This window comes from Cibotium barometz, chromosome 24 (genome assembly GCF_041138505.1).
Source record: "Cibotium barometz isolate CiBa-2024 chromosome 24, ASM4113850v1, whole genome shotgun sequence".
NCBI lineage: Eukaryota > Viridiplantae > Streptophyta > Polypodiopsida > Cyatheales > Cibotiaceae > Cibotium > Cibotium barometz.
The window spans coordinates 32,038,751-32,105,805 of NC_141069.1; the positions used below are offsets into that span (position 1 = coordinate 32,038,751).

The 67,055-nt window shown below is 43.5% G+C and overlaps 1 protein-coding gene across 4 annotated transcripts; it reads left to right on the top strand.

The window, feature by feature from the left end:
• The first annotated feature begins 636 nt into the window (after positions 1 to 636).
• On the top strand, positions 637 to 51,614 carry LOC147625192 (KOW domain-containing protein). 4 transcript variants are annotated; one of them, XM_086818959.1, is made up of 6 exons: positions 637 to 658; positions 865 to 998; positions 30,373 to 30,468; positions 50,901 to 51,004; positions 51,089 to 51,225; positions 51,333 to 51,614. In XM_086818959.1, the coding sequence occupies exons 2-6, from the start codon at positions 939 to 941 to the stop codon at positions 51,431 to 51,433; spliced, it is 498 nt and encodes a 165-aa protein (XP_086675085.1). In that variant the 5' UTR covers positions 637 to 658; positions 865 to 938; the 3' UTR covers positions 51,434 to 51,614. The 4 variants fall into 4 exon arrangements, with proteins under 4 accessions (XP_086675085.1, XP_086675082.1, XP_086675083.1 ...); XM_086818956.1 differs by having other exon boundaries at positions 652 to 725; XM_086818957.1 differs by lacking the exon at positions 637 to 658 and adding an exon at positions 665 to 786.
• The last annotated feature ends 15,441 nt before the right edge of the window (positions 51,615 to 67,055 follow it).

The window sequence follows — 67,055 nt, forward strand, 5'->3', positions numbered from 1 at the left end:
GAGAGAGAGAGAGAGAGAGAGAGAGAGAGAGAGAGAGAGAGAGAGAGAGAGAGAGAGAGAGAGAGAGAGAGAGAGCATTCCCCCTTCTTCAAAGTAGTTATTGGAGCAGTACAACTAATTATACGAGCCATAGAGAGAGAGGGGCATTGAGTTTGATACTTGTCCTCTTTCCAAATCTACAATGTACACAGGGAATGTTGTAGAACCTTTGCTAAACTAAACTCACTAAGGTTTAAGATGTTGCTCATAAAAAAAGCCATTAACTATTGAGAAGCACCAAAAAACGAGATTGGGAGCATGGAGCACATATTTAGGCCTTTTTGCTTTATATAGATTGGCTAATGGATAATGTTCCTAGCCTAGAGTTGATGGTGCACGTGACACTCATGGGACACCTTGCTTTGATCCATGGTTTTGTTAACAGAAACACAGCTTGTGGTCATGTCCACTCCCTGTTGCTTGTGGTCGTGCTGCTTCTCCACTCCCTTGATTGAAGTTAGGCACCCTTTGGGAGTGTGTTTTTTCCCCTTGGTGTTTTAAGGACCGAATGTATAGGGCCGGATACGTTGGCGTAATCTGAAATCCTATCGTGTGTGAACAAATCATATTGAAAAAAGCGAAAAAAAGTAGAGAGAAAAATGTGAAGTAAATAGAAGAGGTGCTTGTCCTATTCTGTGGGTTTATTTTTTGTCTTTTAAAATTGCGGGACAACTTCAGGTCTCTCTGTAGGTTTTTTTAACGATTACCAGCAGAAGCTAAAAGCAATGAAATTTAGGGTTTTAAGAGGTAGCTTTAGGGTTTGTACAAGAAATGCAGGAATGGTTTTAGGGTTTGTAGGCTAACACTGATGTGCTTGCTGTACAGTGAGAGCTTAACAAAAAGGAGCAGGACTTCACACAGAGTTGCCATAGCTGGAAGTTTTTTCCAAGTGCTGAACCATGGGCTGGAAAAAACCTCAGGTTGTCTTCAAGCACTGGAAAGTCCTCAGAGGTGACAAGGTGCCATTCTGACTCCTTTCTTATGTATTTATCATCTTCGAGACATGTTGCTTAACAAGCTCGACTTATCCATTTTCGTGATGCACATACCATCTGTATTTAAGCACGCTGCATAGCAAGCTTGACTTACTGTCGAGTTGAAACACCATGGTTCTATGCATATTTATCATATTAAGCATACCACGCGCAACTTATCATTAAGCTGGAACCATGATGGTTTGATGCATTTTTCATCTTTAAGAAACATATCACATAGCCAGATCTACGTATCATTTAGAGGAAACACCACGGTCATGATGCATGGATTTTGTTATACAAGTAAGGATATCACGCATGCACTTAGCACCGGCCAAACTTGAACCATGCTTATGATACATAGATTGTTGTTTTTAGAGTCCATAAGATTTTCAATATTTATTATGATATTTATTGTACTGTCATCAAACCCTAAGCCTTGTGTTATGCTTCTATGCAAAAACGTGAGAGAGGGAAGAAGATGAACTCCCTAAATTAGGAAAAGAAAACCTAGCATGGCATACTATGTTAATCCATCCAACCGTATATATACCAATGACCTTGGGCGTCTAGTATGTACCTTATCAGCCACACACCATACTCATGTGTCTTTGTGTTCGTGTTGGTACTCCGTGCTACACATCATTCATTGGGTCTTTGGCCTATGATCGTCACCCACGAATGTTATCGGTTTACACTTAATCTCGTATGTTGTGTGTGCATTTGTATGTTGCTGTTAGTTTTTCCATGCATTATCTGCGTGTAATCAAAGGAGTCGTAACAATTTTCCCCTTTTAAAAATCATTATTCTTGGCAAGAAATAGTTAGTTTTAGACCTCCGTTGGAGTTTGAGATAACTTTCTTGATTTTCAGGATCTAAATGCTCTCCTCATTCGTGAGGAGATGAATATTGGGGAGGTTCCTCCTCTGGAAATTCACATGAGCAAGCCTTCTACTTAGATACAGATAGATATAGAGTCAGATTACCATCTAGAGGACGCGGTGGTGGTTGATTTGGAAATAAAAACCAAAAGCAACAACAACAACAAGAAAATTAGTCTCATATAGGTGGAAGAGGTCACTCTAGAGGCAGGGGAGCCAGAGAGGTCGAGGTAGTTTGCAAAGAAATTAAAATGCAAATAGTATGGAGTGCTATTACTATGGTAACCAGAGCACATAGCAAAGGATGACAAACTCAGAGATTGAAACTCTTCTTTCTAAGTTGCAAAGTAAGATTTTGTAGCTGTCTTTCTTTGTGTTTCAAGATTTGATTTTGCCCATGGTCTTTCTAATCAAGTTTCTATAAAGCAATCATTTCATCCACTGCCTTGAAGAAAAGCTTCAATCGACTCCCACAAAATATTGGGTGGACAGGATAGTCCTGTGATAAGCTTTACTTGTGAGCGACGAATGTGACTCGTTTCAAAATCGTCCATGGATCACGATAGTTAGGACAACATTTAGAGCATCATCACCACCATCAGGGGTATTTAGGCAGCCGTCGACAGTCCATAGAGGACTTAGGCAACCAGTCGGCTAGCATCAGTGTGAAGGCCAGCACAAGGGGAAGCATTGAAGAAAAAGCGCATTTATCAGAAGATTTTATGATTATTTATCCAAGCAGTAGGCCGACAGCAGCAGTTGCTAGCCGACCAACACCTGAAGCATATATAAAAGCATAAAGTCATCATTTCAATTAGTCATTCAGTCATTTGCAGAAGTAGCATTCGGCATTAAGCATGTAGAAGGGGCCAGAGGTCGCCCCTTTGGGGGTAGACCAAGGGCCTAAGTCATGTACAAACATACAATCACCTTTTTGTACCATATAATAAAGAAAACCTAACACCAACTATCTCTCTTCTTCTCTCTCCTTTGTTTTAATCATGTTTAAATCAACATCTTGTTCTTAATGAGTTTTAGGGTTGTGGGTTAGTACAACAAGGCTTCCGTGCCCATGCAACATTGGTATGAGAGCATTCAGGGTAAGCTACTAAGCATAGTCTTAAGGAGGTGCACATATCTATTAGAAGAATGCAGTCAGGGTAGCAGGTGGAGTGGTTTGCAATAGGCAAAGCTTGAGGAAAGCATTCCTTGAGGGTATGTACTTAGAACCAGTACATCATTAAGCTCTTAGATCAATTTCAAAGGCCTAGCAACATGCATGATCAGTTCTGGCAGGTGACCACCATTGTGTTAAGGGAAAGGGATAGCAGGCATGGAGACAACAGTGGAGCAGATGCTTAGTTCTTCATCAAGACTTGGAAGTGGAGATCATAAGTGGAAGGTGTTCATACAAAATATCAAAGTCAAAGTCAAAGTTAAAGTAGAAGGTCAAAGTTAGTAGTCCAAGGAGGAAGGATGACAGAGTGTCCTCCCCGTCATTAAGTTTAGCAAGAGGAGATGTCACGTGCACGCTCGTGCCATACCTAATCTCTAGCATGAATAACATAATCCTTGATTAGGATTGCAGTTAGGATAGCATTTAGAGCATCATCAGCAGTAGCATCATCGTCATGAGTAGCATCATCATTATCATCATCAGCATCTAGGATGGCACATGGGAAGGGGTTGGGATGAGGGTTTGTGTCACCAGCCTGGACATTTCCCAGTCTGAAAGGGGTCTGGTGGACTCCAGGGTGTTTAAATATTTGGAAAGTACAAGCTTTGGGAATGGGGGATTATCCTAGAATACAAAGGACCACACTCCTAAAATTTAGGAGAGTTGCTATTTTTGACCCCACTCCGATGGAAATTTTGTTCGCGTCATTACATCTGGAATTGAGCAGATACCAAGAGTTGGCAAAGTGCCTATGACAGAATGTCTACCAGTTGGGATATTTTTAGAGGTAAAGATTATGGAAGGACCCATCTCTTAGATTGGGACATGTGGCAAGAAAGTGGACCAAAGTGAGACAAGTGGCCTGACACTTGTTATAAAGTGGATCAAAGTGAGACAAGTGGCCTCACACTTGTCACTTCAGCTATTGTGTGGCTCTCTACTTGTCATTGTAGCCTTCTCTTGCCATTTTAGCTCATGGGAGGCCCAAATCTATAAATTGGAGCCCTCTCTCTTCATTAAGAGAGACTCTCTTGCTACACACTAGCCTCTACCACCGTTGAAGGTTGCCCTCATGATGGCTACTCTCTTTCTCTCTCTCTTGAAGGCTGCCCATGAAGAATACCGGCTGTTGGGGACTGTTTTGGAGGCTTCCATCGCGAAGAAATACTGAAGGCAAGGGAATTTGATCATTTATTATGATTTCTAGCCATTGTACTTGTTGCACCAGCATTTGTACTTGTTGTACTTGCTATACCAGCCACCGTACCAGCTGTACCAGCCTCTGTACCTGCTGTACCAGCCACCGTACCGGCTGTACCAGCCTCTGTACTTGCTGTACCAGCCATTGTACCTGTTGTACCAGCATTTGTACTGCTGTACCTGTTGTACCAGCCACCGTACCAGTTGTACCAGCCTCTGCACATGCTGTACAAGCCACCGTACCAACTGTACCAGCCACTGTACATGTTGTACTAGTCATTGTACTTGCTGTACCAACATTTGTACTTGCTGTACCTGCTGTACCAGCCACCGTACCTGCTGCACCAGCCACCGTACCTGCTGTACTAGTCATTGTATCTACTGTACCAACATTTGTACTTGCTGTACCTATTGTACCAGCTGAATGGAGAGTTGTACTTGCTGTACCAGCTCTATTGCATGAAGACCCGTGGTTTTTGGGGAAGAATCAGTACCCACACGGAGGTATATGGATTATATTGTTGGCCCGGCATTTCTACAGCCTATGTTCCGGCTTGGTAGCCTTGTGTTGGGCTGTGTTATGGCATTTGTATAGGGATAATCCGGCATCTCCCGTGGGGAGAGTAAGGCCCTCAAAACTTGTACATGATATTATTCTCCTTGGGTGATAAAATACTCCAAGGGGGGGGTCGGCCCAATCCGGCCTCTATGCGGTGTCACACGTGCAAGCTCCATTTTCAGCATTTGTGGATGTTTTGTCCAGCTTTATGTTTTATGCAAAGTGATGATGGATATGTGTTAAGGCTGTGGCCATGTTTAAGTGTTTTAACATGCATTGATGGTATCAACAAGTGTGTAAAAGGCCCTAGTTCCCCGGGCACCCATTGCGAGTTACATTGAAGAATACCGGCTGTTCACTTCTAAAATTTAGGAGAGTTGCTAATTTTGGCTCCACTCCGATGGAAATTTTGTTCGCGTCATTACATCTGGAATTGAGCAGATACCAAGAGTTGGCAAAGTGCCTATGACAGAATGTCTACCAGTTGGGATATTTTTAGAGGTAAAGATTATGGAAGGACCCATCTCTTAGATTGGGACATGTGGCAAGAAAGTGGACCAAAGTGAGACAAGTGGCCTGACACTTGTTATAAAGTGGATCAAAGTGAAACAAGTGGCCTCACACTTGTTATAAAGTGGATCAAAGTGAGACAAGTGGCCTCACACTTGTCACTTTAGCTATTGTGTGGCTCTCTACTTGTCATTGTAGCCTTCTCTTGCCATTTTAGCTCATGGGAGGCCCAAATCTATAAATTGGAGCCCTCTCTCTTCATTAAGAGAGGCTCTCTTGCTACACACTAGCCTCTACCACCGTTGAAGGCTGCCCTAATGATGGCTACTCTCTTTCTCTCTCTCTTGAAGGCTGCCCATGAAGAATACCGGCTGTTGGGGACTGTTTTGGAGGCTTCCATCGCGAAGAAATACTGAAGGCAAGGGAATTTGATCATTTATTATGATTTCTAGCCATTGTACTTGTTGCGCCAGCATTTGTACTTGTTGTACTTGCTATACCAGCCACTGTACCGGTTGTACTAGCCTCTGTACCTATTGTACCAGCCATCGTACCGGTTGTACCAGCCTCTGCACTTGCTATACCAACCATTGTACTTGCTGTACCAGCATTTGTACTTGTTGTACCTGTTGCACCAGCCACCGTACCGATTGTACCAGTCTCTGTACTTGCTGTACCAGCCACCGTACCAACTGTACCAGCCACTGTACCTGCTATACTAGTCATTGTACCTGTTGTACCAACATTTGTACTTGCTGTACCTGCTGTATCAGCCATCGTACCGGCTGTACTAGTCATTGTATCTACTGTACCAGCATTTGTACTTGCTGTACCTACTGTACCAGCTGAATGGAGAGTTGTACTTGCTCTACCAGCTCTATTGCATGAAGACCCGTGGTTTTCGGGGAAGAATCAGTACCCACACGGAGGTATATGGATTATATTGTTGGCCCGGCATTTCTACAGCCTATGTTCCGGCTTGGTAGCCTTGTGTTGGGCTGTGTTATGGCATTTGTATAGGGATAATCCGGCATCTCCCGTGGGGAGAGTAAGGCCCTCAAAGCTTGTACATGATATTATTCTCCTTGGGTAATAAAATACTCCAAGGGGGGGGGTCGGTCCATTCCGGCCTCTATGGGGTGTCACACGTGCAAGCTCCATTTTCAGCATTTGTGGATGTTTTGTCCAGCTTTATGTTTTATGCAAAGTGATGATGGATATGTGTTAAGGCTGTGGCCATGTTTAAGTGTTTTAACATGCATTGATGGTATCAACAAGTGTGTAAAAGGCCCTAGTTCCCCGGGCACCCGTTGCGAGTTACATTGGTATCAGAGCATAGGCTTTCTTGGAAGCGGAGGCTTTCTTCTATCAATAAGGAAGAGAAAAGATCTCGAGTGGGGACCACACTTACTATCATTGCTATTAAGCATGGCCAGCCACTTCAGAGCCTATGAAGCAAGAGCATGAGCAATAGACAGCTTGGTCTAAGGATTTATGAATTCACAAAATTTATCTTGGAAGTATGGAGTTGGCTTTATGTGCACACGTTTAGCACTCTTTCCATATGGATATTGTGGATTATATTATCAAGCTTACAGGCAAGCTATATGGAGATATATCTCGGGATATCTTAAGGACATGGTGAGGAGATATTTCTTTTGGCTTCATGACCAACCTGGTAAAGAAAAGCTAAGTATACTTTGAGTTTGCAAAGTTAGTGCTTTTGCTATCAAGTGTTTTTGATATTCACTAACCCTTGTATAGCTATGCAAGGAGAAAGGTGTTGTTGTTTGCCTTGAGATGGTTTCAGGGAAACATTGTTTATGGCTCTCTTTAATGGGATGAATTCTTTTCATGGCTCCCTTTTACTGGGATGGATTATTCTTTTTGGCTCCCTTTATTTGGGATGCATTGGACTTATGGAACTCATGATTCACATACCCTGTGTAGTGTTCTCTTGTCCTACGTGCTCTCTTGAAGATTGTTTCTACCATGTGAGGGTGGAACAATAGAGAGCAGATGGAAGGGAACATGGGCACTTCAAAGGGTAGTGACAAGCACTCTTGTCCTACGTGCTCTCTTGAAGATTGTTTCTACCATGTGTGGGTGGAACAATAGAGAGCAGGGAACATGGGCACTTGAGAGGGTAGTGTGAGTTGGTGGCCGAAATGCCTATAAACTTTGTGTAGCAGAAATGCGTATGGAACACCAGGTTATCTATGCCTGCGAGTGATTGTTTTCAGGACTCCTTGTTTAGCCGCCCTGTGTAGTATTTCTCTTGTCCTAAGTGCTCTTCAAGATGTTGCTACCTTGCTTGGTAGAACATAGAGCCAATGGTAGAGAATATGGGCACTGAAGTCGGGCCGGGCGTCAAGGCAGCTCCTTGGTGATCTACATCGACATACCATTGTTTTCTAAATGATGAATTTCATATGCATTGGCATGGAGGATTTGGCAATGGATGCCCGTGAAGCTATATATTGAATTTCTCCAATAGTAATACAATTTACTCAAGGGAGAGGTCGGCCGTTCCGGCTCATTGTGTGTCTCTTGTAAGCCCACCTCTCATCCAAGGTGTGTGGTCAGAGTACCAACACGGAGTGCAAGTGGTAAAGTGGACATGACGGGACTTATGTCTATGCCAAGGGTCATGTGGACCGATGTCTTGTTGGCAGGAGACTTATTTTGTCTCGCCCATTTACTTGGGACATGGATTATGATATCTGGACTTATGGGACTGTTTTGTCTCGCCCATTTACTTGGGACATGGATTATGATATCTGGACTTATGGGACTGTTTTGTCTCGCCCATTTATCTTGGGACATGATTATGATATCTGGACTTATGGGACTGTTTCTGTCTCGCCCATATATCTTGGGACATGATTTTGATATTGGTATTATGGAGACTTATTTAGTCTCGCCCATTTCTTTGGGACATGGATTCTTCAATTATATTGGATTTTTGAGACTGTCTCGTCTCGCCCAATCGATGGGACAAGCTTAAAGTTGCGGACAACTTTTAAGAAGCTAGGGAGGATGTCACCAGCCTGGACATTTCCCAGTCTGAAAGGGGTCTGGTGGACTCCAGGGTGTTTAAATATTTGGAAAGTACAAGCTTTGGGAATGGGGGATTATCCTAGAATACAAAGGACCACACTCCTAAAATTTAGGAGAGTTGCTATTTTTGGCCCCACTCCGATGGAAATTTTGTTCGTGTCATTACATCTGGAATTGAGCAGATACCAAGAGTTGGCAAAGTGCCTATGAACAGAATGTCTACAAGTTGGGATATTTTTAGAGGTAAAGATTATGGAAGGACCCATCTCTTAGATTGGGACATATGGCAAGAAAGTGGACCAAAGTGAGACAAGTGGCCTGACACTTGTTATAAAGTGGATCAAAGTGAGACAAGTGGCCTCACACTTGTCACTTCAGCTATTGTGTGGCTCTCTACTTGTCATTGTAGCCTTCTCTTGCCATTTTAGCTCATGGGAGGCCCAAATCTATAAATTGGAGCCCTCTCTCTTCATTAAGAGAGAGGCTCTCTTGCTACACACTAGCCTCTACCACCGTTGAAGGCTACCCTAATGATGGCTACTCTCTTTCTCTCTCTCTTGAAGGCTGCCCATGAAGAATACCGGCTGTTGGGGACTGTTTTGGAGGCTTCCATCGCGAAGAAATACTGATGGCAAGGGAATTTGATCATTTATTATGATTTCTAGCCATTGTACGTGTTGCACCAGCATTTGTACTTGCTGTACTTGCTATACCAGCCATCGTACCGGTTGTACCAGCCTCTGCACCTGTTGTACCAGCCACCGTACCGGTTGTACCAGCCTTTGTACTTGTTGTACCAGCCATTGTACTTGTACCAGCATTTGTACTTGTTGTACCTGTTGCACCAGCCACCGTACCGGTTGTACCAGCCTCTGCACTTGCTGTACTAGCCATCGTACCAATTGTACCAGCCACTGTACCTGCTGCACTAGTCATTGTACTTGTTGTACCAACATTTGTACTTGTACTTGCTGTACCAGCCACCGTACCGGCTGTACTAGTCATTGTATCTACTGTACCAACATTTGTACTTGCTGTACCTATTGTACCAGCTGAATGGAGAGTTGTACTTGCTGTACCAGCTCTATTGCATGAAGACCCGTGGTTTTTGGGGAAGAATCAGTACCCACACGGAGGTATATGGATTATATTGTTGGCCCGGCATTTCTAGTGGCCGTGGGACTGCTGGCTGCAGCCCGGACTGCTTGCTGGTGGCCTTGGGGCTGCTGGCTGCAGCGTTGGCTGCTGCTGGTGGTCGTGGGGCTGCTGGCTGCAGCCTTAGCTGCTGCTGGTAGTCGTGGGGCTGCTGGCAGCAGCGTTGGCTGCTGCTGATGGCAACCGTACAGCAGGCAGAGAACAAAGCAACAAAAACGCTGCTGATTGCAGCAGCGCAGCACCAGAAACGCAGCACAGGGGCAGCAATGGAGAGGAAAAACGCAGCAAAGGGGGCAGCAAGGGAGAGGAAAAACGCAGCAGAAGGGCAGCAGGGGTGGAGCAGAAAACGCAGGAGAAAGGGAAAGCAAGGAAAAACCACAAAAGAGGCTCCTGCGTTAAAAAGAAAAGAGCAGCACTCTAGAAAAAAAAACGCACCATCTTGATGATAGAAGGGAGGTGTTTGACGATCCCGTAGTCAAGTGGTGGAAGACACCTCTAACTCCATAGCTTCTGCATACAGCTTCCCTCCATAGCTCTGATACCAGTCGTTGGAGGAGAATGACTCAAACACAAGAGCCTTAGCCAAGGAAGTGCAGAGGAGATAGAGAAGAGTGAGAGTGAGAGAGAGAGAGAACTCACACAATGCTCAAGAATATCTTGAATGTCTTATTGAGGCTCAAGGGAGACCTCGTATTTATAGTGATACAAGGGTATGGGCGGGCGCCCAACTTATGGGACGCCCGGCGGACCAAATACAAAGAATGCCGTTACAAGGCCCAAATGGGGGCCAAATGTACAAGTAAATATATGGCCGCGAAGCTCTCGAAAAGAGCTACGCGATGATCAAGGTCCGGAGGCGAAACTGGGACTTTATTCCCAACACTGTACCAGCCACCGTACCTGCTGCACTAGTCATTGTACTTGTTGTACCAACATTTGTACTTGTACTTGCTGTACCAGCCACCGTACCGGCTGTACTAGTCATTGTATCTACTGTACCAACATTTGTACTTGCTGTACCTATTGTACCAGCTGAATGGAGAGTTGTACTTGCTGTACCAGCTCTATTGCATGAAGACCCGTGGTTTTTGGGGAAGAATCAGTACCCACACGGAGGTATATGGATTATATTGTTGGCCCGGCATTTCTACAGCCTATGTTCCGGCTTGGTAGCCTTGTGTTGGGCTGTGTTATGGCATTTGTATAGGGATAATCCGGCATCTCCCGTGGGGAGAGTAAGGCCCTCAAAGCTTGTACATGATATTATTCTCCTTGGGTAATAAAATACTCCAAGGGGGGGGTCGGCCCATTCCGGCCTCTATGCGGTGTCACACGTGCAAGCTCCATTTTCAGCATTTGTGGATGTTTTGTCCAGCTTTATGTTTTATGCAAAGTGATGATGGATATGTGTTAAGGCTGTGGCCATGTTTAAGTGTTTTAACATGCATTGATGGTATCAACAAGTGTGTAAAAGGCCCTAGTTCCCCGGGCACCCGTTGCGAGTTACAGTTTGTGGGAGGGGAGAAACAAGAGAAGTGTTTGTGGTGGGGAATATGGAAGGAAAAGAAGCAGGAATCTGGGAATAAGGTAGAGAAACAAGAAGAGCTGGGAAGAAGATCCCTGTGAATTTGGGGCTTGGGATCGGGGAGAAGAAAAGAGAATCCTCGAGTGAGAAGAATGACTATGACCAGAAGCCATATCTTCGATAACGCAGCTGAATCCTCCTCTTCAACAGAGCTGATCAGAAAATCAGCAATCTCCTCCTCGAAAGCTGAGTGCAGCAAAGAGAAAGGAAGGAGAAGAAGGGATGGGAGGGTGGGAAACCAAAAGGAGAGGTAAGAAATGACTCCCCTGGGTTAAAACCTTGTTGTAGCACCAAAATACGGGGCTGAGATCTGAAAACGCAGATCTCAGGCTGAAAATGCAGCACCTCTGTGGAAAACGTAGCTCCTTTGTAGATGTAGATGCGGTGGATCTTTGCCTACAGCAGTAGATGTAGAAAACGCAGGTCCCTTTGCAACACTGGGCTCAGATACCATGAAAGAATGGCTGTAAATCAGAAAAAACAGCAAATAGATCTTGCAAAGAAACACATGTGCAAAAGAACTGAAGTAGAAAACTTGTTATCTGCTGAAGTAGAGCACGAGGGTTGCCCGTAGGTGCATACAACCAACAGCAATAGCTGAATAATGATGTACTAATGATGCTAACCCAAGCCACCTATTTATAGGTTGGACAAGAGCTGGTCGGCCAGCATAAAAACAGTGGGCTGGCCGACTATGCAAAAAATTCTAGAATAATGTCTAAAAAATAGACAAAAATAGCAAAAAAATATCTAAAATAAGATGAATGCATGGCCTCATAAATTTGGCCAGATAAAGCATGAAATATGCACATATATGCCCAATTTGGAGATGATAATGCCAACAGATCCCGGGGGGGGGGGGGGGGGGGGCGTTTTGCAGTTCCAAGCTCGACCCAGCGTGCAGAATACTTAGCCAAGTCGTCCATTGCATGATCTTTAGTTTTCTCACTTTACTCTCACTCCTCTCTCCACGTGCACCATGAAGTCCTTTCACCCTCCATAGCTTTGCTCGTATGCAGGAAACGTAGCTGCCAACAATTGGTATCAAAGACTAACCCTATTCTTGATAGAATGTGTAGCGGAAGAAGGGAAAGTGAAAACACAGGAGAGAGAGTGAGAGAGAGATAGAGAGGAAACATAGGTGAGAACCTTCTCTCAATATCATCACCAAAAGGAATACATGTCCCGAGCAAGAGGGGAGAACCTCGTATGTGAGGGACTGCAGCAAACAATGCTAAGCAAGCAGTGAGAAATGAGGGAGGCAAGCTAGCTATATATATGCCCATGAGTAGGTAGCCGACTCGTGATAAATACCTCCACGATTGGGGAAAATACCCAAGACTCCATAAAATGGGAAAAAATATGGGAAAATATATGTGAGGGGTGACCAGCCCCTCTGACTAACACGGTCAGCCCTAGAGGCTAAAATGGGACACCAAATAGGAAGCCAGCAAGAAGGGGATGATGTCTAACACCCCCTCTCAGCATCGGATGCGGCGTGAACTCCGAAAAGCCAGAAATGTCGTTCTCGATCAAAGATGAAAGACTGCAAAAATAGGTACCAAGAAAGCTCAACAAGCAATCTCCTCAGCAACTTAGCTACAAAAGCAACAGAACAAGCTGCCAGGTACACCGCTCCTCTGGAAGAAAACAACCATGTAGCCTGTAGGCTGCGACCGTTTTGCTCCAAATAATGGTTCCAAACCCAAGTGTAAGAACGCTCCCTGAAGTCGAATGTCGTGTATCCAGCTTGGAGAAGGTATGAAAAACCTCATAACCAACCAAGATCAGATCCTGTAGATAATCAATCCTAGGAGAAGCAAGTTGCTCCTCACTTGAACCCTCAAAAGAAATAGAGTCAATCTGCTCCAACTCTGCACCAAGAGTAGCCAAATGTTGTACAAAAGCATCCTTTGAAAAGATCGGCATCGCAAGATGTAAAGACTTTGTAGAAAAGATGGGGTCCATTTGTTAGAAGTCATCTCCTGTCTTTATTAGACACAGGGCTTGTGTTGTGGGTGTGCTCGCCCTGTATAGGTGTTTTCTCATTTTTCCGCACTCCTCGTATTTTTTCCCATTTTTCCATGGTGTGGCTAGCTGCCACATGTTGGCAGGAGCAACTGGAGCTGGCCAACTGCACTCTTTTGCACACGGAGCTGGCCGACGTGCTCAGTAGGGGTTGTGGGTGATTTCTATGCTGGCCGACTGAAGTACCCAGTTGTGTGGGCTGGCGGCGCATCTCAGCACTGGCCGACTGCAGTTTGGGGCCATATAAATAGGCCCCATTGCCCCCACATTGTTGTATTCAGTATTCATCTCGGGATCTTGTGTATAGAGAAGAGTTACACGCCTATCTCTCTCCTTCTCTTGTGTTGTCTACTTTCTGCATTCTACTTGCTCTTGTGGTCTCAGATTTGGTTATCATTTCTGTTGCGTATTTTGACATGGTATCAGAGCCCTAGGCTCTTGAAAGATCTTGGGAGTTTCCTGAGCAAGAGGGGGATTGTTACGTTGCTGATTGGTGGACTGTTTGGACTGTTCGGGAAGAGAAGTAGCAAGAGGAAGGCGGGTTAAGTTGCTGGTGGACAGCCACTTGCAGGTTTAGAGTTTTTTTTTCCCACCACCCACCCTTTTCAGTTACATCCCCGCGATGGCAGATTTGTTAGAGCTGGCTGAGAAGCATGTGAAGATCCCAACTCTCCCCACGTTCCCAGTTGATCGTCAGTTGGACGAGAACAATTACGGCATCTGGAAGGTTATGATGGAGTCTGTGCTGGAGTCATATGACCTTGCTGATTTCATCGTTATCGGGGTTCCACGGCTGGAAGCAGAGGAAGGCGAGTTACTGTCAATGAAGAAGGACCGTGAGGCACAGGCACAGACGTGGGATCGTGTCAACGCGAGGGTCCGGTCATTTATTTTCCTCAATTGCACACCACAAGTAATCAATCACGTAAAGCATATGACGTTGGCCAGAGGCATATGGCAGCACTTGGCTTCTCTTTATAACAGGGTATCACCCATGAAGAGGATCTCCTTGGAAGTGCAGATGCGGGTTATGAACCTTGCAAAGTCGTCGACGATGCGGGAGCGCTGTCTTTATTAGACACCAGGGCCTCTGTTGTGGGTGTGCCTGCCTTGTATAGGTGTTTTCTCATTTTTCCTCACCCCCTGTATTTTTCTCCATTTTTTCCCATTTTTCCATGGTGTGGGTGGTTGCCACATGTTGGCAGGAGCAACTGGAGCTGGCCGACTGCACTCTTTTGCACATGGAGCTGGCCGACCTGCTCAGTAGGGGTTGTGGGTGATTTCTATGCTGGCCGACCCCAGTTTGGGGCCATATAAATAGGCCCCATTGCCCCCACATTGTTGTATTCAGTATTCATCTCGGGATCCTGTGTATAGAGAAGAGTTACATGCCTATCTCTCTCCTTCTCTTGTGCTGTCTATTTTCTGCACTCTACTTGCTCTTGTGGTCTCAGATTTGGTTATCATTTCCGCTGCGTATTTTGACACCATCTGCTCGACACCATCTGCTCAAACTCTGTACCATGAGTTGCCCAATGCTGTACATAAGTACACGCCATTGAGGTGGGCATCGCAAGATGAAAGGACTCCATATCCCCCTCTGAGAAAAGATATCGTCGGACTGGTACAAGCCCAACCTAATTTGTTGGGTTTTATGCTGTGTATGCACCCAGAGGAGTGCTAGTGATCATCAGTAGATTACTGGGGCACTTTTTACTTCAGTTAGTGGAGGTTTTTTCCCCCAGTTTAGGTCAGTTTCACTTATATGCAGTTTATAAGTGTTTTGGTCCACCCGGCACATTTATGGCCGCACATGTGAACACTTATCTTTTAGGGTCACTATCATGTGGTTATTGTACTTCACTTTCTTATCATTGAAGCATACTGAAGTCGTGTTCACTCCTCTCTTGGTTTCCACGCTTGCTTGAACCTGTGTAAACCCTAACCCTAACCCTACATTGTCTTCAATTGGTATCAGAGCATTGAAGCTCTGCATTGCTGCTGCCCGTATAGCATACGTACACCTTGTCTGCGTCAACTTCAGTACACCTTGTCTGCGCCGGCTTCAACATCTGCTGCCCGTACACCTTGTCTGCGCTGCCTTCAGCTACAACTATGCGCTGCACAGCATTCCGTACCTGACAGCGCCGTACAGCATACTGTACCTGTCAGCGTACGTGTACCAGCCCGTACAGTCAAGCGCAGCCATACATCTGTGCACCGCCTTCAGTCGGGTACTGCAACAGTCAAGCGCCGCCTACTGTACCTGCTTCGAATGATTGCGCCTGTCATCGCCTGTACCTGAAACAGCAGCACACGCGTATACTGTACCTGATTCGAAGACTGCGCCAGGACAGTACTGTGGAACTGGTAGTACACGACTGCAATAGTATAGTCAAAGTACATGCACAGTACAGCACCTCGACTGAGTTGCTGAGTACCTGCACAATACAGAAGTGGTAAGCATTACATATTTTGAATATTGGGCATTTTTATTTTCTCTGTGAAAATATACAGGCACAACAGGCAGATTTTCTAGCAAAGAACAATACAGGTTTTTTGCACAGTTTGGGTGCAACAAATTTGGGCATTTTTGGGGCATTTTGGCATTGTGTACGCCATTTGCTGCTCTACTGAGTCATTGGTGCATTGAGCTGCACATTCAGAGGATTGAGAGTGCAGGCAGATTTGGGTGAACTGTATTCAGTGGAGTACAGTTATTATCAGGGTTTCTGTTATTGGGTTTTTTGGTAAACAGGTACAACATTGTGCGTAAAGCATAATGGCAAATCAACAGCAAAGTGATGTATTCACATATTTGTCTAAGGAAGACAAATTGGATGGCACGAACTACTCCTTGTGGAGTTTTATGCTGAAAAATGTGCTTGTGGCAAAAGGTCTTTGGGATTTTGTTAGTGGTGATGAACCACGTCCAGGTCCATTGGCTCCAGAGACTCCTCCCCAAGGGGGTGCTCGTGGACGAGGACAACAGGTACAGGCTCCAGGACAGCCATTGCCTGTTCAGAGAACAAATGCTCAAAAGACATGGGATGCCAGGGATGCACAAGCTTTGTCACTCATTGCATTGTCAGTACAGAGGTCCATTATACCTCATATTCGTTCAGCTGGCTCTTCACAGAATGCATGGGTGACTTTGGAGCAGATGTATGCTGCTCGTAATGAGGCTAGGATCTCATTTTTGAAAAGAGAGCTGGAAAATCAGAAAATGAATGAAGGAGATGATATGTCTAGCCACTTAAACAAGCTGCAGGATTTGAGAGAACAACTCATCAATGTGGATGAGATTATTCCTGAGACACAGCTTGTGTCCACCATCTTGCACTCTTTGCCAAGATCTTACTTGGCTTTTCATACCTCTTTGAACCTCAGCATGAGGAATGCTGTTGAACCCCTCAAGTATCAGGAACTTGTTGCTCTCTTACTACAAGAGGAGCAAATGAGGAAGAATATGAATATGAACACAAATGCTGAACAAGCATTTACTACAGGTCAAAAGGGGAAAGGAAAAACTCAGCCAAAGAGTGCAAATCAAAACTCAGGTGATGGTGGTTCTTCACAGGATACCAAGAAAGGTGATGGACAGCCCAAGAAGAAGGGCAAATGTCATTACTGTAAGAAGCCAGGTCACTACATCACGGAATGTAGGAAGAGGATTGCCAAAGAAAAGGCAAAGGAAGCTGGGATGTCTGTTAATGATGCTTCTAAAGCTCCTCCAGAGACTGCTTCTTTTGTTGAGGACATGGATTACTGTTTTTATACATGCAGCTATGATGCCTCTCGGTCTTCACAGGCACTCAGTTTGACAGAGCATGCATGTACTTGGTATTTTGATAGTGGTGCCTCAAAGCATATCACATCTCGCAGGGATTTGTTTAGTCATGTTGGCCCTGCCCCTGTTGGCAAAACTGTTCAGTGTGCCAACAATGCTTCATATCCAGTTCGTGGCATTGGGGAGATTCAGCTCACAGCCATTGATGGCTTCATTCTCCGCCTTACAGATGCCTTATATGTACCAGGGATAAAGAAGAATTTGTTGTCCATTTCTTCTTTAGCACATTGTGGAATGCAGGTCCACTTTGATGATGATAAATGCATGGTCAGAGACAAAGCTAATGCCTTGACCTTGATGCTTACTGGTACATTATGTCATGGACTTTATCAGTTGGATGCATTTCAGCCAGTGGATCAGTCTGCTTATCATGCATTCACTCTTACTCCAGCTATGGTTGATGCGGAGTTATGGCATGCTCGCATGGGGCATGTAAATTTTGGGAGTCTTATGCTTATGCAGCGACATAATATGTTTACAGATCTACCTCTCATGGAGAAGCCTCCAGATCACATTTGTGAAGGATGTATTTTGGGAAGAATGCACAGGTTTTCCTTCCCACGTGATCAGGCTCTAAGAGCAACTGCAAAGTTGCAACTTATACACAGTGATCTTTGTGGTCCCATGCAGACGAAGTCATTAGGTGGTTGCTTTTATTTTGCAACATTTATTGATGACTTCTCTCGTATATGCTGGGTGTATCCTTTGACACAGAAATCACAGGTATATGATGCATTTTTGGCCTTTGTAGCACTTGCTGAGACATAGTCAGGATGCAAGGTGAAGACTCTCCGTTCTGACCGAGGGGGGGAATATATGTCACATGTGCTGAATTCCTTTCTTGGGAGTAGAGGTATAAAACATCAGTATACTACTCCTTACACTCCACAGCAGAATGGGGTTGCAGAAAGGAAGAATCGGTCACTCATGGAGATGGCCAGATGTATGCTAAAGGCAAAAAGACTACCACATATCTTTTGGGTGGAAGCAGTAATGTGTGCTTGTCATATTTTGAATCGATGTCCCACAAAGGCATTGGTTTCTATTACTCCTTTTGAGGCTTGGCATGGCCGCAAGCCTTCTGTATCGCATTTTCGTATCTTTGGGTGTCTTGCATATGCACACATACCCAAAGAGTTGAGGAGGAAGCTTGATGATAAAGCCACAAAATGCATTTTTGTTGGGTATAGCCGTGAGAGCAAGGGCTACAGGTTATATGACCCACTATCCAGGAAGATATTCATCAGTCGGGATGTGATTTTTGATGAAAAATCAGAAATATCCATGGCTGGTTATGAGGCAAATCAGGCTGAAAATGATGTGTTTGAAGGTCTACTACCCATGGAGTTTCATTCCACAGTTGGTGATCCAACTCATGAGGGTACTGGACAGCCAGCAAATGATGTAGGTGGTGCAGAAATTCAGCAGTCAAATGAGCCAGAAGCTGAACCAAATATGGGACAGCAGGCACCACAGGTCAGACATATACCTAGATGGTATTTGAGGACATTACAGGACAGCCATTTAGAGGGTCAAAGCCATGCAAGATGAGATTGATTCTATTAAAAAGAATCAAACATGGGATTTGGTTGATCTGCCCAAAGGCAAGAAAGCCATTGGTACTAAATGGGTCTATAAGTTGAAAAGACATGCAGATGGATCCATTGACAGGTACAAAGCCCGTCTAGTTGCAAAGGGCTATGCACAGAAGAAGGGCATTGATTATGAGGAGACATTTGCTCCTACATCCCGTATGTCGACACTTAGGTGTGTCATTGCATTGGCTGCACATCGTGGTTGGGTTGTTCACCAGTTGGACATAAAGACTGCATTCCTACATGGGGACCTCGAGGAGGAAGTTTATGTATTTCAGCCCATGGGATTTGCAGAACATGGTCATGAGGGGAAAGTATGCAGGCTGAAAAAGGCCTTGTATGGTTTGAAACAAGCTCCACGAGCTTGGTATGCAAAAATAGATGCTTTTCTACTCACTCAGGGATTTGTGAACAGTCCATCAGAGGCCACTCTGTATGTAAAGAAAGAAGAGACAGATCTGCTGGTCATCAGTCTTTATGTGGATGATCTCTTGCTCATGGGATCAAATGATGACAAAATTGCAGCTTTTAAGGAGATACTGCAACAGACATTTGACATGTCTGACTTGGGCCTTGTACATTACTATTTGGGCATACAGATTGTGCAGGATAACAGAGGCATTGGGTTGTTGCAATCACGTTATGTTGCTAAACTTCTAGAGAAGTTTAAATTTCAGGATTGCAAGCCTATTAGTACTCCTATGGAGCCTGGGATGAAACTGTCACTACAAGATGACAGTGTTTCCTTTGATGCCACTACATATGCTCAGGCTGTTGGGTGCCTCATTTACTTGTGTAATACAAGGCCAGATATTCAGTATGCAGTCTCTCAGTTGAGCAGATTCATGCACAGCCCACGGTTGTCACATTGGCAAGCTGTGAAGCGTGTATTCCGTTATTTGCAGGTTACCTTGTCTCTTGGGTTGCTTTATCCTGAGGGGGGTGACATGCAGTTACACGCTTACAGTGATTCAGATTGGGCTGGTGGTTTTGATACCGGACATTCCACTAGTGGAAATTGTTTCTTCCTTGGCGCTTCATGCATTTCTTGGCTAAGCAAGAAACAGACCACAGTGGCCACTTCGTCTTGTGAGGCCGAGTACAGAGCAGCCTACACTACTACTGTTGAGTGTGTTTGGCTGCGTCGTCTCATGATTGATATGGATATTTCGGTGGAGGAGCCTACACCTATCTATACTGATAGTCAGAGTGCCATTGCTGTGGCCAGGAATCCTGTGTTTCATGCTCGCACGAAACACATTGAGATTCACTATCATTTTGTTCGGGAGAGACTCCAGGCAGGAGATATCAGTCTGATCTACTGTCCTATAGATCAGAATGTGGCAGACATCTTCACCAAGGCATTACCACGTCCGAAATTTGAAGCATTCCGCAATGCTTTGAATTTGTTTCCTTTTGGTGGATGATGTACAGTGATCACATATCACTCCAGGGGGGTTTGTTGGGTTTTATGCTGTGTATGCACCCAGAGGAGTGCTAGTGATCATCAGTAGATTACTGGGGCACTTTTTACTTCAGTTAGTGGAGGTTTTTTTCCCCCAGTTTAGGTCAGTTTCACTTATATGCAGTTTATAAGTGTTTTGGTCCACCCGGCACATTTATGGCCGGACATGTGAACACTTATCTTTTAGGGTCACTATCATGTGGCTATTGTACTTCACTTTCTTATCATTGAAGCATACTGAAGTCGTGTTCACTCCTCTCTTGGTTTCCACGCTTGCTTGAACCTGTGTAAACCCTAACCCTAACCCTACATTGTCTTCATAATTCTGATCCAAATCCAAAAAACTTTGGAAGTACCACTGTGCCCCAGGCACAGTTAGCAACCATAGATCCAAAGCATCCCACCGGGTCCAAAAAAGCATCCTCCATAACAACAAGCCTACAGAACTGGTAGGGGGAGGGGCATCCTCAGAAGCATCACAAAGAGATGCAGAGATAGACTCCTCACAAAGAGGAAGGGAAGTAGGAATATAAACTGCAGTGGTAACAAAGTCCTCAAAAGCATCAGTGAGAGCAGAAGATTGTTCCATAAGTAGAATCAGATCCCAAGAATTAGCAACAAATAAATGATCCACGTGAAAGGATCACATCTCAAAGGGCAAAACACCCTCCTTGTTCTGCAAACATTGCAAAGAACTCAGGCTCGGACAAAATAAACTCTGCTCAGGATCTTTGAAAAGATTACTGCTCTCCTCCAAAAATTGTAAACTCCTGTCATAGAAAGTCTCCACAAAAACAAAACAGCTCTTGAAATTGATCAAGTGAAGTAGCTGGAGATAGGCCCCCTTTGAGTGTAGAAAACTCCTGTGGGAAGCAAAACGTAGGACACAAGGTTGTTTTTACTGTGGTAAGCCTGGGCATGTGCAAGCAGATTGCTATAAGAAGAGTGACATGCGAATCAACTTAATGTGCATGTGCCTAAGGTGAATACCATCCGTTCAATACACTTTGTATCCATCTATACTATACCCCATAAAGGTAAGAGTGCACAGCCCATCATGCTTATGAAGTATATCTAATCACACTTCCCTACTTAGGGATGGAAGTATGTCTATGGCCAATCATACTTCCCCACTTAGGGATGGAAGCATGTCCAATCATACTTCCCCGCTTAAGGATGGAAGCATGTCCATTGATGGGTTTCTCCGGAATAAGAACTCATGTCTAATCATGAAGCCAACCGTGCTAGGTCAGACAACATGTCCGAGTTATATTTATCTTCAAGATTCTTGATAGAAGATTCCATGTACATGCAGGGTTAGTTCCGTACGTCGTACGACTGAAAGCGTACGTACCTGTTGTACGGTACGGTACCGTACGGATTCGTACGATACCGTACGATTTTTTTTTGGGTGGTGGTGGTGGTGGTGTTGTTGTTGTTGTTGCGTGGAGCAATTTCAGTCTTCTAGAGAGCCATTCATCGCCCTTTGCAGCCTATAGGAAGTTGTTTGTCAGGAGCGTGTGCACTTGCCATTGCCATATTAGGCAAGCGATCATATTGCCTGATGAGGAGGAGGAGGCAATCTTCATGGAGCTCTATAGTGAGCTTCCATTGCCCCCTCATGATGATACCCCACTGCCTAGAGAGCCCTTGTTTGATGATGATGGCAACCTACTTAGCGAGAATGATCCCCAGAGTGTCTCGTCCACCTTCGACGAAGAGTCCTCTTCAGAGAACTCTCTTGATGGACACTCTAGTAGTGATCATGTTGATGATCATGCAGATGTTGGTGATGATGTAGACTTTTGATATGTTATAGCTCTCTAGGCATTGGGCATCTATCTCCTTCTAGCCCATCGATGATGTATTGTAGTATGTAGTATACTGTATCATGTATGTACGCATGTTGGCGGTCGCCCATGCCATGAGTTTTTGGCCTATCCTTTTGTAGCAATTTTGTACTCTAATGGCATGATGACATTATGTTCATGGTTCTACTATTTTGTAACTTCTTGTCTACAATTTTTAAGTTTAGGAAGTATTTTTTAAAAAAAAAACGTACTAATATCGTACCGTACCTCAAAAAATTTTAAGGTACCAAGTAGTACCGTATTTTATCGTACCGTACCATATCGTACCTTTCGTACTAACTAACCATGTGTACATGGTTAGGGTTTCTCACAAACAGAGGTGGGTGACATACCTCCCCTATATTGCCCTATATTGCAGTTGTCCTCAATTGAAAGGCATCTAGGTAAGGGTTCAATATCTCTGGATAATCTTCAAGGTCTTCTGGATTCATCCACTGAGCATCCAAGGGTGGATAGCTCTTGAACTTTACGAGGAATTTCCTGATAAGCTTTCCTTTGGATCTTGTCCTTTCCCTATGATAGACGATTTGTTTAGGTTGTAATACCTCTATAGTCTGCGCATGTACTTCAGGTGGAGCCTCCATGACTGGAGAAGTAGGCGGCTCTCCATGATATGGCTTTAATAAACTTACATGAAAAGTGTTATGAATTTGCCAATGAGAGGGCAGTTCAAGTTGAACATCTACATCATTAATCATTTGTTTGATTTTGAATGGTCCATAATACCTGCTTGAGAGTCTAGTAAATTGACTCTCTTTCTCTTTCTTCTTCTTCAAGTGTGCTTTCTCAAACTTTAGAATCACCCTTTATAATCAGTGTCTCTTCTATGTTTGTTGGTAGTTTTCTTATGTTTGGCTTGAGATCTCTCTATGGAGTGGTGCACTTGTGTGAGCATTTGGTCCATGTCTTCTACAAACTTGTAAGCTGCAAAGATCTTCTCTTTGGTTTGCATTATGGTGTAGTTTATATTACAGCGGCGGCAGTGCATGGTGTGACTCCAGAGGAGAAGTATAGTGGTAGAAAACCAAGTTCGTCATACTTGAAAGTGTTTGGATGCATTGCATAGGTACACATTCCTAATGAGCTACCCAGTAAGTTAGATCCAAAGACTGAACAATGTGGGTTGCGAATTTAACAAGCGGCAAATACTTTTCCCAAGTTGCCTTCTTTTCAGTACAAAAGCATTTCAAAAGATCCAAAAGTTGTAAGTTGACATTCTCACTTTGCCCATCTATTTGGGGGTGATAAGAAGAAGAAAAATCAAGCTTAGTTCCTCCATTCTCAAAGAGGGTTCTTGAGAACAAGCTAGTAGTCCTTGGATCTCTATCTCCCACTATGGTCTTTGGAAGTCCATGATGTTTGAAAATTTGGGCCAAATATGTAGTAGCCATTTGTTTAACCCCCACTGTCTTCTTTACTGGAATAAAGTGAGTCATTCTACCGAATCTATCCACAATTGTCTAGATGGCATCATTCCTCTTCGGAGTCTTCGGCAGTCCTGTGATGAAGTCCATGGCAATTCTTTCCAATGGTTTTTTTGGAATAGGCAAAAGGTTGTAATAAGCCTTGTGACCTACCTCGATCAAACTTCACCTTTTGGTATGTGATGCATTCACGAATAAATGCCTCAATGTCCTTCCTCATAGAAATATCTTTCTAACATTTGTGTAGTAGGAAGAATAAGGAAGAATACCCCTATGTCCAACAAAAGGAGGTGCATGGCATTTCTCCATGACTCTCTGCCTAAATTCCTTCACTATGCAAAGCTGATCCTTCATCATTAAGAAACCTTCCCTTATTGAGGAAGGTGTCTTAATGTTTCCTTGCTGTAAACAATGACATACCTGGGTAAAATATGCATTTGTAGCATATAAATCGCGCATTACCGTGAAGTCGGTGTGGTATCCGATAGTGATGGCACCAACTTCAGGTCTTCTAGACAAAGCGTCAGCCACCAAGTTGTCTTTGCCCTTCATGCTCTCCATTGTGAAGTGAAACATGGAGAAGAAGTCTGACCATCTCATCTGCGTAGGTGACAGCTTCATCCGGGTAAGAAAGTACTTCAAACTTTGATCAGCCTTGACCACAAAAGTAGTGCACAAGAGATAATGCTTCCAAATGGTCAAGGCATGGACCACTGCAAGCAATTCCTTTTGATAGGTGGAGTAGTTCTTCTCACCTTCATGTAACTTCGTGGTCTTCCTTCTTGCATCAAAACAACACCTATGCCTACATTTGAAGCATCACAATGTACCACAAAATCTTTATTTAGATCTGGTCGATGCAAAACGATATGTTTGCTGGCTTCTTCTCTCAACCTTTTGAAGGCTGCCTCCTCTCTCTTAGTCCAGTTAAAAACAACTTTCTTCTTTCAACCTTTTGAAGGCTGCCTCCTCTCTTTGAGTCCCGTAAAAAACAACTTTCTTCTTGCACAAGTCATGCAAATTGTAGCGATGTGTGCAAAATAGCGCACATATTGTCAATAGTATGAGGAAAGTCCAAGGAAGCTTCATGGACATCGTTCGGAGTTGGCCACTCCACAATGGCCTTGACTTTGGTCGATGTATGGATCCATCATTCGTACACCTGCTCGGATGATATGTCCCAAGTACTTGATTTCTTGCAAAAAGAACTCACTCTTCTTTGGATTTATGTACAATTTATGTTCTCTTAGCTCTTGAAATACGATAGTTAAATGCTTCGTATGTCCCTCTTCATTTTGTGAAAAGACAATAATGTCATCAAAGAAAGTTCCACAAAATCTTCTATGTTGGCGAAAAAATCGATCCATCATTCGGTTGAAGGTAGCCAGTGCATTGATCAATCCAAAGGGCATGACCAAGAATTCATAAGAGGCTAAAAGTGGTACGGAAGGTTGTCTTGGAGATATCCTTTGGTGCAATTCGAACTTGATGATACCCACTCTTCAAATCAATCCAACTGAAAACTGAAGCTCCACTTAGTGTGTCCAAGATATCATCGATTCTTGGAATAGGGTATCTATTTTTTATGGTAACCTTATTCAAGGCTTGATAATCCATACACATGCGGAAAGAACCATTCTTCTTTTGCACTAGCAAAATTGACGAGCAGTAAGGGGACTGGCTAGGTCAGACCATGCCCTTCTCTAGCAACTCATTCACTTGATTCATGATCTCCTCCATTGTCAAGCACTCACATGGTAAGGGGCTTCATTCGGAGTCAAGCTTCTCGGAGAGATCTATCTTATGATCTTCAAGTCTTTCAGGTGAGAGTTCACCTGGAATAGACTCACTAAAACAATCATTGAATTGCTGCAAAAAGTTCATATGCTCAACATTTACATTATCTTTAGATTTACTTTCTTGTGCAAAGAATAAATAACTGCAAATGGAACTTTTCATTGCCTTTTTAACTTGTACATGACCCACAAGAGGAATGGAGTTTCCTCGAACTCCTCCTAATACAATATTCTTTCCTTTATGAGTGATCTTGAGTTTGTCTTCATCTTGGCCGTAGAGAGGTACAGCTTTGACCTTGCACATCCAAGGTATGCCAAGCATCACATCACACCCTTGAGTAGGACCTATGAGAAAGTCCACATTGTCCAAGTAACTTCCTAGAAGGATCCTTCACCGGAACAACTTGCACTTGTTGCCCAAAAAGTGTGTCAGCAATAGTGAACATATCTTTGTTAATAGCTCGGGCTACTTCTTCAGAGATGAAGTTATGAGTAGACCCAGATTCAATCATAACAACCACGGGCTGATTTCTTAGCTTACCACAAATGCTTTCCATGGTTGCCTTTCTTTGGTGTCGTGGCTGGATTCGGGAACTTGCATGTCTGTGATGGTGCCAACCTTCGGCTTCGATGTCTCCTTTTCTTCGGTCCTCTTTTTCGTGTCCTTTTTGCACTCCCATGCCATGTGCCCTCTTTGTCCACATTGGAAGTATCTTCCTTCTTTGATGCGTTGCTCTAGCTCTTCCTTAGACAGCTTCTTAAAGATTGGGTTAGGCTTTTTGGCTTGATCTTTGAGATTGGATGATTTGGAGGCTGGGTAAGGCTTCTTTTCTTGCTTCTCTTGGTTCTTTGCCTTCTTTGAGTGCGGCTCCTTCGAAGAAGACCCCTTCCTCTTGACCATCCACTTCATATCACGAGCTTCCGCATTCAATGCAAACTCCATGCAATTCTTCAAAGTGTCTTTGAGGGAAACATGCATAAGGGGTTGTAGGAGAGGATTCAAACCTCCCTCAAACTTGCGGATGACTTCGCTATCGTTGATGTCAATGTATTGAACAACTTTAAAATAAACATCCCAAAACCGATGAATGTACTTTTGGACATTATCTCCTTGCTGATCCAACTTGTCCCACTTTATGCACACCTTCTCTTGAAGTCCATGGGTAGGAATTGAGCTTTGAGCATCTAGGTTTTTGGGTTGAGGTTCCTAGTAACAAGTGATAGATACCAATTACTAGCAACTTCTTTAAGATTTATAGCTACCTGATGGAGTTTCGATTCTTCAAAATAATTACGATTTTTGAAAGCCAAATCAAACTCCATGATGAAAGCTAAGATCTTTGTGATGTCACTGTCCTTTCCATCATAATATGGTAATTTCACACTTCTATCTCCTAGCTTGCAAGTCTCTTGCTTCTCCTTCTCATTGATGTCCGGTACAGCTGCCTTTTTCACCATCATTGGTGACTCCACTGGTGGTAGAATAGAGGAAGCTAGGTCCAAGAAAACCGCTTGCTCAAATGAATCTAGACTAATGATTCCCTTCTCATGAAGATATTGTGTGAAAATGGTATTTTAGCCAGCCCAAAAAGGGGGTTTTTTTTTGTATATTTTGTCTTGCTGCTGGCCGATGGCCTTCCTTGGAGGCTGGACCAACCAGCAGCTCCACAACATATATTTATAATCGCTTCATAATTCAGCACAAATAACCACATCATAATCGACATCATACTCAGGATCGGCTGCTGTTGCCGGCCTACCTCAGCAGCAGCAGCAGCCTGGATCTTCACCATATCTGCGTTTTTCTGCTGCAGCACATCTTGGGACAGCAGCCCTCTCTGCATCCATCACATCAGCGTTTTTCTCCTACAACTCACCTCAAGACAGCAGCCCACTTTCTGCTCCATCATCCTCCATTGACTTGGGACAGCAGGCCTCTTTGCTCATCATTCTCCATCGACTTGGGACAGCAGCCTGCTCTCAGCTCATCATTCGACATCGGGACAACACCCCTCTCTGCCCATCTTCATTCGACATCGGGACAACAGCCCTCTCTGCTCATCACAATTCGACATCTAGGTACTGCAGCACCCTCCTCACCAGAGTTAGGTATTGCAGCACCCTCCTCACCAGAGTTAGGTACCATAGCACCCTTGTCACCAGAGCCTGCACCACTACACCTTCCGCTGTCCACTACAGACATTTACCACCTCAGAGTGCCTCCGCATCCACCGACGCGAGCCTTTGACACCGACCATCTCTCGAAGGTGTGCCCTTGCCTCACATCGACACGATGTGAGCCTTCGTCACTGACCGTGCTTCAGCTCCGACCTCGTCTTTGCTGTTGCGTCAGTCTACTACTTACAGTCACCTCACGTCAAAGGGCCTCTTGTACAGGATTTCATACACCATCATATATATACTCATTCATCCATTTCATGCTGCGTTGATTTGCTCCGATCTCTGGTACATCTGGTCCTTTCGTAACACCAAAGGATCACCTACTTTGACCTTCTCACATAATCTCAAAATGAGAAATCTTTGAATGGTTGATGGCCTTCCTTGATACCACTGCTTGCACATCCGGGAAACTTCTACGGAGTCATTGAAATGATCTTGATCTTTCACTGTGGTTAGACAACTTCTTAGCAGCAAAAAGCTTGTTTCTAGGGATTGTCTTCAATTACCAACAAGGTAAGGAAGATAATAATAGGATGATCAAATCCAAATATCCAAATCCAATGAATCCAAGTCCAGTGAATCCAAATCCAAGTCCAAGTCCAAAATCCATGTCCATATCCAAGCTTCATGCCCAACCTATCTGTCCAAGTTCCATGTTTATGTCCAAGCTTCATGTTCCATGTCCAAGCTCTATGCCCAAGTTCTCCATGTCCAAGCTATATGTCCAAGTCCAAGAAACACTCACTCATCCCATGAGTAATCTCCACAACTCTTATAGTCTTGTCCATGAAGAAAATTCTTTCTCACAAGAAAACTGATATAAAACCTGCTTTAATGGTTTTTGGGCGATAAAAACATCCAAAAAGCAATTTTTAGGGTTTTTGGAGTAGTTTTAGGGTTTTCGAAATTTCTGTCCATACAGTTCCGTACATTCGTCCGTATCGCCCATGCATATGCCCATACAAGTCTAGGGCTAATCGTACATCTGAAAAGCAAGTTGAAGAAGGTGTTGATGGCGAAGAAAAAGCTCTCCATGATCATAATGATGTCCACACACACTCCACAATCTCCTTCAATCTTCAATGATCTTGTTCATGGTACTACAAGAGAAGTCCAATCCTTTTTATACTTGTAAGAGACCTTGATTTGGGCCAAAAAGCCTTGGCTCGCGGTCAACCTTGTTTGACTTTTTGCTTTTTCCCTGCTTTTTGACCAAGAATAGTGCTTTTTCTTAATCAATCCTTATGGACCTTGATGTGCTCCCGCATCGTTGACGACTTTGCAAGATTTATCACCCGCATCTGTACTTCCAAGGAGATCCTCTTCATGGGCGATACCGTGTTATAGAGAGAAGCCAAATGTTGCCATATACCTCTGGCCAGCGTCATATGCTTGATATGATCGATTACTTGCGGTGTGCACTAACTCCGGCCGAGGAACCCCAACAACAATGAAATCAGCGAGGTCATAAGACTCCAGAACAGATTCCATCATTACCTTACATATGCCGTAGTTGTTCCCGTCCAACTGACGATCCACTAGGAACGTGGAGAGTGTCGGGATCTTCACATGCTTCTCAGCCATCTCAAGTAAATCTGCCATTGCGGGGGTGTAACTGAAAAGGGAGGGTGGGTGGGAAAAAAGGACTTAAACCTGCAAGTGGCTGTCTAGCAAATCAGCCCACCTTCCTCTTGTTTCTCCTCTTCCTGAACGGTCCAAAACAGTCCACCAATCAGCAACAAAACAGCCCCCCTCTTGCTCACACAGTTCCCAAGATCTATCAAGAGCCTAGAGCTCTGATACCATGTCAGAATATGCAGCGGAGATGAAGACAAAATCTGAAAACACAAGAGCAAGTGCAGTGCAGAAAAACACAGCAATAGAGAGGGAGAGAGAGAGGCGTGCTATATACCCAAGAAAATCTCGGAATACCCAATACAAAGTGTGTGGGGGCTAGGGGCCATTTTATATGGCCCCTATGATCCAGTCGGCTAGTAGCAAAGACAGCCGACAGCAACAAGAAGACACCCGACCTGCTACAACCCTAGTCGGCCAATTTCCGGTAGTCGGCCAGCACACACATCAAGTCAGCCAGCTACAGAGAGAGGCAGGGAGCAGCAAGAGCAGTTGGCCATCACTTGGATCAATCCAAGAGCCACAGGACAACCTCCCACACCTGGTAAAAATATGGAGAGTGGGAAAAAATGAGAAAACACCTAAATCGGGCGGGCACACCCACAACAGAGGCCTTGGTGTAAATATACAGACAGGAGATGACTGCTAACAGTTTCCACTGCCTACTCTCCATCTTTGTGTACTCGTCAAGTTTTTCTCTACCTGTGTGTGTGTGGGGTAGCTAGCAGCAAGGTCTTCTCAGCCCTACAAGACGTAACAATGCTTGTAGTGAAATATTCAGGTGACATGCATGGGCAATGGTGTGCCTAGGGGATTAGCTGGGAGTGTTGCGATGGTACACCACCACTAGCAAAGTGGCCAGCAAGGCATACAAAAGGGTGGCCAATGGGTTGTCCAACTGGGCCTATTTTAGACCCTATATATTAAACTATAAAAAAGTAACAAATGGCTAATTGCTAAGCCTTTGTTCCTTGCGTACATCCCAAAGCTCTTCATGGAGGTTCGCAAATGGGATCTGCACCTACAATTGACTTCTTGGTCATTGGTCTTCATGCTGGTACGGATGTACTTCACCTCCTCAATACACTTCCATTATGGTTGTTTCCACCCTTCACTGTTGGAGAATTGATAGAAAGTCATCATATTTGTTTACACGTGAAGAGTTGAACGGTCAGGTGACATGGCTGGACATAAACTTGCACCTGCTTATGGGTGCTACAATCTGAGTAGGGACATGCTATGCATCGATGGATTTGTTTATCTAGATCTTTGTTAGTAGACTTGCAAGCAGCTGGCATTGAATATGTGTTTATTGCAATTTTGTTTGACTAAGGTATTCGTGTCTATATGCCTCTAAATTTCTATGTCTGTTGGGGAGAGGTGTAGGTTATGATCATATCTGGACGTGACAAGGGGCTTACTGGACTTGTGACTCAAGTTGTTCGCTCTCGAAATCGCGTGATTGTTGAAGGAAGGAATTTGGTGAGTATTCTATGGGGACATGTTTCCCGTCTTTACCCACATGTCAAAAGGTACGAAAAGTGTCTATTAATTTAGCAGATATAGATCAGAGAAATACTAGGTGTGACAATGATTGCTAAACCTACCGAACTGATTGCATTCTAAACACATTTCTACCTCAACATGAAAGTTTGTAAAGTATTTATTTTAAGTCTGATGTTGGTTTATTACATTTTTTAAGTATCTGAAAATTGATCTAATGGTCATGCACATTTATGTTGTTATGTTTGATTAAATTTGTAGATTTGGCTAAATTAGTGATTACTAGAGTAGCGGGTGGCTCAGTTTTTCTATGCTTTATAAACAATATAGTTCAAGATCTTTATTTTACACAATTCTTGCCTCCCAATGCCGTGGAGAAGATCATGAGCAAGTGGGATATAAGATTGAGCAGACGAACAATGAGTCCGTGTAGACATATGTAAACAAGTTTTGGAAGATCTACTTGGAGGTCTTGCCATTCTTGCTTGTGGGTGAGCCCAAGAAGAAAAGGAAGTTCAAGTCCGGACTTCAACCGGTCTACAACTCCGCTCTTGATACTCACCACAATGCTACCTTGTAGGACTATATAGTAGCTGCTCTTGCCACCGAGCAATAGGAGCATAAATTGCAGCGTTCTAGTAAAGGAGACCATGCATTCAAGGGCAAAGAGAGGGTTGGTCATAAGCCACAAAAAAACGGATAGCATGGTAAACCTTTTGTGAAAGATGTAAAGAGTGGTGGGAAGGCTGAAAATATGCAGCCCAAGGATGCCTCTTTAGAAAAAGCACAAGTTTAGCCTCACTCCTCAGCAAAAGGAGCAATATGCCAAGGAGGGTAAATGCTTCTCATGTGCTAGCAAAGATCACATGTTTAGGGAATGCCCGCAACGGAAGGAGGAGGAAAATGAGAAGCAACCAAAGGAAAATGTGCATGCTATTCCTGTCAGAGTATGCAGCGGAGATGAAGACAAAATCTGAGAACACAAGAGCTAGTGCACTGTAGAAAAATACAGCAATAGAGAAGGAGAGAGAGAGGCGTGTAACTCTGCTCTATATACACAAGAAAATCCCGAATACCTATTACAATGAGTGGGGGGCCATGGGGCCATTTTATATGGCCCCACATGTGCAGTCGGCTAGCAGTAGTACAGCCGACAACATGGTGATGGACACCCGACTGCTGCATCTCAAGTCGGCTAGCACATGTGAAGTCGGCCAATAGCAGAGAGAAGCAGGGAGCAGTCGGCCAGTGTTAGAGCACACTATCCTGCAGTGGGCCAGCATACAGAGGTAGCCAACATGCACAAGACAGCCTCCCACAACAGAAAAAATAGGGAAAAATATGGAGAGTGGGGAAAATGAGAAAACACCTAATCCGGGCGGGCACACCCACAACAAAGGCCCTGGTGTAAATATACAGACAGGAGATGAGTGCTAACACCCCCTCTCAGCTCCTGGATGTGGAACCAACCCCAGGGAGCTGGAGTGCTGGCGGAGCAAAGCTTGAGATAGAGACTTCATGAAGAGGTCCACCGCACTGTCCTCCGTCGAACAAAACTCTAGCAAGATGTTATCAGCAACAATCTTTTCACAACAAAGTGTCTCTGGATGACCTGGCCTGTTGCCTTGTCTCGGAGAGCAACAAAATGGTCATCAAACTCCACCCGTACGCCAGTCTTGCAAACCTGATGCACTGACAACAGATGAAAACCAAGGGACGGAACATACAACACTTGGGGGGAATGCTTCCCCGCTCTGCCGTCGGGAACTATCTCCAACCTGCCCTCACTGTGAACTGGGATAGTGGATGTATCCCCAGTAAGAATGTGACCAGAATACCTGCAGAGATCCTGTAAAGCCGAACGAGGAGGAGTCATGTGCCTGTAAGCACCACTGTCTAGAATCCACTCCCGAGTATCCGTAGCGGAGAGTCCTCGAACCTCCTCCCTGCTTGAAGAAAATGAAACATTGGTGTCCATCACCTCCAAGTGCACAAAAGCTGGAGTCTTTACGGTTGTTGCTGAGGATTCTGCACCCTTCTCGGTGCTCCGCTTGGGACATTGCCTCCAATAGTGGCCTTTCTTGCCACAATCATTATAGGTCCTCTTTGCCTTTAGTTTCTCACGATCTGAGTCGGACATCTTCTCAGAAGACTTCTCCGATGAAGCCTTCCCTTTGCCCTTGTTGTTACGGCCTTTTGACTGTTGGCCAATTAAGGCCTCCAAACCTCCGCCCTGTGGAGGGTTCGTGAATCTTTCCTCGTGGTCCAAGACCATGGGCACAAGCCTCTCCCATGTACTGCTGAGCCTGCCACTGGTAATCCAAGAAGAGTAGAAAGCTGAGTACTGAGAGGGCAAATGCGACAGCAACGTGATGGCCATATCCTCCGATGATATCTCCTTCCTAGCTTGAAGAACTTCTTGCTGAAGAGCTTGTAGCTTGTTAATGTGCTCTCGCATCGTCGATGACTTTGCAGGATTCATAACCCACATCTGTACTTCCAAGTAAATCCTCTTCATGGGTGATACCCTGTTATAGAGAGAAGCCAAATGTTGCCATATACCTCTCGCCAGCGTCATATGCTTGATATGATTGATTACCTGCGGTGTGCAGTTTAGGGAAATGAAAGAACGGACCTTGGCATTGACACGATCCCACAACTGTGCGTGTGCCTTGCGTCCCTTCCGAATCGAGGGTAACTCCCTTCCTCTACCTCCAGCCGTGGAACCCCAACAACAATGAAATCAGCAAGGTCGTAAGACTCCAGAAGTGATTCCATCATTACTTTCCATATGCCGTAGTTGTTCCCGTCCAAGTGACGGTCCACTGGGAACGTGGGGGAGTGTCGGGATCTTCACATGCCTCTGAGCCATCTCAAGTAAATCTGCCATTGCGGGGGTGTAAGTGAAAAGGGTGGGTGGGTGGGAAAAAAGAACTTCTTAAACTTGCAAGTGGCTGTCTAGCAAATCAGCCCCGCCTTCCTCTTGCTTCTCCTCTTCCCGGACGGTGCACAATAGTCCACCAATCGGCAACACAACAGTCCCCCTCTTGCTCACACAGTTCCCAAGATCTATCAAGAGCCTAGAGCTCTGATACCATGTCAGAATATGCAGGGGAGATGAAGACAAAATCTGAGAACACAAGAGCAAGTACACTACAGAAAAATACAGCCATAGAGAAGGAGAGAGAGAGGCGTCTCTATATACACAAGAAAATCCCGAATACCTAATACAATGAGTGGGGGGCCATTTATATGGCCCCACATGTGCAGCCAACAGTAGTACAGCCGACAGCATGGTGATGGACACCCGACTGCTGCATCTCAAGTCGGCCAGCACATGTGAAGTCGGCCAATAGCAGAGAGAAGCAGGGAGCAATCGGCCAGTGTTAGAGCACACTATCCTGCAGTCGGCCAGCATACAGAGGTAGCCGACATGCACAGGACAACCTCCCACAACAGAAAAAATAGGGAAAAATATGGAGAGTGGAGAAAAATGAGAAAACACCTAATTCGGGCAGGCACACCCACAACAGAGGCCTTGGTGTAAATATACAGACAAGAGATGACTGCTAACAGTTCCCGATATACAAAGCATGGCAAGAAAGAGAGAGAGTGCGTAGAGGATGGGGACAGCTCAAAGATCAGCCTGCTCTCTTATGTTTGATGATTGTGCTACAGATAATTTCATTTCTGTGGAAATGGTGGCCTCTTTGAGTATTGAAATAGGGGACATGAGACCCCAAATAGAAGTAGAGGCCGCATTTGTGGGTAAAGAACTGCAGGCAACCTCGATCATTGGGAAGTTGCGCATGCATGTCCAAGGCTACCTCGATCATGAGAACTTTTTGGTTGCACCACTCAATGGATGTGATGGATTTCTTGGGAAACCATTGTATCACCACATAGAGCCATTTAAGGAATATAGAACCAACAGGATTACTTTTATGCAGAAAGGCCGCATGCATGTTATTGATGGTGGCCAGAGAGACTCCATCCCAGTTGTATCTCATATCCAGATTAATAAAGCAATGAAGAAGTGCGTTTCCATGTATTTGGTCTTTGCTCGTGATAAGGTTGAATGTAGTGATGTATGTGTAGATACTCTCATAATGGAAGGCTAAAATTTTTAAATGCATACAAGGATTGCTTTACAGATGCATTACTAGGAGAGCTACCTCTTGAGAGACCCGAGGATCATTGCATTGATTTGGTACCGGGTAGCTCCCCACAAAATTGACCTGCATATAGGGTAAGCAGAGCACAACAAGAGGAGATTATGAAACAAGTGACAGAGCTTTTGGATCAAGGTTTGGTTGAGCCAAGCTCTTTGCCATATTGCTCTCCGGTCTTGCTAGTGCAGAAGAAGGATGGTTCCTTTCGTATGTGTGTGGATTACCGAGCTTTAAATAAGCTTACTATCAAGAACCGTTTCCCAATTCTGCACATAGATGACATCCTTGATAAACTTGATGAGTCTCCATGTTTCAACCTTCCGTGGTGACTTGTCTGCTGCCATGTGTGAATTGTACTAGATGGATGTTGATTTTGGGCATATATGGACTGATTTAGTGGCTGGACATGCACATGCCTCTTACGTGATCAAAGATAGGTATCTCATGAAGGATAATTGCCTATGTTGTGTCAAATATGAGGCAAAAGGTCATTGATGAGTGCCATGCTCCTCCGTATGCAAGAGAAAGAGGTATAATGCCTACTACGCACATGTTTGAGCGTTACTTCTTTTGGCCATAAATGCACAAAGATATAGAGGCATACGTACATGCACGTTTCACTTGCTAGAAAGTCAAGTTTGACAGGCAAAAGGCTCTTGGTTTGCTTCAGTCTTTGCCTATTCCCTTACAGCCATGGGCATATTTGTTTCTTGTATCGGTACGAACTGATTCGTACGGTACGATTAGTCGTTTATAGCCGTTGCGCTGTTCGTTTTGTGTGCAGTTTTTAGCCGTTTTATGACCGTTTTAATTGCCGTTTTCTTGCCGTTTTTGGCTTGCTTTGTGGCCCATGTGACATGTCACATGTGTTTAGGCCTTTGCTTGGCCCATTGCCATGGGTCATGGGCCATGGCCCATTGAACATTCCTTGTGATACATCCTCCCCCGCCGCCTCCATCGGTGCCGCCTCCCCCGCCTCAAAGAGACAAAGGCTTGAGTCTCCAATGAGGCAAGCCACTCTAGCCCAAGCCACCGGGGGGTTTACTTCTTCTCTATCACATCTCCGAGAACGGCAACGGCTAGCGGATATAGAGATTGCATGCACTATTATTGAGTGCAATCTCTCATTCCATGTACTCAAGGTAGATCAATGGAAGTCAATGGTGAAAGCCATTGCAAATGTGGGCCCATGTGAAGGATGGAACAGCGTCTCCTATCATGACATGCGCACGAAGAGGCTTGTGGATGAGAGTGAGAGAATCGATAGATCTCTCAATCCGGTGTGGGCGGCATGGTCGAAGTATGAGTGTAGCATTCTCTCCGACGGATGGAGTGACCAGCAGAAGAGAGACATCATCAACGTACTTGTCTCTTGTCCTCTCGGCACATACTTTGTGCGGGGCATGGATTCCGGGAAGGCGGGGAGAAAAACATCGGGTGCATTCATATATCGCCGTATCAAGCAAAAGCCATCATGGAGGTAATAAGTTTCAAATTGCACTCAAGTCTTTAAAGTTTAAACTTTAAAGTTTAGGCTTTAGTATATGTGATATGATCATATGTGGCTATATCATGACTCAAGTCTCATACCGCATATGCTCATTGCATCCATTCATGTGCATTGTGACATGTAGGTTGGATCAGAGAACGTGGTGCAAGTCATCACCGACAACGCTTCAAATTGCCGTCGGATGGAGAAGTTGCTCGAGGAGGACTATCCCTCCATAGTATGGACGCCTTGTGCCTCCCATTGCATTTACTTGCTCATGGAGGATATGGGCAAGTTAGTGTGGATGAAGGAAGTAATGACCGAAGCTATCTCTATTGTCACCTTCTTCACCACAAAGGTGAAGGTGCTTGCCATGTTCTATGAACATAGCAAGTTGGAATTGAAGAAGCCTTCATCTACACACTTCACCTGTATGTGGCTCCTCTTGGAGCACCTCCACGATGTGAAATCCTCCCTTCGCCAAACAGTGGTCTCCACTATCCATGGTCTTGCCGCTTTATTGCATCTGGCTTACAAATCAGCCGCCCTCTTCACCAACGTGGAGCTAGTTGAGGCCCGAGATGCTTACTTGCCCAAAGCATTACCAGAGGATCGCCATGGGAAGTTCCTTGAGGAGCTCATAAGCTACAATGACCAAAGGGAAGGAGCCGAGTTTGCATCTACTACCTGTTGGAAGAGGGAATCCCTTGTGAAGCCCCTCTTTTGGTGGGAGACATTTGGGTATGCGCTCTCAAGCCTCCAAAAGGTGGCTTTGAGAATCCTAGCTCAGGATTGCTCTTTGGGTACATGTGAGAGGAACTGGAGTTCCTACTCACTTGTACATACGAAGTTACGCAATCGCTTGAGCACGCAACAGTTAGAGCGGCTAGTGTATTGCTGCGCTAACTTGCGCATGGTGCGCGCAATGCAAAAGATGGAATCGGCGAGACAGGTATAAGTTACAACTTATAAGTTATAAGTTATAAGCATTTAAATTTCAAACTTCAATGTTTATTGAAATTTGAAACTAAATTCTAATACATTGCTTGTCACTTGATCATTGTACAATGTAGGTGAATGTGGCTCACAGGGGGCACTCTTGAGAGTGTAAACAAAGTGCAAGATGAGGAGGAGGAGAGGAGCTATCGAGAGCTCGAGTCGTTTGATCGACGACCTACTTGCACTCGTCATGGGCGTGGAGGTAGTGCTAGAGGAGTGCAAGTAGGAAGCCGTGGATGCACGGTTCGTGGAGGTAGTGCTAGAGGAGTGCAAGTAGGAAGCCGTGGATGCACGGTTCGTGGTGCTTCCAGGGACATAGTGCATACCTATGTGCGGCGTGGTTCGGGTAGCTCCACACTCGCTCTTGCAGATGAGGATGCTCCCTTTGGCTTCTCACATGAGCTTAGAGAGCCTGAGTTTGATGATGAGGGCAACCTTTTTAGCGATGGCGACTTCGGCGAGGCCCACTGATGTGTCCTCTTCTCATGAGGATGATTTCAGCGAGAGCTCTGATAGTGATGCTTTTGTCTAGTCTCTCTTTAGGCCTTGGCTCTAGCCTCTCTTTTTGTACTCGCGCCTAACGCGCATGATCGCATCGCACCTCTATACTTTATGTACTTTTGTTTGTCACTTCAAATTTGTTTTTAATGATATTTTGGTTTGAAACAACTTCTCTAGACTCTACCCTTCCAAATTGAAAATGTCTATGTTTGTAGGTGTTCTTTAATAAAAAAACCGTATTTTATCGTATGGTATCCCAAAATTTCATATCGTACCGAAAATTTCCGTACGGTATCGTATTTTCATACCGTGACAACTATGGCCATGGGAAAGTATTGCAATTATTTTATCATGGATTTCTCTTGTACTCAGCAAGGCAATGATGCTAGTTGGCCCATTGTTGATAGGTTTAGCAAGCCAGCACACTTCTTGCCAGTCAGGAAGACCATTAAGCTTGAGCATATGGTCAAGATATTTGTGGCACAAGTGTTCAAACACCATGGTATGCCTAAATCCATTATGGGGGATAGAGATACTAGGACTACAAGGCTCTTTTGGAGAGCTCTGTTTGACAATATGGGCACTAAGCTGGACTTATTGTGTCAGCTTTTCAGCCCCAAACGGATGGGCAAAGTGAGGCTGCAAATTCAGCTGTGTTGGATGTTCTCAAATGCTATGTTGCAGATCAAAAAAGAGCTTGGGAAAAGTATCTATCGTTGGTAGAGTTTGCATACAACATTACAATGCATGCCGGCACGGGAAAGGCCCCGTTTGAAATGATTAATGGCAAAGTGATATGCTGTCCATCGTACGTACCAAGGATGAGATCTTTGCAGCTGATGAGTATGTCAGAGATCTTGATGTTGCCTTTGCACAAGTGCAGACAGCCATTGCTCGTTCACAAGATAAGCATAAGAGGGTTGCCGACAAGCATAAAAGAGAGGTGGACATCAAAGAGAATGATTGGGTATTGCTGAAATTTGAGAAAGCAAGACTCTATGGGAGGCCAAGAAAGGAGGGAGCATGCCCTAAGCTCTCTACCAGGTATTATGGACTTTTTAACGTGATCAAGGAGATCAATGAGGTTGCTTTCCAACACTACAAGCCTCTTTTGGAGAGCTCTGTTTGACAATATGGGCACTAAGCTGGACTTCTCGTTGGCTTTTCACCCCCAAACGGATGGGCAAAGTGAGGTTGCAAATTTAGCTGTGTTGGATCTTCTCAAATGCTATGTTGAAGATCAGAAAACAGCTTGGGAAAAGTATCTACTGTTGGTAGAGTTTGCATACAATAACACAGTGCATGCCTCCACGGGAAAGAGCCTGTTTGAATTTGTTGATGGCAAAGTGATATTGCCGCCCATCCTACACACTAAGGATGAGTCTAAAAATCTTTGCAATTGATGAGTATGTCAGAGATCTTGATGTTGCCTTTGCACAAGTGCAGACAGCCATTACTCGTTCACAAGATAAGCATAAGAGGGCTGCCGACAAGCATAGAAGAGAGGTGGAATCAAAGAGAATGATTGAGTATTGCTGAAATTTGAGAAAGCAAGACTCCATAAGAGGCCAGGAAAGGAGGGAGCATCCCCTAAGCTCTCTACTAGGTCTACAGTCTTTTTAAGGTGATCAAGTAGATCAATGAGGTTGCTTTCCAAGACTACAAGGAGAGCCGTGTTTGACAATATGGGCAGTTAGCTGGCTTCTTGTCGACTTTTCACCCCCAAACGGATGGGCAAAGTGAGGCTGCAAATTCAGTTGTGTTGGATCTTCTCAAATGCTATGTTGCAGATCAAAAAACAGCTTGGGAAAAGTATCTATCATTTGTAGAGTTTGCATACAATACCATAGTGCATGCCTCCATGGAAAAGGCCTCATTTGAAATTGTTTATGGCAAAGTGATATTGCCGCTCATCCTATGCACTAAGGATGAGATCTTTGCAGTTGACGAGTATGCCAGAGATCTTGATGATGTTGCATTTGCACAAGTGTGGACAACCATTGCACGTTCACAAGATAAGTATAAGAGGGCTGCTGACAAGCATAGAAGAGAGGCGGATATCAAAGAGAATGATTGGGTATTGTTGAAATTTGAAAAAGCAAGACTCTGTAAGAGGCCAAGAAAGGAGGGAGCATGCCCTAAGCTCTCTACCAAGTATTACGGACCTTTTAAGGTGATCAAGAAGATCAATGAGGTTGCTTTCCGGCTTGCATTGCTTGATCGTTGGAGGATTCACAATGCCTTTCATGTGAGTCTATTGCGCAAGTATGTGGGGCCAGAGCTAGAAGAGCCTCTAACAGAAGAGTCGCCAGAGGTTGATGAGGTAGAGGAAGTTATTCAACCTAAACAGATTGTGTTTCACAAGGAGAGAAAGCTACTTGCCAGTAAGCTTTCCAAGAGATACCTTGTGAAGTTCAAGAACTATTTACCTATCGATGCAAAATGGGTTGATGGAGACTACTTCAAAGATTACCCACAGCTTCTTCAAGTGTATTTGGAGGCTTTTCAGTTGAGGCCAACTGTTTAAAAGCTCGGGGGGATGTCACCATTTAGCCACCTAAGTTGTCTTTCCCTATTTCGTGCTAAGGTACGGGAGGCTAGGGAGCTTTGTGCTATTGATGCAAAATGGGTTGATGAAGACTACTTCAAAGATTTCCCACAGCTTCTTCAGGCGTATTTGGAGGCTTTTCAGTTGAGGCCAACTGTTTAAAAGCCGGGGGGGATGTCACCATTTAGCCACCCAAGTTGTCTTTTCCTATTTCATGCTAAGGTATGGGAGGCCATGGAGCTTCTTGTTGCCCGTACTGAGGCTAGGACCTCCATCACCTATGGGTGGCTAGGCCTTGTGTCACTCGTAGTGTGGCCAAGACGTGGAACCCATTGTCAAGGATCTTGGTTTAGATTTCCCACTGAGCCAGTTCCGTGCTCGGGGAGACCTACTATGTACAGGTTCCAGGAATAGGAGATATATCCATTGCATAATGGACGTGCACGCATTTCTGCTTGCTTGAAACTGATTTCCTGTGACTATCTGTTATGACGTGTCCAGTTCATGGGCAGGGGACGCCTACCCATGAACGGTGCGAATGCCCTGTCGTTAGATTGAGTTTGTGGCATGTAAACAAGTGGTAAGTATCATTTCTAACCTTATTTATATTTGCAAAGGTTTTATAACCTTAGGAGTTCACACTCACTTTAAATACCGGGCCGCCCGTTGGCCAGTGCCCGAGGCCTAGTTCCATAACTATTGTCCAGCCAGCTTGGTGGGCACCCTCCCCTCCTTTCTCATCCACGTGAGACCATTTAATGGCTTGGGCAGTGTCCACCCTATACTTAAGGGCACTACCACATGGCAGGAGAGGATTGGACAAACAATTCCCACTGGTGGATTGCCTGGTATCATAATCACCAGCCCAATCTGAATCACTGTATGCATAAAGCTGCAAGCTGCCCCCCTTGGGATAGAACAAACCAAGATCCAAGGTACCCTTAAGATAACGAAAAATGCGTTTGACTGCTTGCCAATGCTTTGTGCCTGGGCTGTGCATGAATTTGCTCAACAAAGACACCCCAAAAGATATGTCTGGCCTCGTGTTACAAAAGTAAATGAGACATCCCACTGCCTGGCTGTAAATGCTGGCCTCAAAAGGCTCTCCAATATCATGCATAGTAAGCCGTACACTTGGTTCTACTGGAGTAGAAATGGGCTTACATTCATCCATGTGAGACCTTTTTAGCAAACTTTTTATGTACTTAGTTTGCTGCATAACAATGCCATCATCTGTATGCATAAACTGTATGCCGAGATAGTAGTGTAAAGACCCCAAATCTGACATATCAAATTCAGCTTTCAAATCAGCTTTGAAATCTGAAATTTGTGCTTTGCTAGTACCTGTAATGAGAATATCATCTACATACAAGATGACTATGAGAATATCGGCATCGGTTTTCCTTACATACAATGTGCTTTCAGCTGGACTATTCACATAACCTTGGCTGGTTAGACGAGCATGTATCCTATCATACTAGGCTCTTGGAGCTTGCTTTAACCCATACAATGCTTTGTGTAACCTACATACTTTATGTTCCTCACCAGGAACTACAAAACCAATGGGCTGATTTACATATACTTCCTCCTGTAAATCCCCATTTAAGAATGCAGTTTTGATGTCCAATTGATGCACTTTCCATCCTTTATGTGCAGCCAATGCAATCACTGACCTTATTGTGATCATTCTCGAAGTAGGAGCAAAAGTCTCCTCATAATTTATTCCCTTTTTCTGGGAGTAGCCTTCAGCCACAAGTCTTGCTTTGTACCTGTCAATAGTGCCATCAGACTTTCTTTTGACTTTGTACATCCACTTTGTTCCAATGACATGCTTGCCTTTAGGCAATTCCACAAGATCCCATGTATTGTTCTTCATGATAGAAGAAATTTTAGCTTGCATAGCTTGCACCCGATGCTCATTCTCATGTGCTTCTTCATAAGAAGAAGGCTCTTGTGAATCAAAGAGACCACCCATTGCTAATGCAGACTCCCCACGATGTATATTCAAAGCATGGCTGGAACTAGCCCTTGTTCTACTTGTGAGTGGAGCTGCAAGTTTGCTTTCTTGCAAAGTTTTCAGCAACCATCTTGGCACTGACTTGGCTGTGTCTATGGCTGTTTGCTCTTCCCTGACAAGATCTTCCACTTCTTCCATAGAAAGGGGCTGAATGGCTGGCTGTTCCACATGTTCTACATGAGGATTTTCTTGTGTAGGGGCTGGCTGATCTGAATCCCCCCTAATTGCAATGGGTAAAAGTCCATCAAACATGTCTTGTATACCTGTATCATTACTTTTATACAAGCTGTACATGGGCTGTTCTGAATTTTCAGCAAATACCACATCTCTACTGGCAAAAATCCTTCGTGTAGTTGGATTATAAAGACGGTATCCTTTGCTCTCATTGTTGTAGCCCACAAAAATGCATTTCATTGCTTTGTCATCTAGCTTTGTTCGGAGTTGTTCTGGCATGTGTGCATATGCCAAACACCCAAATGTACGCATATATCCACTGTTGGCTTTCGGCTATACCAAGCCTCAAATGGTGTTATGGTTTTCAAAGCTTTTGTTGGACACCTGTTCAACACATGAGTTGCACACATTATAGCTTCCATCCAAAATTTGTGAGGCAACTTTTGTGCTTTCACCATGCATCTTGCCATCTCCATGAGAGATCTATTTTTCCTTTCAGCTACACCATTTTGCTGCGGTGTATAAGGCACAGTACATTGGTGTTTGATGCCCTTTTGAAGCATATAATCCTTGAATGCATTTGACATGTATTCTCCACCTCTATCTGAGTGGAGTGTTTGGACTTTACATCCACACATATTTTCACCCATTGCTACAAAGTGTCGAAAGCATGTAAACACATCCGCTAATTTATTCCCTTTTTCTGGAAGTAGCCTTTAGCCACAAGTCTTGCTTTGTACCTGTCAATAGTGCCATCAGACTTTCTTTTGACTTTGTACATCCACTTTGTTCCAATGACATGCTTGCCTTTAGGCAATTCCACAAGATCCCATGTATTGTTCTTCATAATAGAAGAAATTTCAGCTTGCATAGCTTGCACCCGATGCTCATTCTCATGTGCTTCTTCATAAGAAGAAGGCTCTTGTGAATCAAAGAGACCACCCATTGCTAATGCAGACTCCCCACGATGTATATTCAAAGCATGGCTGGAACTAGCCCTTGTTCTACTTGTGAGTGGAGCTGCAAGTTTGCTTTCTTGCAAAGTTTTCAGCAACCATCTTGGCACTGACTTGGCTGTGTCTATGGCTGTTTGCTCTTCCCTGACAAGATCTTCCACTTCTTCCATAGAAGGGGGCTGAATGGCTGGCTGTTCCACATGTTCTACATGAGGATTTTCTTGTGTAGGGACTGGCTGATCTGAATCCCCCCTAATTGCAATGGGTAAAAGTCCATCAAACATGTCTTGTATACCTGTATCATTACTTTTATACAAGCTGTACATGGGCTGTTCTGAATTTTCAGCAAATACCACATCTCTACTGGCAAAAATCCTTCGTGTAGTTGGATTATAAAGACGGTATCCTTTGCTCTCATTGCTGTAGCCCATAAAAATGCATTTCATTGCTTTGTCATCTAGCTTTGTTCGGAGTTGTTCTGGCATGTGTGCATATGCCAAACACCCAAATGTACGCATATATCCACTGTTGGCTTTCGGCTATACCAAGCCTCAAATGGTGTTATGGTTTTCAAAGCTTTTGTTGGTGGACACCTGTTCAACACATGAGTTGCACACATTATAGCTTCCATCCAAAATTTGTGAGGCAACTTTTGTGCTTTCACCATGCATCTTGCCATCTCCATGAGAGATCTATTTTTCCTTTCAGCTACACCATTTTGCTGCGGTGTATAACGCACAGTACATTGGTGTTTGATGCCCTTTTGAAGCATATAATCCTTGAATGCATTTGACATGTATTCTCCACCTCTATCTGAGTGGAGTGTTTGGACTTTACATCCACACATATTTTCACCCATTGCTACAAAGTGTCGAAAGCATGTAAACACATCTGCTTTCGCTTTCAAGGAGTAAGCCCAAGCAAACCTGGAGTAGTCATCAATGAATGTGACGAAGTAAAGATGCCCCCCTATGGATGGTGTCCGCATTGGACCACATACATCACTATGTATGAGCTGTAATTTACTTTCAGCTCTAACAGCTCCATCTTTAGGGAATGGTTTTCGTTGCATCTTTCCCAAAATACACCCCTCACATACATGTCTTGGTGGAGACTCAAGAGGCGGCATATTATCAACCATATGATGCTTCTGCAAAAGCATCAAACTCCGAAAATTTACATGCCTAAAACGAGCATGCCATAGCTCTGCATCATGCATAGCAGGAGTGTGGGCAGCCACTGTATTTGCATCATAAGTACGCTTGTCATAGCTGTCCAGCTTATACAAGCCTTTGTGTCGTGTTCCAGAAGTGACTTTCATAATCCTTTGATGGGTCTTTTACCAAACACTTCCCATCTTCAAATTCAACCTTTAAACCTTGGTCGTTTATGGCTGAGATGGAGAGCAGATTTTTCTTTATCCTTGGAACATACAATACATTTTTCATACAAATATTGGCACCATTGGCTGCAAGAAGTATGACATTGCCAATTCCCTTTACTGGATATGTGGTATGATCTGCACATGATACAGTGCGGCCATTTGAAGCATAAACCAAGTGCTGAAATACATCTTTGCATGAAGTGATGTGGCTCGAAGCACCACTATCACAAGACATATCATTGTCTGAAGCACTTGGTGTGCCACTAGCGCATGTGACCAAAAAAGTGTACTCTTCCTGGATTACATTAGCTGATTGCTGTGCTTTGTCATCAGAAGAGTCTGCTACTGCATTACCTGCTTCTTTCCTTTTCTCTTTTGCAATCCGCTTCCTACATTCACTGATGTAGTGTCCAGGCTTATGGCAGTAGTGACATTTGCCCTTCTTTTGGGCTTGTTTGCATCCCCTTTGTCAGACTTTTCACCACCAGAAGAGGGATGTCCATGACTAGCCTTGCTAGATTGTTGTCCCCCATGCTTAAAGCTCTTTGCTTTACCCTTATCCTTGGTTGTAAATGCCGATAAGTTTGCTCTTGTTTGCTCCTCCTGCAAGAGTAAACCCACCAGCTCTTCAAAAGTGACGAGATCACCACCTCCTCTCATTTAGAGGTTGAGAGAGGTGTGAAAGCCCAAGTAGGAAGGTGGTAAAGAATGAAGAGTGTTGGTGACCATCTATCTGTCTGGGATAACCTCATCAATGTTGAGCAATTGTTCCTGCAAATCTTTCATTTTGGTGAGATGATCTGCCATGGAGTCACCCTCATCCATAGAAAGAAGATCCAATTGCCTCTTCAAGTAGGCAACTCTTGTCTCGTTGCGTACCTGATACATTGCTTCCAATGTGTCCCATGCAAGCTTCGATGTCTTGCAAGAACGAATGTGCGGAATAATAGTCCTTTTCACTGAAAGGGCTATCAATGACATGGCCTGTGCATCTCTAGAGTCCCATCTCTTCTGCTCGTGTGGGAGCAGGTTCTACATCAGGAGCTCTTTGAGCACCTCCCCTTTGAGGCGTGGCTGGCTGCATGGTAAGTGGGCGTGTGTCATCACCACACACGATGCCCCAAAGCCCTTTGGCTACCAGCAAATTACGGATCATGAAACTCGAGAGGGAGTAGTTAGATCCATCCAACTTGTCCTCCTGGGTGAACACACCAAATACATCTGTAGCATTCTGTGCCATGTCAACAAAATATACCTGCAAGCAAACCAAGCACCAATGTGCACTGCCAGGCAATCAAATGTCCTGTGCAAATGTATGCCTGCAAACCAAAGCAAGTGTAAACCTGCACCAAATTGTCCAATTACACACAATGTGTATACATACGCGACAAATCACAGATGTAATGCTCAATTACATGCTCCAATATGAAAATCCCCAATTTTTATGCACTCCAATCGCTTCAATGTGCTTTTAATTGGCCAATTTCCACAGAAGCCCCAAATTTTTGCAACTGAAAGAGGCTCAATTTGCTGATTTTGACCTCAATTTGGAAAACCCCCAAATTCCAAACCAAACAAATTGAATGGCACCACCTGCAATTTTTCTGGCGGAGGGTAACCTTTGGCAAACCCCAAAAGATTGCTGAACTTGCACCAGAATACCTGCAACCTTTTTATTTTTTATTTTTATTTATTCTGAAATAAAAGTACTTGCAGGCTAGTGCGTGGATGGCATAGTACGGAATGGGCCTGGCGTCAGTCGGCCAGGTACAGAAACATGGAGAGGGCACACGCGAACGGGCAGTACACGGACGTGGAGCACTGGTGGTACACGGACGTGGAGCAGGTCCAAGCGTGCAGAGGGCACACGCGAGTTGGCTGATGCAGGTACTCAGCACATATAGACGGCGGGACCGAATTGGAGGCCGGATGGTGTCAGACGGGTAGTTCAGAGTCGTCCGGCAATTGAATTGAACTGGAGTTGGCTGGCGGCAGGACTGAACTGCAAGAGCCGGCACACTCAACGGGCGGAGGCCTCCGGGCGTCAGTGGCCACAAACGGGGTGGCGGTTCCCTGTGCAGTAGGCGAGCGCTAGAAATAGGAGGCGTAGTGGGACGGCGAGCGGCGGTTCTCTCTCCACCAGAGATGCTGGCGTGGAGTATGTCGGAACCAGAGCCGCTGACGGAGTCCGCCTGCCGAGGGGCGGCGGTGGCGCTCCCTGCACTAGTGCCGCCTGTTGTAGACGCTTGGGACGGAGGCGCCGTCCGCGGGCTGAGCGGCGGCGGTTTGCTGTCCACTAGTGCCGCCGGTTCTAGGCGGCAGGGGCGGCCAAGTCTGGTGGACGGAAGGTGGTCCATCGACAGACAGAAATGAGGGAAATTCACAGCGACGGACAAAACCGACGGAATGTCGCTGAGTTGGCTGCAGATTTTCCAGGGGCAGAATTCCAGGGCCAGCTCCCAGCTGTGATACCAGTTGTTGGTGTAGGACTCACACACTCTACACACACAAACCTGCACATTAGGGTTAGGTGTAGGATAGAGAAGCTCACACACAGAAATGAGAGAGAGAGAGAGAGAGAGCCAAAAGTGTGGTATCCACAAAATGCAAGTCAACCCTTGCATGTGTGCCACATCCATATAATATAGAAGTGCAAAATATTATATGTAGAGTGTCCTTTCACACTTGATATCCAAGGGGAAAAACCACATGGGAAAAAGTGTCCTTGGTTAAGCCCTGTTCACACATAGCACTACCATAAGTGAGCATATGCCTACATGCAAGTACTAAAAAACTAGAAGGTACACGTAGTACCTTGGTTGTCTAAGGTGTGGTGACGATGTATGTCAATCACCGTGCATGGACCATCAGGAGGGCTGCCTCAACTTTGCCAACACGATAGAGTGTGGTATCGATGGTTTGCTCCTGATCATGCAGCAAGAGAACATAAAGAAGCCGAAAATGGAGATTTCAGAAAGTATGAAGACTATGGAGTCTTCGGTGTCATCAAGGAAGCTGCCAATAAAAGATTTGTGAAGGTATTTTGGATTTTACCTCAATAATTTTTTGGTTTGAGCATGGAAGAATGCTCAATGTAAAGAAGGGGTGATGATTTATGGGATGAGAGAATCCCATGGCTCTCGAAAGTTAGCCAAGAGCATGTGTGGAGTGAAAGGCTTGTCCAAGCAAGGGACAAGTATTGTGGGCAAGGAAAGGAGCCCATGAATGTGCACATCGTCCTTATCGAGGTCTGATTCCCTCAAGGGGACCCCATGCATCTCCACTAGGGTTACTAAGGTGTCGAAGAGCCATGCCCTAGTATTACCTGCTTGGAAGTTGTTTGAAAGCACTCTCTCTTGATGAGGAGGGCTAGAGCTGCGTAGCTTCTCATCAATCTCTGCGGGGCCATTGGGTGCATGGTGAAAATTGGGCTGGAGAAGGTGGCTCCAACATATGTATCTCTAATGTCTTCCATGTAGGTGAACCAAATCTTGGAATCCACAATAAAACATGTTTCGTCATTTTGAAACCTCTGAAACGTTTTGAAGCAAAACGTTTCTAAAAAACCTTGAAACCTCTTGACTAGTGATGTTTCGAATTGTTATTATTATTATTTTCCCTTGAGTGAATCCTTCTGTAGTAGCAACTTGAGTGTCCACTTGGATCCCCATCACCCATAAACTTTTGCACAAGTTGTAGCAATGTTAATTCATCTGTATTGGTCTTTGCGGTTGTGCGAAGGTGGCTTGGTCTCCTTGCTTGAAGGCAGTTACAATTATCGTCGCAAACGGCTTGGATGCGACTGGGGAACTTGTAGGGGTTTGAACTTGAGTAGATCCTTCTGGATTGGCAACTTGAAGGTGGCTTGGTCTCCCGCATGAAGGCAGTTGCAATTATGGCCGCAAATGGCCTGGATGCCACTGGGGTGCTTGCAAGGATTTGGAGCTCTCACCACTGGATTAGAATCCTACATCACTAGGCTACAAATCCATTGGTTGTTTTACCCAAATTTGTAGGTCGTGTTTTTTTAAATCTTTTTTTCTCCGCTTTTGTTCACATTTCTTTGTCCACCTGATTCGCACTCATAGGCACATGAAAACCCATTTTGTCTGTCCCTTACGAAAAAATGAAACAATGAAACGGGCAAAAGTTTTGAAACGAAATGAAACACTCTCAATCGAAACGCATTTCACCCAATTTGGATTAAAAAAAAAAGCTTATTCTTCTCTTCTTTTTGTTTTCCTTTCCTTTACTTTTTTTTTTCTTTTTTCAATTGGCCCTTGGCCCAAGATCCTCCCATAGTTACAAATTACACCGCCCATAGACAGCTGCCCGTAGGCGCTTATTTATACACCCGTAGGCGATGCCGCCAAGGAAGCATTGAGGGGGGTTTTGAACCTAGGTCTTCTTGGTCCTAGGCATTTAAATACCTTCACCACTTGGGCTATCACCTCATTAGCTCTTTCCCTTTACTTTCTTCTCCTCTCCATCTCAATTTTCTTTAAAAAACCCATAAAGACGAAACATTTCTCGTGACTACATGTAGTGGTCCTCATATTTGGTTTCTTTTTCAATTTCCTCTAATTTCACACCCAGTTATTGTTGAAACTTCTTATTACAAGTATTTCACTAGCTCAATTTATAAATCCCAATTTCATACTTTCAACTTCAATGGGCGAAACACCATTTTGCCCAGATTTGACTTGGTCAATTTCACCTAATTTCACACTCAATTGTTAAAATTTTCTACGAGTGTTCCACTAGCTCTTCAAGTTCTCACTTTCTTTCAAATTCTAAATCCAATTTCATACTTCAGTCCGAATTGCACCTAATTTCACACGCAACTGTTGAAGTTTCCTTTAATTTCTTTCATTTCTCACTCTCCCAATTTATAAACCCCAATTTCATACATCGCATCTAATTTCATACCCAAATGTTGAAATTTCTTACAATTTTCTTGATTTCTCACTTTTCCCAATCCCAATTTGATTTGATAAGCGTCACTTCGAAACCTTTCCGTTTCGTCCATAGAGACGAAATAAAACGAAACAAACATGTTGAAATGATGAAACAACGAAACAAACAAAATGTTTCTTGTAACTATGTTCGCGCTGTCGAGCCCCTTGTTTGGGGCCATCAGAGGAGACATGACCCAAGTTGCGACATCTGCAATCTGCACTGTAGGGAGCTACTCCTAGATCCTCTCCTTCCTTCGCCTGCTCTTCCTCTCCTTCTCCTTCGCTTCTCTCTTCTCCTTTCTCCCTTTTTCCACTTCCTCTCTTCTTCCCCTTTCTCTATTCTTAGTCTTCTCCTCTTTTTCTTTTCTTTTCAAGAAAAGATTTAAACATGGATTAATGCTAAGAATGAGAGATTAATGCTAATCAAAACTTCGCAAGACTTAGTAGAGAAGAGAGAGACCTATTTATATTGTATATCGCCAAAACATGCTATAGTGACGACAACAATCTGGATCTTGACTTAGATCCTACTTATGCATACCTATCTCTGATGCATACAAAGGTGACATGCTATACTGACAACAATAATCTGGATCTTGACTTAGATCCTACTTATGCATACCTATCTTTGATGCATACCCAAAAGCCTTTTATTGTGTTCTTATTGTGCCCAACTTGTGCCCCAATCATGTCCTTGGCACTTGTGGACACCTATTGGGCTGCCATAACCGCGCCAAACAGGACATACTCTGCCACGTACTTTACCGGCTGCAAGTAAGAAGCACGCCCATCTGGCACTCACATGGATGATGCACGTGACTATATAGGACATGTAACATCGGATGCCAAGTACCTATCAGAAGTTGTGGTGCATTCGGAGATCTTCTGATGTTCTCTGCATACTTGTGTCTTGAGGGTCTAGCTCCAATATCAAAATGGAGTCTCCAAAAGTCATTAAGTGAACCTGATGGCTCTCCGTCTTTGCATTGAAATCTCCTAGTATCTGCTCATAGTGTGCTGTTATAATTCTAGGTGGCCATGTTTAGTCTTGTGATGGTCTCATAGACCCTGCACCCCTATTTGGGGCAATGATCTGTAATAGTGACTCACCATACCTGTAGAAATTATTGCCCAATACTGATTTGGGGGGGGGGGAGAGAGAGAGAGAGAGAGAGGGAGGGATTTATTTGTGCTGATACTTCATGTGCAACAGGTCAAGAAACATGTCAAAAGAACAGAAACCCATGAGGGTGGTATATTCAGCAAAGAGGCTCCTTTGCATGTTTCCAATGTGCAGCTTCTTGATCCTGTCACAGGGTAAACTACATGATGAGGATTATGCTTTGTTAAGTTACAATCGTATTACAATTTGATCTAATCTTTTTCTTTTTCTTTTTTAAGATCACCATGCAAGGCTGGTTATAGGTTTCTAGAAGATGGAACAAAAGTTCGTGTCTCAAGGGGTATAGGGACATCAGGCAGCATAATTACACGCCCAGAAATTCTCAAGGAGAGGAGGAAACCACGCATTACGGAATGTATGAGCCCTCCCGTTGTGCGATTCAAAGGTGGTTGTGTTGATTTATGTTTTCCAGCAGACATACAGCTTCCCTACATGATGTGTACTACTACCTGGCTTTTGCAGGTGGGCCCCGGGATACACCCAAGGAAGAAGTCATGCGAAGAACCTATGATCCCTTTGAGGATGGAAAGAAAGGCTTGCCTGTGCTTTTGAAATACCAATAGAGCGAGACTCTTGCAAAACTTCGCCTTTCTTGGAAGTTTCCAACTGAGTGTATAGAGTGAGGTCCTTGTTGATGAGAGTTTTAAGGGAAGGTTTTAAAAGATGTTTTTACTAAGAATGGGGTGCTTAGCATCTTGTTACTTTTTCTTGAAGGTTCAGTATGGTAATCATCCATTTAATGACCATGTCTGATTATTTGTAGTCTCCAAGCTCAGTCCTAGATGATGTAGGATGCACATGTCCAATGTTATGAGCGTACATCACGTGAGGGCCTTTGAGCAACTCTATAAACAATGATAACTAGTCCCTACATGAAGGGTTCTGGGCGCATGTGAATGGTTAGAGAGGGAGAGATGCATTTACAAATAAATGCGTGAAATAGTACAACCCTCAATTCGACGAGTAATCAGAATTTCCTATTGAGTCCCTCACCTCATGACAAGATATGCAATGCATTGGCAAACCAGATGTAGTCTAGGGCTTTGTGATGGCTTAACATCTTTGCGCAATAATGTGGATTCAATAAAAATCTTTGTCTCTATAATAAAGCTATGCAAATTTCATTTAAAATAGGCATTTGGCGAAAGAGTGCAGTTGGCAAAAGAGAGGCTGCATCTGGGTGACAGCATTGGGCATATCAAAGGAGGGAAGCATAGAAATGCTTGATACGTCTTTTCTTTGAAAGCATTGTTACATATTACACTCTTACTCTCTCTCTACATCTCTCGCCTCTCTCTCTCTCTCTCTCTCCATCACGGAGTTCCACCTGCCATAGCTGACAACCTAACCCTAGCTTGGCTAGTCCTTCATTCGGTATCAGACCTTCGTTTTTTTAAAAGGGTTCTGTTGTCACCTTTGCTTCGTCCATCATCGACCAAAACACCATCAATACGTTCTGTGACAGGCACACTTCATTGCCTCTTATTCTTCAATCACATCATTTGCTTATGCTCGGTTCACTTGCTGCTCCTTCGTGCTTTCGCCTCTCTTGCGTAGAAGAGCTAAGCCGCCTCCTGTGCAGGGCCTTGTCTACAGCCATTTTACCGGTCCCGTAGTCTAACCACTGCACATGTGCCTTCTCCAACTATTGTCCAACGTATCTCTATTGGTAGCTGATGCTACACCTTCAGCACGATGCCCGTCGCCTGATAGTACCTGCAGAGTCGCAAGGTCAAAAAATTTGGGCATTTTTTATTTCATGCCGAAAATCATCTAATTGAAGCTTCCCAATCCATAAAAAATTTAGGGCTTTCATGAATTTTGGGCAAAATCTTCAAATTAAATCGTGTAAAAATTTGGGGTTTTGGCAAAAATTGAGTCTCATGCATTTCTCAAATACGGAGAAAACACCGAGTTGGAGCTCTTGCATACGCAAAAATTTGGGCCTTTTTAAAAAATGGAGCGCTCTGCATCAAACTAGAGTTGCGACATCGACAAAAACTTCAGATTTCTTCTGCACAACTCAATTTGTGCGACTTCAGGTTTTCTGCCCTGGCCTCAAAGCCTAAAGTGATGCTTGCATAGCTCAATCTTGTGTTTGGCAACCTTGAGGATCATATCCTTTGTGAAGGTGGAGGTGGTGAGGTGGGGATCTGGAGGTGGGGGTAGAGGTTGTTGATGGGTGATATGACAGGGAGAGTGCGTAGGAGGGTCATGTGTTTGGACAAGTGATAGGTGTGGGGGGCAATGTTCTCGGAGGTTCCTCCAAGCCCCTTTTCACTTGGGCCCTTAGAAGAGTCGGTATAATTCATCCTCTTTCCTAGCTTAGAACCTTGTTTCTTGCATTTGTGAGGCGTTGAGAAATCTGTTGTGCTTCGTACTTCGTGTGCACCTCATGCTTAAGATGAGAACGTGTGGCTTGGCATTTGTCATCATACCAATAGTTCTGGGACAGAGAAGCGAAGAGTGGCCTAGTGATAGATTGTCGTCTATAGATGAAAGAAGTGGCAGATTTGTGGAGAATGCTTGTGAGCTACAATGTGAGGGCGCGTAGGTGGACATAAGGATCAACATCTTAGAGGTGGTGGGAGATGTGGTTTGAGTAAAGAGGATTGAGCTTATGATGAAAATGGACTTGGGTGTAATGTGAGATGAGGGGTGATGGCGGGGGGATCGGTGATGTGCAAGTATGAGTGAAAGAGATGTAGGCATGATCGGCTTCAAAGGGGGGTGCTTGGACGGAGTAGGGGAGGTGTGCCAAATTTGGAGATCCATGGTGTTGGTACCTCTTCAGTAAGGGAACGAGGTGAGGATGTCAAAGGAGAGCCATCAAGACATCCCATTATAGATAACAAGAACATGTGTAGCTCTCAGCTCTAGGAAATGTCTCCCATACTGCGACCTCCTCACGGTCTTGTGATGATCTCTGTAACCCCATGTTAGTGATGTCCAGCTCCTCTAATTTAATAGGGTCGTCTAGATCAAAGAGTGGGACTTAACGACTCCTTGTCTTGGCATTGAAGTCCTTGAGCAAGAGGAATTCTCAGCTATGAGAACTCCATGATATCCCCATATAGTGTTAAGTAGGGTGACTGGCCATGCTGTGCTCCGCACCCAAGGATACCGTCCATCCTCGTCCTTTCGGTTGATGTTGATAGTTTGTTGGAGGTGGGGTCTAAAAAGGATAGATACCCCATCGAGCCATGTTCTCCTCAATGTGCAGGTCTCACCTTGAAAAGTTGACTCCCACTTGAACCCGGCTATGTATTGGAAACCCCTCTCAAGGTTCTGATAAGCTCTGTATAGAAAATGACATCCTTACCTGTGAGAGTCTCACTCAAACCTCCTGAATCTAACCACAAGGTGCCAGTTCGTGTCCCTATTTGGGGCGATGCTCAGTGATAATGTTATAATCATCTTTGTACATCACCCACTTGCTGCTTTGTGGCCCTCATAAACTATCACCATCGCTTCTCGCCCCGCAGGTGTGCCACCTGAGCTGGGGTGAGATCATTCCCTATGTAAACTTGTGTGCCATCATTGAAGGTAGCCTGCCTACCCAAGAAGGTATGTCTGCTAGTGAAATCGCATAAACTAATGATAAGGGGCCATTCTCGTGTCATGTCCTTCCCTGCTCTCCATGTATTTGTGAGTGGGGGTTTTCCCATTTACGTCCAGCATTTGGCAGAGTGCCAAAGCTTTTGCCTTGCGGGAAGTTCCCATGGCTTTCTTGCATTTTTTCTCCTCTAGGGTCTCATGTAAAATGCTTTGTGTGGGTTTGTGCCCCTTCACTATCTCCACCCGGTCTTTTTTAGAAGTATGCAGATGTTCCCTTAGCTTGCCATTTATAGCCTTGAGCTGCTCCATATCCGTTCTCAAGCTCACGTGAATCTAGCTCCCCTTCTTCCATGGTGTGGCATTTAACAATGACCTTCACAGCCTCCATCTTTGCCCTAAGTTCCCTATCAGTGGGGCAGGTTTCAAGGTTGGCTATGTTTCTTTCAGGTCTTGGATTTCCTCCTCCCATTGACTTAGCTTTGCTTCCAGCTCTGTAGTTTGGTCATTTTTTTCTTGGGTTTTCTTGTGTAGGCCTTCTAGCTTACACACACACATACGCACACACACACATGCACGCACGCACGCACGCACGCACGCACACACACACGCACGCACACACACACACACACACACACACACACACACACACACACATAGAGAGAGTATATCATTGCCTTCTTCTTCCTTGCGGTCAGCTCATTTGGTGGAGAATGACACGGCTATATATTGGATGCGGGTACTCCAAGCTACACCTGTGGTTCGGAGTACATCACATGGTGGCCATGTGGCCATTTGTAAAGTAATTTTGGTAATATATCTTCTATTACAAAAAAAAGAGAGTATATCATTGCCTTCTAAGGTCCAATTTTGCAAGCATGTCTATAGAGGATAAGATGTTCGTGTAGTCTTCATTTGAGTGCTTCATGGTGATGTAACAATTCCTGTTAAAAGTTGCAATGGCAATAGTGTTTGCTTTAGATCCATTTTGGTTTTCCCACAGATAGCTAAACATTGTTGTTAATGAAATGCTTAATTTACAAGCAGATCTACAAGGCACTTATATAATGTGAGTTGAAAACCCACTTGTCTCAATGCTTTTTTGTTATCTTTGTCAACGCACATGCTAAGTTTTAACTCCACGGCAGAGTCCACACCTCTGCTTTTTTTATTTTTTGTTTATATTGCTCTTGGTGGGCGCACTTGGTCATGGCCTCGCTCCATGCTTGTATCTTATATAGGAATACTGCCACCCATCGTTGACCTATAGAGGGGAGGCCTAAAATCTTCTTTAAAAAAGTACTGTGAGAGGCTTTTGATTTCATGTGATGTTCATCATCGAAGGATGGCATGTCTTTCAGTTTCAAACCCATATGCAAATTTGGCATACTTGTAACATCTGATCCTCGTGATTGCCTTCTCTTTGAAGTGATGTGTGTATCATGACACTCTAATTTGACCCATGAAATTTTGAAGTGTATGCAGCACGTGCGCACCCAAGCATTTGATGAAATGCATCTACCATGAACATAAATCTATCTATCTATTAACCATGGACAACCAAGGCACAAGGAGAGGAGAGAAAAATAAATCCTAGATTTCTAAAAAATAAGAGGAAAAAATCCCTTCGATTGACCCTTTGTATTCCGATTGACCCTTTGTATTCCATTCCTACGTTTCGCTTCTTAATGTCTTTTACATACTGAGCAACGCGTGGGTTGAGCACTACTAATAATTATTGTCGATACAAGCTCCTCCTTGAGAGTAGGTTTCTCGTTTTATCGTTATCTTACAGATTTGCATTTGTCAAAGTGCCATCTCTAATAACTCCATGAAATTTTTAAATATTTAGTGTATGTGGCTACCTTTGTATTCTTATGGTGGTAATGTGTTTGAGGAGAGACCATGTGTTCTTCATCTTGATGATTTGGCATATCAAATATTTGTTTACTTTTTACCATTAGGAGGACCTGAGGAACCCCTAATCAAAAGTGATGATGGAGAATTAATGAGGGAATACCATTTGGTTTGAAATTTCTATCATTTTGGCTGCTACTTTTTGTCCCCATATCCTCATATGTCTCTTTGTTGTTAGTCAAATGGGCTTATGTATTTCCTAGGCACTTACCTTTTGGGAATAGTATCTCACTCCATCTAGCTCAACACACCATTTCAAACCCTCCTTTTCCTACCTCTTTTTTTTTTAACTCTTTCATGTGTATGTGTGCATGCATGTGTGTTGTGTTGGTGTGAGTTTTGCACACCACAAGAGCATGCACAAAAAAATAGGGGTGTATAACTACACTATAAGATTTAAAGAAACAAAGAGTGTGCACAACAAGTAAGGGGTGTGGAGAAGAGATTGAGAAACAAACATGTTCATAATTGTAAAGGGCGGTGGAGAAGGAAAGATCATCAAAAGAAGTACACAAATAGCTGAAGAACGTGATAGGTGCCAAGAGAGGAGAGGTCTGTATAAGAAGAAATATCAACAAATGTATCTCATAAAAATAGTGGACTAGAGATAGATGTGGAGAGAGAGTGTAAAGTAAGAAAGAAAGTTCTATTGATGTCTACAAGATTAAATGTTCAATGAGAACAAAAGTGTTACAACATATCCATGAAGTGACTAAATAATTAAAAACCAACTAGATTTGACACAATAATGTGAGGAAAGGAATGTGGATCCTTGGCATCCCTAGTAGTTGTATAGAGGCTCTCTACATTCATTGCACGTGGAGGGGCACTCTCATGCCTTCGAAGGATGTTGTTGAGCGGAGCATCTCCTCATACTAGTGGATCTTGTGAGTGTCTGGCTCATTACACCTAGATCACTTTGTCAAGGAGACATATGTGAGGTGAGGTAGCATATAACTACAAATGTTGGTCAATCTAGTAGGGGCATCTAGGTTAGAGTTCTTTTGTGGTCATCAGTGGGGGTCTCCACCATGGGTCAAATAAAAGAAGCTTGCGATGGAGGGTTGTGAGGTATTCGGGATTTGAATTTGTGCCCATTTGTAGACACTGAGCCACATGCCTCCCTAAAGAGGCAATGGAACCTTCCTCATATTTCATGGTACATTGGGCCTGTGAAAAGATGTTGCTCCTTTCTAGTGAATAAAATCAGCAAATCCTCTTCTCTTAGGAGTGCTTGTGTTGCTTGCCCGATCTCTACCCTCATGAGAGATGTGATGAGACTTTGATATGGCCAATCACGATCTATAAAGATATCCAAGATATTGAATTAAGCCATCCTTTCTGACCCTTAACTACATCTTTGAGGAAGTTGAAGTGGAGGATCCATTCATGTGACGTGGGTCTTTAGTGTGAATCTCGGCTAATTGCTAAACGATTCCAATGCCCTTTCTTGAGCTCTTATCTTGTCTACATTTTTTAATGCTATGCACATGTCTTAATCAGAAGCACTTATGCACACCTATATTGCCTAAATATATTGAGTATTGAAGTGTTTTTTGAGCCAAAAATGCCTATGAAGGGCCAAATAGAATATGTAAAAACCTATTATTGATAATGCTTCTCTCTTTCTCTCTCTCCCCCCCCCCTCTCTCTCTCTCTCTCTCTCTCTCTCTCTCTCTCTCTCTCTCTCTCTCTCTCTCTACACAGAGGTTTTCTCTAGACTCGATGGTAGTAGATGCACTCTTCCAGATAGTCACATACCACCATCAATACTACCAAGGGTTTCCCTAGAGTCCTTGAGACAGCTAGCACTTTTGAGGGCCTCCTTGGGGTATGGTATGCCTGAGTTTCCACTTGGTTCTTAGGACTCTCCAACCCCTTCTCTAGCTCTTTCAAACGGACACCGACCGGGTTATTTGGCTAGATCTTTGAGAGCATACCCGCACTACATAATATGGGTCACACCTTCAAATCTCCCATTGAAGATGCACTTCTACAAACATCACTTCCTCGGACTCACAAAGGATGGATTCATGTAGTAACCAAGCTACCCCAGTGTTCACATGTCACATGCCATGTGGATTGCGATTGGCTTGATATACATGTTTCATCCCACGGCCTCATAATGGAGATAAGGAGAGCTAAGCATGTTGAGTGTGTTGGGAGCTTATACGACGGAGACCCAAGGAGGAGAGGATCTGTCGACTAGACCACATATGTCATTGCCTAGTGTACTATGAGATCCACATCAGGTTTCAATTTTTGTTCCATGAGGGATTTGGCCCACTTTTGAGGATCATTGGCTTCTCAGACCAGTGTTGCCTAGGGCTCTTCTTACTCAAGATCTGCAATTATAGGGACACTTTCTTGAGAGAGCTTCCACCCTAGAAACTTAGACCCCTTCCTTGCCAGCCATCACCAGCTTCTTACTACGGACCCAAGATTGCATGGACCAACTTCGGGTTGTTCTGTGGACCCATCTTTCCTGAGAGTAGTTACCTTGGATCAGGTCTCCACATTCAAGTGTGCCCAATGTCCCTGGCCCCCCGAACATCGGCTTTAGATATTGGACATGCTCCATCGCCATCGAGGTACCTTATCACATGATGTAGTTGAGGGCGACCTCATGACCATACTCATTAGCCCCATGCCTTATGTTTTGGAGAGCGGTATACCATCTATTGGGGGTTGAAGCTCCTCTCATGTTTCAAGCTCCTTGTATTCTATGATGATATCTCCATGGACAATTTTGTATCACTCAAGTGTGATAGGTGGTTTTGTATCAGTCCAGTGAGATAGATAGTTTTGATTTGTTCTATTTTATTTTTCATTTCATGACGAGATATGCCATGGACATTATTGAATCACTTTAGTCTCATAAGCCCATTGGGTCTTTAGTAGACACTTCATATATCTTTTATTTCTTTCGGTCTCTCTCTCTCTCTCTCTCTCTCTCTCTCTCTCTCTCTCTCTCTCTCTCTCTCTCTCTCTCTCTCTCTCTCTCTCGATTGATTAATGATTATGCTAGATCAGTGCGGGAACACAGTAGAGAGTTGGAACCATATTATTCACAATAACATTAGACACAATTGAATAGTGCCGGGGATTGTGCAAGGTAACCCTGAGAGTTGTTGTTCACTGATGGGGCTAAAATAAAGAGCTGATAACCTCGATATGCAAGATGCAATGAAACACTTTCATGTGTCTTTGTTCAAGTAAAGAGGTTACCGTAGCCTTTGTTGAATCATGTGTCATTAGGTCTTTCCTTCAAGCCGCAATGCAACTCCCCGATGTGGGTGCGCAGTAGCTCGTTCAGGATGCACATCCTCACTTCCTTGTCACATTGGTATATGCTCCATGGCTATAGGGTTAAAGGTAGAGATCTCTATGCCTAGATGGAGGCAAAAAGAGTGTCGTTCATGGTGGTTCTCTCTCACACAAAAGACAAATTAAGGAGAAGCTAATGGAAGAGGGAAACTTAAAAATCTATCTAGCATGCATCTATCAAGCAAACGGGATTCAATAGCATACATGCAGATGAAGAAGAAGCTAATGGAAGAGGGAAACCTAGAAATAAACAAATCTAGTATGCATGCATCAAGCAAGGAAGATTTAGTAGCATACCTACAAGTAAGAGTAAAAAAGAGAAGATCTCACAAAGTATTCTATTGTAAAGGAATAATTGTGCATTCCTTAGTGTAAAAAATAACACATATATAAGTGACTAGTTTTCAAACTACGTTGGCCGTACTTAAAAATGGTTCGACCACTTTACTAGTGTTAAGCAAGTATACATGAATCCTTCGACCTCCCCTATTTGGCAGTAAGATCAAGGTAAGGTTGCTTTATATGTTTCAACGTTGTCTTACAAAATATAAGTGCCTATGGGAGTAGGTAAGATGGGACTTATGATAGGTCGGATGGGTAAAACTATGTTAACCTATGAAGTGCTTAACATACCCTCCTTCCTAATGGTGACTACTTCCTTGCATCACTCAAGTTGGTGGTGAAGTTGTTTCTAGGGTGGAAGGATACGCCATGAAGTTGACATACGATGTTAAGTGGTATGGTTTGGACCAATACATAGCCAGATGCACAACATATTGGTGATAAGATTTGGGTTGAAAAATACACGTACCTTGATCTTATGAGAAGAGGGGGGGGGGGGAGATTAGATAGGAGAGTGAGGAAGACAGAAGAGATGATTGGAGGAAGACTAGAGTAAGACATAGATATTGAAGAGAGAGTAGAATTTGATGCCACTTCACATCAAGATAGCTATCTGTGGTGCAGAGAAGAGAAAGTTCATGTGAGAAAAGGGGCATAACTCACATACATTTTGTCCAAATGAGATGAAATTCTAGGAGGAGAGAGATATGGTGGAGAACAACATGCCTGTAAATTTTTTTGAAGAAAGAACCAGAGTTGCAGAAGATATGGCGAAATTGAATTCCGCCAAAAAAAAAGGAGAAATGAAAAGGTAGTGAAATGCAAAAGGAGGGAAAGTAGAAAGTTAAACATAAAAAAGGAAAAAAAATGAAATTCGATTTTCAAACTTCCATGTGTTGACCACAAGGTACATCTGAAATAAAAGATATGGAATCTGACATGAAATCTGACATTTCACTATTTTTTAAAGATATAGTCTCTATTATTTTATTGTTTTAAGAGATTTGGGCAAAGATATGACAAAAAGATCCATGTTACATGAATCTAGAATCCCAACTCTCTCATTGGTAAGGCTAATGTTTTTTATTCACTCCTTAAGGGTGAAAATGGAGAGTCCATATTTCTCCTAATGGGAATTATCGAATTCCTCACGTGCTTTCTCAAGTATATAGTTCGTACAATCTGTCTCTTCTAATGGAAATTATCGAATTCCTCACGTGCTTTGTCAAGTGTATAGTTCGTGCAATCTGTCTCTCAAATGATTCTTCTGTAGAGAGTATGTCTTTCTCTTGAAAGGGGAAGCGGTACTCATCTGGACTTTGTTTTTTGGTTGCTTTTTTAGGATTGGCATTATGAGGCTTAATCACAACCGGGTATCCTGTAAGACATTCAATCAAGCTAAGCATGCTCTCTTGAGCTTGCTTTTTGCGTTCCGCATATGTCATGTGATCATTATTATCCATTTGGGGTGGTTGGGTGGGTTCTAGTTTCTTGATTGGTCTATGTGGTGCATTGAGTAAAGAGTAAGAACTTGTTTCATCCTCACTTAGTGATGTACTAGAACTTGGGTTCTAGTTTCTTGATTGGTCTATGTGGTGCATTTGGGTGGGTTATGTTTGCCCATGCGACGAGATCGAATTTTCTTTTGGGCTTTTGTATCATGTGTCGCACATATGGGTTTTGAGGTTTGTGTGGTGGTCTTTGAGGTGGATGCTTCTACATCATGTATAGCTTGTGGCTCTTTTGTGTTTATGTCCCCTTTTGGGTTTATGTCCTCTACAAGCTCCTTTTCCTTGTCTTTTAATTCGACCTTGGTTTTAATAGTTTGTTGTCCCTTGTTTTTCTTGGTTTTAGAAGGTTTTGTTTTCTGTTTTGGGTTTTGTTTTAAAACATGTTCTTCTATCCATGTTGAGGTATTGTCTTTTGCATTATTTTTTACTATTTCTCGTGTGCCTTGGCTTGTAAACATGTAAGTACATTCAAGAAATTGCTCGTTTTGTACACTTAAGATGTTAAGAGTTGTATTTTATGAGACGAGTTACATTGACGCAACTCTTGAAAAATCTTGGAACATGTGTTCAATGCCACATTGTTCACACATTGGTCACAAGGTGTAAGTGACTACGGGCATGAAAGTATTCCAAATTGTGCAATCTGCCACCTTGTGAGGTCCACGAGACGATAAAAACATTGGAGTATTCAATTAAGTGCTTTCCTGATGAGCAATTTTTACCCTTCGGACTGTTTTTTTTTGGTGCACGGGAGATGGAGGTTTTGAGTCAATTGTGGATGAAGCGGGACACTTTTTAGTATCATGGTCAAAGGTTTTACAATATATGTAATAGAGAAGAACATGTGCCTTATATGCACAGTAGGGATTAGGATGGTCGTAGTGATTGCACTCAACACAATGCATTTCATTCCTTACTTGTAGAGGTATTAAGGATGTCTGGTTTTTTTTGAAGGTTTTCATCCTCTCTTAGAGATGTTGGCTGTACGGTTTTAAGCAAGGCTACATAGAGTTCGGGGAATGTCAATTCCCAGATCGATCTTTCTTTTGCCATTGCTCCATTTGGATTAGATGAGAAAAACCTCGTAACATGATCATCTTCTAACATGTTGTCATCTAAACGTATTCCTTCTTTACAACATTGATTGAATGTTTTCGGATTGGATACAGTGATCAAGTTGTGTAAGTTGTTATTCTTCAAGCCCATCATGAAACATCTCTTCAATTGAACATCTTTTAATTTTTCCCATGACTCACAACGTGAGTCCAAGAGTATCCGAGGTATGAAATCTCTAATGGATTCATTTGGTTCACTCAATTGAATAGAGTTCTGTTGCTGTACTCCAACGATCACCTTGTCTAGAGAAGCCATGTATAAAGGCTGATTTCAAGGTTTTGAAGTTGGTCTTGGTCGCAGGTATCAATGTGATGAACCATCCGACTAGCTTTTCCCTCTAAGCATAGGGTCAATGCATGTACCTTAGTGGGGCAGTTGGGATTTCCAAAGGCTTCACATGTCTGTTCAAACATTTGAATGAATTGAACAGGGTATGTTGTTCCGTCATATTTGCCCATAATTTTAAAAATTTGTACGGCGGTATTTCTGTATGAGTCACTAAGGCCGTATGTGAGTGCTCTTGGTGGAAGAGACTCATTGAGTCCTTGGGCTACCTCCCTTCCTAGACTAGTCAATATGTCCAAGGTGTGGGCATCTAGGAAAGGGTTGGCACTTATAGGATTTTTGGAGATTTTAGGTAAGGGACTAAAGCCTGATGACATGCTTGTTATAGGCATGGCCAATGATATTCGGAGGTGAATTTACAGCATAGATCTCAATGACTGGAAGATGTCAGCCATTGGGGTCAGCAGTCCTTGTGTGATCCCTAGCAATCCCTCTATCGTGGCCATGTCAGAGTGCCAAAATGCTCCTTAATGAGTAAACACATTTTTTTTTTTGCTTTTTATATTCTCCCACAGCCCGTCAGCCTCAAGAGGCTTGGCGTACTCTTCGTTGGGTCAAACGGGTGTCCGTTCACCCTAATTAGCTTAGGCATTATACGCACGTGAACCTAAGATAATTTTTCAAAAAAAGCGTATGCTAGTGACTTCCCAGATGGAGGAGGAAGTCCTAAAACCTATTTTCCATCACTGTCTCAAGACAAAATAATAATAATAATAATAAATTTTTTCCTGTTTCGCAGCATGTTTTTAGGGTATTCCAAAAGGAATTTTGAAAAACTCTGTATGAGGGAGTTATAGTATTTTTGGAGTACTACAACTTTGTTTCCTTGAGCCGTCCATGATTTTGTCGATAAGAACTTTAAAAAGTAGCCCGAATATGGCTTGTCGTCGTTTTGATTTTCGGGTCACAAAAAAAATCAGAGAATTTTTTCCCCTGGTTTGCAGCACATTTTTTAGGGTGTTCCAAAAGGAATTTTGAAAAACTCTGTATGAGAGAGTTGTAGTATTTTTGGAGTACTACAACTTTGTTCTCGTGAGTCATCTGTGATTTTGTCGATTAGATCTTCAAAAAGTAGCCCGAATATGGCTCGTCGTCAACCTTTTAATGACACCCCTTACACCCTTCATAAATGAGCCCCAAAATGGACAAATTGACAACTCATGAGCATCTACTCATTGAATGCTCATTAGTCTTAATGAGTTATGTAAAAAATGATTAAAGATTAATCTAAGATTAATCTTTTCACTACTCTTTTTCTCTTTTATACTAATCAAGGACTCTAATTAACCACTAATCCAAATAAATATGTAAATTAATCTAAAATAGGAAATTAATTAGACTCTTAATTATGGTCTCCCCTTTTAAGGCAAAATTAAGCAAAGAGAGTCAAATTTCTCCAACTTATGAGAAAATTGATGTGATTAGGTGTTTTGATGCATCTAGATGCTCTCAAAACACTCAAAAACACCAATTTCGACTACTCATATGATCAATTTAGACTCCAATTAACACATTTTTAAAATTTTTAACCTCTTGAGCAAGATTAATCACCCTTAATGACAAAAACGAGTCCATTAAAAGAAATTAGTCAAATTCAAGAAATTTTTTTTATAGTTTTAAGAAATTTTTTGAAAGATTAAGCTACTCCTATTGCTTGCTAACACTTTAATCCAAACAATATCAACAACAACAAACACACAATTAAACTAAAATTAATGATCTTAGTTTTATGTTTAACACTAAAGAGAGCTAACATCTCACTAAAAATTGCATTCTATTGCATTGTTTGATGCAATGGACGCAAACTAAGCCTAATAAAAACTATGTGCAAGCCCTAAGAACATGAAAAACCACAAAAACAATAAATTAATCTAAAAATTAAGCAAAAGGCATTATTTTCAAAAACAAAAAGAGAGCTATTCTACACCAAATCTCACACAAATCACCATCAAATCCACATCTTTTTCATGGGAAACCATTAATTAAGATAATGGGCAATGGGTAATGCGTAGATTAGAGGAAAAATGATGGAAAAAGCCAAGGGATGGCTCCTCGACAGCGACGCCAAAAATATTATGGCTCACCCTAACCCTCCTTTAAACACATCCAAAAAGAGATTACTTGATGAACTGCAACTGTCATGAGAGGATCTTTCCAATGGCTGAGCTCGTAACCCTTGAGGTCTCCAAGATCTACAACTCCTTGAGAAGCAATCCCACTGCGCCTCCCGTGAGTGTTGCACTACGGGTCCTCGTCCCTCCTCTCACCTCACTTCATCACACACACACTCACTAGCATGCATTAGGGAGAGAGATAAGCAAGAGGATTAGTAAGAGCAAGAATCAATTGCACAATGGGAGAGTATGTTGTATTATGAGAGATATTCACTTATATACAAGGCCATAAGTGTTCACACTCACTAAAACTGTGGCCGGTCGGGCACTTTAGGCTCATGAGAGGCCTAATGTTATTACAATGACTACTTTTATAATATATCTATGAAGTACATCACTTAGGACTTCATCCTAACTTGCTACCACACGCTCTTGACGCGGAAATTGCCTAAATACTCCATCACACCATTATGGGCGCCCGTCCAAGTTGTAGTTTTGGACACTATTGCTTCATATCTTGAATGTATGACCCTTTGGTGTATATTCCGTGACTCCTTGATGTAAGATAATGTTGGTACCTCTTGTTAACCCTAGAATTGGGTTAACAGATTTCGAGGACAAAGTCATTGTAGGAGGGGATGTTTTGTAATGTAGGAAATTATGTGCGCAGGGAGGATGAGGGTCTAAGCAAATGATATGGGGCATAGGACTTGGGTTTATGAGTAACCCATGTGTGAATGGTCCTAGGAGTAAGTGACTATATAAGTCACTTATGGGATAATTTGTACACCAATATTTGATATCTTTTATGAATACACATTACCTTGATGCCTATGGCACAAGCTTCCATGGTGAGCTTCTAACTTCATGAGATTCTAGGATCAGTCCCCAGAGGAATCCCCATGGTCCCATGACACCCCTGTGTGCCTCATTCATAACTTTAGTTTTCCAGTCCCAAAGGGATCCCCCATGGTCCCATGACATCCCCTTGCACCTCAGTACAACTTTGACTTGCCAATTGGAAGGCCAAAGTTTAAACAAGCGCACCAGTAAAGCCAATCAGGTGGCATCCAAGATAAAAAAATCATCATGGATGGGCAAGTGATTCTCCACCCTCACCCATTGAGCACGTGTATTGTAAACCTCGAACCCTAAGCCCATGTGTACATATGTAATGTAAAACCCCCCAAGTGTACACTCACTACCTTTACCCACGAGGAGATGAGTGATAAAAATGTAAAAAAGTTTCCAAAAACATAACAAGAAACATCAAAAAAATAACTAAAAACATGCACATTTGCACCATATGCACAACATTTACACGTGCGCACACATATTTACACATTTGCATGTGCGCACACATTTACACATTTGCACATGCACACCCACCTACCTATGCATGCACACCCACCTACCTATGCATGCATCCCGCATACCTCTATTTGCACTTTGCACGCACACGTCACGTGTGCACATTCACCCTCGTGCACACACACATTCACATATTTACACCGAAATGTTTTACACCTCCACACTCACGTGCACACACATTTTCACGACACATTCCTATGTGCTCGTGCATCCACCTTTGCACTCGTGCACACACCTCCTTGCACATGCACCCACAATTGTGTACACATGTACACACACCCCACATGCACACCCTCATTCTTTCCCATGTGACCATGCACGGTCACCCATGCATGTGCACACACACTTTGATTGCCTAGGAGAATAGTTGGTGATTGAGATACTGAATTTACATCTCAATTCTAGAGTGCTATATCTTAGTACTACCTATTATGTAGAAACTGATGGCCAAACTAAGAGGGTAAACTAGGTGCTTTCTTCGAATCCACCTCTCTAGATCTTAGTACTGCCTATCATGTAGAAACTAATGGCTAGAGAGGGTAAACCAGGTGGTCGAAGATATTCTTGAGAATTATGTGAACCAGAAC

Excerpts from the sequence above, each read along its gene's own strand:
- LOC147625192 (XM_086818959.1), top strand. The coding sequence starts at position 939 with ATGGGCTGGAAAAAACCTCAGGTTGTCTTCAAGCACTGGAAAGTCCTC. Across the intron at positions 51,005-51,088 it reads CTTCTTGATCCTGTCACAGG|ATCACCATGCAAGGCTGGTT; the intron begins GTAAACTACATG and ends TTCTTTTTTAAG. Across the intron at positions 51,226-51,332 it reads GAAACCACGCATTACGGAAT|GTGGGCCCCGGGATACACCC; the intron begins GTATGAGCCCTC and ends TGGCTTTTGCAG.